The following is a 72,089-nucleotide window of genomic DNA, read 5'->3' as shown; positions in this document are numbered from 1 at the left end:
TGATGGGAAACACTTTGTGCTTTCCTGGGTAAAAATAATTTTATTTTTCATTGGCCAGATTGCCAGATCTGTGGTCAGTCCTTGCAGGAAAATTTAAAACCTTGAAACTCAGCCCCAGATATGCAGGTCATTCCAGCTTTTAAAAGCCTCCAACACTTTTACAGGGCATCTCCCGTATTATTAATTCCATCCATCTTTCAGATATTCATGGTTACAGTGCCTGCTTCTTTCCATGACATTTTATAAATCCTGTTTTACACAAGAGATAAGGAGGCTTCAACTCAGCTGTGAGTTTATACAGAATAAAGATATTTAAGATTTTTTTTCCCCCTAATGCTGATGAACTAGAAGAACCAAAGGGTTCAGGGGGGGGTTAAGTCTCCTGCATTGAACCCACATTTTCACAGGCAGAGAGGAAGTTTGTTCCAAGCCTAAAAATGGGTCAGCAAGGGGAGAAATGGTCTGGGCTCAGTGAAACACCAGTGGGTGGATGATGGAATCCACCAGTGGATGGATGACATGGAATGAGAAAGGGATCAGGCACCACGCCGGATTTTTTTGTGGAATAGGAAGGACATCAGACTTTTCTCTGGCATTTTTGTGGAATATGAAGGGTATTAAACACTCCTTTGGCATTTTTGTGGAATATAAAGCACATCAGACACCACCCTGGTATTCTTGTGGAATATGAAGGATATCAGGCACGCCCTGGCAGTTTTGTAGAATATAAAGGATATCAGACATCCCCCTGGCATTTTTGTGGAATATGAAAGGAGTCAGACACCACACTGGAATTTTTGTGGGATGGGAAGGACATCAGACTTTTCCCTGGCATTTTTATAGAATAGGCAGGGGATCAGACACCACCCTGTCATTTTTGTGGAATATGAAGGATATCAGACCCCCCCCCCCAGCAGTTTTATGGAATAAGAAGGGAATCAGACACCCCCCTGGCATTTCTGTGGAATATGAAGGATATCAGACACCACAATAGCATTTATGTGGAATATAAAGCATATCAGACATCCCCCTGGCATTTTTGTGGAACATGAAGGGTATCAGACACCACACTGGCATTTTTATGGAATAGGAAGGGAATCAGACAACCCCCTGGCAGTTTTATGGAATATGAAGGATATCAGACACCCCCCTGGCATTTTTATAGAATAGGAAGGGGGTCAGACACCACGCTAGCAGTTTTGTGGAATATGAAGTGAATCAGACATCGCACTACCATTTATGCGGAATATAAAGGATATCAGACACCCTCCTGGCATTTTTGTGAATTATGAAGGATATCAGACTCCCCCCTGGAATTTTCGTGGAATATAAAGCATATCAGACACCACCCTGGCTTTTTTTGTGTCCCAGCCTGATGTGTCACCTTAGGGCAATGCAGCCCTGGACATGTCCCCAGTGCACTCCTCAGCTGTGCCAGACTGAGTGGTTGAAATGTGCCTGGATCTTTCCAGTTCACTGATATTCAAAAAATTCAAGGATGACAGAATTTAGGGGATTTCTTTTGCACTTGTTCCATGAGAGTCTGAGGCAGAGCACCCCTCCTTCCATGCAGAAAACAAATCCAGTGATGCCCCTTAGACTTGAATGCAGAAAAGCACACAGAGCACATGGAGCAGGCAAAAATGGAGCTTTGACATTTCTGCCTCCCAAACAGAATGACTGAAAGCTCCCAAAACAGCCAGACAAAAGACATGGAAGCAGCAACTACAATCAATGCTAAACTCCAACTATCAGTCACTTTCTGTCCTGACTTTACTTCCCGTGGACATAAAGTCCATTTCTCCAACAGGAAAAAAATGTAGAAAACAGGGGGACAAAAATGAAGCCTTAAAGTTAGCTGAAATCCACCAAGGTACTCAATGAGACTTTTTAAACATTCTTTGACTTGCCCATGCTTACAATGAGCTGCCTAATAAAGCACCTGGGATCAGCTCCCAGGCACAATCTGTACTCAGATTTTACCCAGATTGATGTGCTTACTCAGCACACTGAACTAATTGGAACTTAACTTGCCTAATTTCTGCTTCAGAAACAAATCTGACTTCTTTCAAAGCATTTTAGAGCCCAGTAAAAGATTTTCACCGTTTTAGCTGGTATAAAAAGCACCTGCCCTAAGTAAAGGATGTTCCTCTGTGATGCATAATGAATGCAGTGGTGTTCACTGCAATAAACCATCCAGGTCTGTAAACTGAATGTTGCTGAAATGAATTATTTTCTAATTTCACATTCTTAAATCAAACTCTAGCATGTCTCCAAACACAGGCTGTCTGATAGAGATTTCAGCATACATCAGGATATTTAAATATCAGAGCAAGCCCTGTTACAACTGCCTTTCCATCTGTCGTGGTTTCTGCTGAAAGATGGAATATTAATAAATTACAAACCAACTCAGAAACGTTTCTAAAACACACACACTCTGCAAAGGGCATTATCAAGATTTATTTAGAAATTCAGTGGCAAGACAAAGCAGGAATCCACAGTTTCCTGAGCACTGAGTTTTATTTCCCTTGGGGATTCTTGGGATTCAGTGCTCCAGGCCTGGAACAGCCCCAGGATATTCTGCATTTCCACCCTGCATGGGCAGAACTTTGTGAGCTGCTAAAAACACAGGCCTAAATAATAATAAAGTAATAATTAAATAATAATTTAGGGACTCAAACTCCAAAAGTTATTTGGTCACTAGTTTGTCGCAGTCTCAGTGGCACCCAGGTACAGCACACCTACTGCCCAAATCCTGCATTCTGCAGCAAGTTTACTGTGGTAATAAAGGAATGTGCAAGGAAACACCAGGAAAAGATGAGCTGAGGTTTTTAATCCCAAACTCCATTAGTGCTCCAATCTAAGGGTAAGCACCAACATCTTCCCCATAAACTCCTGCTGCAGCTGTACCAGATGCTGAGCAATTCAGAAATGCTCCTCTACCCCATAGCCATATTTCAATTTTTTAAACTGATAGAGCAGTGCATTTAAGGCAGTATCTATGATTTTTACCCCAAAGGATTGTACTTTTTTTATTCCAAGGAATTTTACATGAAACTTTTCATTTTTCATCTGTAGCTCCGTAAAGCTGACATTCTGGAGATGTTTGCAAAATAGCTACTTGAAAGCCACTCAAAACTCACACTGCAGATACTTTCTGACATTAATCTCATTTAAATGGGGAAAAAAATCCATTTCAGCTTCAAAAAAGTTGTTTCATGCAGGAAATATGCAGGGTTTGGGAATATTTTCTGCCTCACAAAGCCCAATCCCAAACTCCTGATGAAATATTGAGAGAGATTGAGCCATTCTTGATTCCTTTTGGAGAGTTTCCCTCAAATGCACCCATTTGGAAGGTGAGTCACCAGCTAAACTGCCCAGCAGAGCTGAATTTCTGTGTGATTTCTCTCACCTGCAAAAGCTGTGTCTGTCCATGAGCCCTGTCCAAACATCTTTCTCTTACCTGCCCCGTTTCCTCATGCACCCCACCCCACCAGGATTTATTCTGGTTTTATTCTGAGCATGGGCACCATTAGTTTTATATTTTTATATATTTTACAATATATTTATATTACTATTATGTCTTTTATTCTGACTGGGCACCAATACTTGCTACTATAATTCACTCATCTCAGTGCCAAGATGTTTGGCAGCTTTTGGTGCTGTTTTTCCTTCAAGTTTTCAGTCATGGTGCAGCCAAGTTTCAGAGCATTTGCTAAACTGAGCACTCATTCCCTTCTCAGGCCCTCTCCCTGCTCATCTTCATCTTTAGTAGTTTTCTACTGTGATGCTGCAAATCTTCTCAGCTCTTTATTCCCAGAACAGCAAAACAGATATTGACAGAAATCTCTACTGCAGACATATGTGTGTCCCACTTTGCTAAATGCAAAAAAAGCAGCATTTCTGCTCTGCAGGGCTCAAGTGGTGCTTTAGCTATTGATTTCTACCCAAAACACTCCCCTGGATTTCTCACCAGAGCCCAATCTTCCCAAACAACATATAATTACATGTTAAATACAGCACCCCTCCAGTGTGGCTCCAAATCCAATCTGGTTGGGTGAGAAATCCCATACAAAATCCTATCTCTTTAGTAAAAAAAAATTTAAATAGATAATTTCACACATAGCCATCTTTTCCTAAGCATTCCCATATTTATTCAAACTGGTTATATTTGCCCATTGCTTTGAAAAATAAAAGTACATGAAGGGATGCAGCAAAGGTCTTGGCCTAATTTGATTTCTTCTTTTAGACCTGAGAAATTCTACAGAATTCAGTGGAGTTGTTTTTAATGAATGTCACTGTAGGAAGAAAGAAGTAGGCCAAGTACAGGTATGTTTTATTAAAGCCTCTGAGCTCCCAGGCACACAGCAGTATTAATAGCACTGTAAAATGATCTGTGAGATTAATTTGCAAAAGAAATTCGAAGAAAATATATGGGAAATGTACTACCATTAATAGTCCACACACCAGAAACAGTAATGATTTTCAAACTGAAAAGTTAAGGATGTCTCAAGAGCTGTTTTTTAGGGAATGGCATAATAACTTCATAAATAACCAAGAGAACATACATACTACTGTACTTTTTATTCTCACTGAGCGTAATTATAAAACCAAACTACAAGAGGCCAGAAGTAAAGTAAAAAACATGAGGAAATTGCTTAAAACCCTTAAACTTTCAGAAACTGGATTTGCACTGTTGGATAAAAACTCAGTGCTGCTCAGGGGTAAAGGAAATAAAAAAGAATTAATTTGTTTAGGATACAAGGGTACAGCTTTTAGCTGGATCATTAGAGAATGTCCATGGCAGGGCAGATCTGAAATAAACTGGCAGATGGGCCTTGATGAGCAACTACAAGAGCACAGCAAAATGTGCTTTATCTGCTCCCTGCAAAGACTCTCTGCCTTTGAAAACATAACCCAAACTTCTCCTCTCAAAGAGCAAAGTTATTGTAGCAGTTCAAGGCAGAGCTGAGAAGAGATGATAAAGAGCACGTTGGCACTACAGGAGAGTAACAAACCCACAAACTGCAGGAACATGGTTTTGATTGTACTGCCACAGGTTCACTGGCTTTCTGCTGTCAGAAAGGGTTGTAATGATTCCATTTCTGCTTTATCCTTGTCTCATTAAAATGAGCACTGGAAAGGCTCACTGCCCAAACTCCTCTGGATCTTGGTCACTGTCTCTATTGTAGCTACCCACTAAATGTGCAAATTCATCATTGCTTTGCAGCAATAAACAACAGAATCATCACAGAATGGTTGGGGTTGTAAGGAAATTTAAATCCATCCAGTTCCACCCCTGCCATGGGGACACCTTCCACTGTCCCAGGGGCTCCAAACCCCAATTTCCAAGCTGGTCTTGGGCACTCCAGGGATCCAGGGGCATCCCCACCCTCCCAGAGAACAATTCCTTCCCAATACCCCATATCCAGCCCTTCATGTCTATCACCCAGCTCAAGGTCCTTATTGTTTCCCAGGTACTTTCTGTGCCTGCCCTGAATGAAGGGATTCTAAAAAAAAAAAAAAAAAATCTAAATTTAATCGAAACCTAACTCATGCAGGAATTTGTGCCCAGAAGACCTCAGCACGTTGTGCTCTCTTTGCTGTTCAGCTGTTGCACACGGTGCCTTCCCCTGACTGCAGAGCTGACAGGGAGTGCTCAGTGCCAGAGATGGCCCATCAACACCATGGGCTGTGTGATTGCACACAGGCTCACAGATAAGGGGCTCTCCAGGTCCATTTTACTGCTGTTGGGTGTGACAAATGCTCCAAGCCCAGCAGTGAGCAGAGGGTGCTCACCAGCCTGACACTATCAGTGGAGCCCTGCATCACATTCAGCACACAATTCTATATGTCAAGATAAAACTGTTTTTCTTTCATTTTCTGGCTTAGCATTACTGGCAGTGGCTCAAATACAAAATATTCTCAGAGACTCCAACAAATATTATTTTAACAGAATAAATACAATGATCATCTTTGTTAATGACTGTTTTCCTCCAAAGATTCAAATCTGATCTGCTATTGAAACACTGCTTTCTGCTCTGCCAGCACAGCTTTTGTTTCATCTTCCTGGCTCCAAAATCTCCAAGGTTCATTGCAACACAAATCTTCTCACAGGCAAAGCCGGAGAGGTCCCCTCAAGATTTCCTGGCTGGCAGAACCACAGCACTTGCCAGGATGCTCGGGGCTGCCTCCCAGCCTCCTGTTTATTTACAGAGATTCCTCTTTCAATACGCAGTTGTTCTGTGTTTCATTTGCTTCAGTTCTCATCTCTCCCTCTAAACTGCTCAAAAACAATTTTATACATGCATGTGTGTGTATTTGGTTGTGTAAGGTTTATATATCAACAGGCTTTGAGCCACCTGGTCTAGGGGAAGGTTCCTTGGCAATGGCACAATAGTTGGAAGTGGAGGAATTTAAGGTCCATTCCAACTCAAATCACACAGTAATTCCATGATAGATGTGAATATGACACGATATTCCATGTAAAATTCCAGAATTAGAATTCTATGTATTCCAGAATATTCCATGACAGATGTGTGAATCTTACATAGCATATTATATAACAAGAGAATTCAAAGGTACATGAACCTGACATGACCAAATTTCAGCACTAAAATGTACCTAGGCCTGTGCATGTTGCTGCTCAGGATTTCTATAGCAAATCCTACCAATATCTTTTTGGTCTTTGCAATCAGCTATTGTAAAACTTTGCCTTAAGGAGGAAAAGTTTCACACATACTTTTTTTGCCATATGAATTATCCTCAAGCCCATTTGCTCTTCTCTGAAACCTGCCTGCACTCCCAGTATAAATAAAGAATATCACTGCTATTTAGGATTTATTTCACTGTCAGCTGCCTGACTTCCCTGCTCAGGGAAGGTGCAGCATTTCACAAAAGTCTCTTGGAATTCTGCATCCAAGTCCCAGCACCAGCTTCAAGGAGTAAAGGAAGCACATGGAATTGGACCAGCCCTTATCCATCAGTCCAGAGCAGTTTAGGTATGCATATACCTATATAACAGTGTGTAGAAGTAAAGAAGTAAAAGTATATCAGAAAGAAAAAAAAAATGTGTAAATCTAAATTTGGAAACCAAAAGTTACAAAATCCAGACTGGTTTGAAACTCAGATATGTGCAACACCAGAATATGCAACAGGCCAGTGTGGGTTCCAACTGGTGTGTGACAGAGGCAGCTTTATTCCCTCCCCATAAACCCACTGTTCCTCTGAAAGAAAAGAAACTCTTGAGTTTTTTCCTCTGAAAAAAAACCAAAATATCCGTAGATAAGGGTCTAGATATTATGGAGCAAACCAGGATTAAAGTCTCTGAGAGAGTACTTCTGCACCAATTCACTCTTGCAGTATCTCTTTCAGTGACAGAAAGTCTTTAAATTATTATGATAGTAAAGCAATGGTAGACAGAGGAAACAGCTGCTCCTGTTGGCACACTCCACTGCAAGTGTGCTCTGGGATGAGGATTTGGCACTGGGGACAGAGAGAAGCACTTGTCTTTTCAGCGGGTAGAAGCTGGCCATTTTCTGCCACTTTTCACAACACTGTTAGCCCTCTATTGCTGCATTTCCTTTCTTCCCACTGCCAAATAAACAAGGGAATTGCTTACTCAGGGGTGGTGAGGTAAGGGCTCAGCTAATTAATGCCTGAAGGTGCAGGTGGATTTCACACATGATGGAAATGAGGGTGATCTTCAACTTGCTCCTGCTCGTTTATTCATGAGGATAACAGGCAGCAAAGAGCAGCTTATTGCAGTTAGCAGGAAAGATTCATTCCTTCAGACACACACAACTCTAAGACAGAGCAGCAGTGGGGCTCTGTGTCTGCTCCCACTGCAAAGTGTGAACCAAGAGGAAAGTAAATTAAAAGCTTGAGTCCTCTGCTTCCCCAAGGCATTCCCTGCAGCTGAGAACAAAAGAAAACCTCATCGTTCTTGACATGAGAACCTTTTATTGAAAAGAGAAAAAGATCTTATTTTACTCCACTTTCCCCCTAAGTGGACCTTCCTGCTTGGACATTAAACACAGCTCCAGCAGCCTCAGCCCCCTGCCCAGCACACCAGGGAGCTGTTGCTGTGCAGACAAGGAGGGAGAGAAGGAACAGAGGCAAGAAAACCTCTCTGCTTCAGTCAGCAGCACTGTAGTGCCTGAGGCAGAGCCTGGAGGGACACTGAGACTTGCAGGTACAGACTGAGCCCCTCCTGAGCAGCACCAGTCACATCCATGCTTGCTCTGAAATGTTACCAGGACTCAGCAGGATCACCTCCTCAGTCTGGGTTTTTTTAGGTCAGAGTTGAAACATTTCAGATCTGATGACTTCTGAAACTGAAATCCTGTTTTCTGTGTGAGTACCCATTAAAATTTCTGTTTCAACTGATGTCTGGGTGACTTTTTGTGAGTCTGCGTGAGCAGTGTTCCCAAAGTGATGTTATCATTTTTACAGACACTTCAGTATCCAGTTCATCATTTAATCCTTGACACTAAATTGGCCTCAACCCATCAATCCAGCCTGTCCAGATCCCTCTGCAGAGCCTTCCTGCCCTCCAGCAGATCCACACTCACACCCACCTTGGTGTTGTCTGTGAACATCCCAAGCCTGGGTGCAAAATCAGGGAACAGCAGGTGGGAACTGGTTCAGGCAAGGTGACCAGCCTGATATTTTTCACCAAGGAATGTGATGGAACGAGAAGATCCTCTGAGTAGGACAAAATTTCCAGTGGAGGGCATTTGAGGATAAATGTGTTGTGAAAGCCACCAGGGCCTGTTTGGAGAGGGAAATGGGCCCAGCTGCTCATCACAGATCCCTCAGCACCTGACTCAAGAGAGAGCTCTGTACCTTCAGAGAGCAGCCAGGAGAATGCCTTTCTTCCTAAATTCCCTGAGCAACACTTACACAACAGGACATACAGAACATTGCTGGACCTGGGGAGCAACTTGGGTCGCTTGAAATTCAGAGCTGGAGTGTGCTGAGCTACAGCAGCTGCTGCAGAGCCATTTGATCAGCAGAGAATCCCAAGTGCCTGCTATTCCTGCTCCTCTGGTACCTGTTCTGCATTTCATTCCTCCCTTTCTACTCCTCCTTCTCTCCTGGCTTCCTGGAGGTTGTGCAGGGATCTGGCAGGAGCCCCTACAGAGAAAAAGGAGCCCCAGGGCCCTGATGTGCTGGGAGTTGTAGATTAGAATTTTGGAATAGGATGCAGCTCTCTCTCACCCTAACCACTCAGCTAATGCAGTGATTCCTCTCAGTGTTGCAGTTCTGCTCTCTGAACATGTATTTCAGAAAAATCCCATGTTCCTGTCATAGCCAGGCCTCAGCGTGTTTGCTGAGTGTTTGCTCTGCAGTAAAACACTTATTTGCACATTTCTTGGGTTAGGTCTGGAGCAAACACTTGGAGAGATGAAAGAGCATCAGCAGAACAATAAACTTGCTGCCACCTACAGAAAGCAAGATGAGACTAACAATGAGACTGGAAGCACTGAGACAGAAAATAACTCAGGGCTAACGACAGAAGCTTTCAGAACACTGGCAATCTCAGAGGCCAGCTGGGATAAAATATTGAGGAATAAGTGATTGGCTTGAGATTAAAAAAAGCCAACACTGACAGTAGCCCAGAGCTAAAGAGTTATGAAAATTCATAGGATGGAACTGGCCACACCGTAGGATGGTGTCTTTGTTAAATTCCCTGTATCATACAGGGAAGGAATTTTCAGTGATTAAATCCTCATGGCTGCTTCAAAGGATGTTAAAAGTTATTTTAAACCACCTAGAAGTGTTTGTTCATTTAAGCACAGCTTGGTTTCCTAAATTCAGATGGATTTGCAAGACACCAGATACATTTGATATTGTGTATTCAATGCAGCACAACACTGTGAAGGATCTTTAAGAAAAATGGCAGATTAGCAACAGATTTTCAACGGAGAAAAAATAGACACTACAAAAACACCCATAAAATCAAATAAACAGCCCAAGATTTTAAAATACAGAGCACATACACTTATGTGTTTACAGGAGGTACAGCTCCAAGGAAAACACTGGAGAGGCGTGAGGAGTCAAAAAACAAGCAAGTGAAGATGAAATATGATGGCTTTCTGATTTTTATAAATATCTGCAATACATCAGTACAGACAGTGCTGGACAAAAAATCCAACAGGAGTTTTTACAAACAACTTGCTCTGAAACCTGAGAAAAATTGAAATCACATTCATGGGCTTGAGCAGATCAAAACCAAACAGAAATCAGAACAAAGCTCTGAAGAGAAAATATCACCAGAATTTTCAAAAGAAACAGTGAAATAAATTTGAATTTATTTTGAATGGTCATAAGAACAATGCCTGACAGGGACACATGTTGGGTTTGACATATGTCAAAGAAGAAATGATGGATTTTTTTCTAGGTGTTCAGCTCTGAGTTTTGTGCAGAACAGTCATCATTCATCTCACAAACTCTTTAGATTCTATTTTTTTTCTAGAGCTGACAGAAACATTTCCAAACCATTTGGTGATTTTCTCACCAAAATATCTTTTCTTCTAATGCAGCATAAATGTTATACATATACTGGATCCACCACAGGTTTTTTTTGCTCAGGAGGATTTTTCTGATCTAGGACAGAATTTCTTACCAGACAAAATAGTTCCATAGCAGATTTTAGAAAATAAACACCTTGCTGAGTGTTTTGGATAAACAGCACTTCTAATGAAAAATGGGGGAAATTGATTATAATTACCAGTGAATAAGAAAAGTCCGACTCTCCCTCATTATCTGCTCCTAAGGAATAGTCTGTACCCAGCCTCCACTGGAACCTCAAAAGGCTGTTTAGCAAATCTGTTGCTTCAGACTTTTCTTCCTGCAGGAAACATCTCCATTCCAACAACAAAGTACTGACTGGAACATGAGCCCAGCACCCACAAGATACACTTAGATCAGAAAGGTGTTATTCTTCTGATCTTTAATAGGTTTTATCAGCATTTTATAACTTAAAAGGACTGATTTTCTCTGTATTGCATTTTTAATAAATACATATTATGGCAATGCCTAGTCAATGCACCCACTGAAAGATCCACAGATCACAAAGATAAGCACACTTGAAGCAATCATCTGCTTCCACTCACAGACTAGAGCCACCTTTCATCACTTTAATTCCTCAGAATTTCAAAGAACCTCCATGAGAAAATATCCTTCAAAAGGAGCTTTGAACTCCTCCTCATACCAGAATTATTTTCCAGGCAGCCCCAGCTGATGGGAGGCACCTCCTGCACCTGGGTGCTTCAAACTCCAGGCCCATGAAATGAAGGGTTTAAATCAATTAATTCATTTCTACACTTTAAAAGGAAGAAACAATGGTGAAACCACGGCAAAACATAAGCAGAATTACTTTTTCCCTTCAGATATTCCAGATATCTGGCAGTATTTGTATTTTGTTCCAAATCCCCACAATGTCTCTGCAAACCAGTGCAATACCAATTATCAGACACATTCCTAGTGAGCTGATTCAAGGATCAAATGCCCATTTTCTGGCACCCAAAACTATCACTGAAAGAGCAATGGAGGCAAGATATGGAAACAACAACATAAATTCATTAAATCATTGTCAGAGTACCACAGATCTGTGCTGAGCAGCATGAACAAAGCCAGAGCAATCCCCTAGGAACAAACAGAAAAAAGGTTTCTGAGGCACAAAAGCCTCAAATTTCTATTTTCCAATAGAAAGAAAGGCAAAACTGTTTTAAAAGAGACCAGTTTTTGTCTATTTTCTTCTCCAATACAAGCCCTGTCTTGTTCTTGTTTTGATCTGTTCATCATAACAGAGTGAGCACCACTGGACTGCGTTGTAAAAATAACCGAAGTAACAGACAGAAAGATGAATTCTGTGAATGCCAAGATAGCTGATTATTCAGGGAAAAGAAGGCTCCATAATTCACACATTCTAACAGCTCCATTATTTCAGTGTGCCTGACCTGGCGATCTCTTGTTAGCTGGTTAAAAGGACACCAAAAAAGTGAAATCCCTTTTCCAGAGGAAGCCAATCAAACTCAAGTGATCAATTAGCCATAATCAGCACTGGGATGGGATGGAACAGGAGGTCTCATCCTTTTCTGTATCTGAAAAGGTAACGTGACATAACTGAATTTGGCTGAAACCAATCATTCCAATTTAAGTTAAGGAACCAGGGTCAAAAAAATAAAAATGAAAATCTCAGTAGCATTGCCCCACACTTTGGTAGGTGCTGCTTAGCCCTTGTCAATCATTTTTAATTCAGAAAATCCCCTTTTGACCTGTTGGCACCAGTGTGTCTGTTGTCTTCTTCTTTTTTGTATTTGCATCCTGTTAACAGCAATAATCTTTACATCATTGCTCTCTACATGTAAACCTGACCCCAGCTGGGGTCAGTCCAAGGAAACAGTGAAGGAAAGACAATTTCAAACACATACATCTGCTCCCCCCCAAATGTCTCCATTATTATTACTCTATTACTTGCTATAATTTCCTCATTGTTTCTTCTATCCTTTTCCTTCAAAATCTGGAAATAATAAGTGCAGCTTTTTCCCATTTCTCTTCCTAATATTGAAAGTCATGTCTTTTTTGATAGTGTAATAAATCTAAAGCAAAAATTATGTCCCCTTTAGGGCAAGCATGACAGCTTGTTGTTCACAGAACCAAGTAAAAGTTTACTAACTTTTACTAACCCATCAATCAGTTTTCTGAAAACTGAAAGCCTTTCTATCAAAATTACACAGCTGCAATTTCTAAGAAATAAAATAACCCATAATATCACTAATTAAAGCACTTGAAAATGAGGGCAGAGACAAAAAATAGTTTATTTGGCCCTTAGGATGTCCATGTAAACACACAAAGACAGACTATGGAAGTCAAACTCCTTGAGCATCAGATTTTACTCCATTTTTCCTGTGAAAATTCTGGTTGGAGATGATCATAATAAATGAACTAGAGATAAACTAGCCCCAAGAAATGAGCACAATTCTTAAAAACAAAGTTTAGGAAGTATTTTCTCCTGTTTTAAGAGATGAAAAAGATCACAGAGTCATATAATAGTCATAGGAATAAGGCTCTCAACCCAAAATAAACCATTTATGGAATGCAAGTACAAAGCAAAAACATTCTCTTTTCATTTTTAACATCATTAAAACTTTAAATTTGTATTTTACACAATAATCCCAGAAAGGTCTGTCCACTGAAAGATAACAGCTCAACCAAAGAAATAAAGCAATATTTTAAAAAGCTGATAAAGATGAGTTTGTTTCAATGAACTTGGAATTTGACACTGAGAGATCCCATCACATCACATCACATGTCAAGGGCTTAGCTTAGTCATAAAGAATGTGTGAGTTAATTTTATTTGGAAAACATTTTTTTAAAGCAAATTACATTTATCTGATCCCTCTCAGTTGACTGAAAACCTATGAATAAAAACATTTCTTTTGCTGAATACAGGAGGTTTAGGAAACATGAGAGTTTCCTTGTTTACGATTCCAACCACATTTCTTGTCCAAAATTTCCCTAAAAAATAAATTCCATCTATAGATTTTCCCCCAAGGTCATGACACAAAAATTGAGTTTCTTATTATTCCCCTGGTTGCTCTCCACTTTTATTTTTGCTTCCCTGGTTTTTCTCCTCTAACCACTGACACCTCTTCCATGGTGATGGAAGTGAGGGGTGAGAAGGGAAGATGAGATTGCAGAACTATTAAATTCCAATCCCAGCATTTACATGATGACAATCCCTTGGCCTTTTTCATCTAAGAGCCATTTAATTGTTCATTACTTTCAAACAAGTGACAGATCCCCAATATGTGCATCAGCTTTAAGGAGATTTGTGGTGGTTGCCAATAAATCAAAAAATAGACATGCTGGAGGCCACCTAACTTTGGGTTAATATATTTAAAAAAGAGAGATTTATATGGCATTTAGGATAACCCTGTGAAATACAGTAAGAGTGATGGGACTTTGCCTAGATAACACCAGATTATGACACTAAAAAGCCAGCAGGGTGTAATAAGGACAAGTTAGCAGGAATAAGTAACTGCAACACTCACTGAGCAGCAATGTGAAATTTGTCACAGTGGTGATTATTTATATTGCAGCATCAAAGCAGCAGCACTATGATTAAAGTCCTGTTACAGAATTCAGTTTTAATAAGAGCTTTAACCTTTAGCTTGTTGGGGAAAAGTACCATTAGAATGGCAAAAAGTCAGAACATAGAATAAGAACTTTGAGTGGTATTTTAAACTACACTTTTATGGTGGTTGGATGAAAAATTTATTGAGACATCAAGCATTGGATCTTCTAAAATATTTTTCATTGTGTTCATTGAAAATAGTTTTGTACAAGGAAATCATGACCATTTTGACCATGAAATCAAGACCAAGCAAGATCAGCAGTCAAAGTTTGGCTCCATGGAAGTTTCCTCCTGCAGCAGTAGTTACACATCACTGTGTTCTCTGTCTTGCATTTTAGTTTCATAATCAGTGTCACAAACCATCATTTTAATTTCAGACATCTCAGCTGTGTTAAGACAAAATGATTCCACAGACGTGTGGAATATTGTGGCAGCCCTGTCAGTGAAATTGCTGCCTAGGAACAGAAGGATGATGGTAAAGGTGAATAACAAAGAGCAAATGTTGAAATGTAGTCACCTCTAAAGAGGGAAATGAAAGCACTGCTGGTCCCACTACAGGCAATACAAACAGGAAGGTAGGAAGAAATCTTTCCTTTTTAGCTTTTATTTCTACACCTTTAGGCATAGAAAAGTTCATTTTTAAATTATTGTTATTATAATAACATCAAAACCTAATATTGATGTCATCAAACAGACCTTTGATAGTTAATTGTAATTTGGGCTACCATAAAATTGGTAGTTTCCACAGTCTAATAAAATACCACTTGGAAAAGGAAATACTGCAGTGATATGGGTGGAAACAATGGAAATGGTGGAAATTTTGAAATATTGCAGGGTCCCAGTTTCAGCCCACATGGGATTGAAAGCTATTCTGTTTTTTGCCCAACCTTTCCTTCAATGTCCTTCATGATTAACAAAAGGGCCTCTGCAGCTGGTGTCTCTCAACAGAGAAAAGAGACTCAAATCCCTTTGAATAAAGAGAAGAATAGCTTCTCTCTATTAAATATAGTGCTGAAACAGGGGTAGGTGTTAAGGAGGAGAACACTGTGACATTGTGACATTCAATAGCATGACACTGAATTGAGGCAGCATGATGAGACACAGCCCACAGACACTGGGCACTGCCACTCTCAGAAATGACAGTGGGAAAAGATTTCTAAGATGTATTTTCATCTCTCACACTCAATAGAGAACAGTGATTCTGACTCCCACATACCTGACACAGTGCTGGGCGATGATTTGAAGAGAAGAGAATGAAATAATATTATCTCACTTTGAGAAAATAGAATTACTTTTGAAAATGTCATGGTTTGCAGCAACTGTACATTGATTTCTTTATTGCCATGAAACCATGCCTCCACATTTTGTAAATCAAATTAAAAGCACTACAGTGGAAATTGCTTTTCACCACTCCTAATAATTTTAGACCCTGGGTCAAATAAAATAATTTTTCAACACACTTTTCATAAGACCTTACTATGCTTCACTATAGCTTTTGTTTCTGCAGTGCTTTACATCTTTTTCTCAAAATAAGAAAAAAGGGAGTTTTCATAAAACAAACATGGGTTTTATGGTCAAAATGCAAGGGAGAGCCCAGGAAATTACACTGACTTGGAAAAAAGCAAGTTGCAAACAATCCCTCTGGGGGACAAGCAGGGCTCTTGCCCTTTCCTTTCTCTGTAACAAGAGCTCATTAACTGCTTGCTTTTAATCAGTCCTGCAGCACCTTTGCTGCTCTGTTCCTTATCTCATCACCAGGGCAGACCCAGGTCCCTGGGGCTTGGACAGAGAGCTGGGATTTCCGGGGAATTATGTGACATTCACATAATTCTCCCAGTTTCAGTTAATTTTTGCTCTAATGCAGTTGTTTCCAGGTCTGTTTAGAAAACTGGAGGTGTGGAAATAGATTCAATCAGGTTTCAGCACAAGGCTGCAAGCACTGTTAGGGACATTTCCAGTTCCACCCCATAATGAGCTGGCCCTGGGAGTGATCTCTGAGCATCAGCTTTTCATCATTCCCCTCGAGCCCATCTTGTAAATCCTCTTTTTTTCTTAGTCATGGTTCTATTTGTCAGTAACTCACCCTCCTTAATGGAACAAGGTGACTTTTAGGGATATTAGAAAGAGATTTGTTTAAAACTTAAGGAATAAAGCACAGAAGCTGGGTATCCATCCTCTCCTTTAGAGCATGCTTAAATAAACAGGGCCCAGTGAAGTCTACAGCATCATTTTCATTCACTTTGACAGATTATGGGTGGGGAACATTAATCACTGACCAATCTTGGGAGATTTGACACAACCTTACCACATCACAAACTTAAAATCTTAGTGCAGTGCATACATCAAAGCATGTACAAACCTACACCAGCAGACAGAAGGCAAAATAAAAGAAGAAAAGAGAAAAAAAAATCCACAAAACACATGTATTCCCAACTTCAGACAAGTAAAAGGTCTTGTATTCTCATTTGGTTTGAATACAGCTCATAACAGCAATAAATATTTCATGCCAGGGGCAATAGTCTTACACAGCACTTGCTGTAGTCTCTCTCATTTCTCTCCTCTTGACCCATGTTCATATTTGCAAGGCAGATACCTCAGGGACTACCCATGTCTGCAAGCTATAAAATTATGTCAGGTTTACAGCAAGCATCCATCTTCCTTAAAAATGCTCTCCCTATTCTTCAGCAATATTCCCAATTATTAACCTAGGGCAAAGCTTTACAGCATTCTGGTTGCACTGTGGAACGGAGCTGTAAAATTATTTTCCTAAGAGGATTCATTCCCATTAGTGATGTATTTACTGTTGCCACCACATGCAATCAAATCATCATTTATATAAACCTTCCCTTGCAAATCAAGTGTTTGCATTCAGCATCTCTCAAGCTGTTGCTGCTGTCACTGTGAAAATAACAAAATAAAAGGATTCTCCTGGGATGCTCTCTCCTGGAGTGGGTCCAGTGGTGGCCTACAAGGATGGTGAGCCTGGAAATTCTCTATTATTTGGATGAGGATATAGAGAATGATGCCACAGATTCACACCTGTGCAGACACATCCACCTCCTGGCAGCTCCCTCCAACCTTGTCCTGCTTCAGGATCTGCTCGTTTGAGCTCTAAAACAATTAACAATTCTTTACTCTTACTTTGCACCCAGTCTATTTTTTAAACAGGAAACTGCAGATATTGAAATCCCATCTAAAGAAGAAGGCCAAAAGCAGCTGAATTTTTTTTTAAAAATCCCCAACCTTGCTTTCCAAGATATTACATCTTACAGGCAGCCAGTATTACTTTATTTATATCCTATTACAAATGGCATTGAAATTTAAACATCTGCAAGGTGTTAAGCATCCTCAGCAAATTTCTGAGTAAGCTCAACTCCCACCAGCCACAGATGGAGAGGAGGGGGCTGAGAAGCACATAGCAGGAGTCATTCTTGAGCACATTCAAATTTAATTCCATTTTGAGAGGTGTTGTGCTTCGGGGCCACCAAATCACTCTCCACATTTAGAAGGCTGAAAGCTACACCTCAGCCTCCCCTGATGCTCTGCATTTCTCAGTACTTTGACACTGTGGCTGCTTGAGAAGGTCCAAAGTATAAAACCCACCATAAAATCCTTAAAACCAGGAGAGCATAGCATAAAGATTTTAATTTATTTACCCTAAGTTTGGCTTGAAAGCAAAACAGCTCCCAGCTTTTGGAATCTGATGGCAGCCTGTGCCAGTTGGGTGGATTCTACATGGGAAATGTGGATCATTTGAGTGGATTCTACATGGGAAATGTGGATAATTCAGATTTATGCAGGACATTGGTTGTTTCTCTTCACAACTCATTGCTTGTGCTCTCCATTGGCTGAATAACAATGTGCTCCTGCTGGGTTAGATTAGGGGTTTAGGCCAAGTAAATTATCAAAATACAGACTCTTGTTGAACATATCCTTGGGAATTCATGAGAGATATGTCTCACAAAGAGACCTGGGTTGCTTAGCAGTACTAAATTACAGGAAGAATTGCATTACAACCTTTGCAAAACAAAGTAAAAAATTCACCTTTTCCATTAATTCTGTTTAATAGGTGCAGGCCAGCCTAAGACTAGAGCAATATTAGTAACAATATTAGCACTGTGAGCAACTTCTTCAGGAAAACACATGTTCATACTTTATGAAACTGAATAGACTTACAACTTTGTGAGCCACTGCAAGCCATAAATTATAACCATAATATTCCTCTCTGTAGGTTTTAGCAATAAATGACGCTAAAATATCATAGCAGAAGCTCTAAGATGCACTCTGCAGCACCAAGCACATCCCAGCCCTGATCCCTGCCTGGGGAAGGAGGTTGTGCTCATTAACAAGATAATAGAACATGAGAATCTATATTGTAACATTTGTAAACAACTGCAGGAGTTATCCTCAAGTTAGAAGCTTTCTACAGATCAAAGGAGCTCGAGATATCAAAGCTTCCAATGCACAAGGGAGGTTTAGAATATAATCAACATTCTGAGCATCAACACAAAGGCTCTGGAGCCCAAATGCCCCTCCCCAGCTCTCAAACTGCTTGGGATAAATTTGATTTCAGCAATCATCGAGCAGAAGAGATTTGGGGTCAGTTTGGGTTTGTTTGGGTTTTTTTTCCAAAGAGTTTGGGTATTTTCCAAAGAGTTTTATTTTCTCCCTGAAGTGAGAGCAGCATGATTTCAGAAAAAAGGTGTACATAAAAAACTTTCCCTTTCATTAACATCTTGATTAGACTACCAGTAGCGTACAATTAACCACTTTTAAATTTAAAATTGTTATGAGCCATTTGTTGAGGTTGAGGTTGTAATTGCACCTCAGAATCCAAAGCAGCTTAAATAAGCATTACATATACATCATTAAATAAAACAAAATATCTCCTGATTATAAATCTCAATATATAGATAAAATATTTATATATATAATATTCTCTATATTTATATATAATCTATTTATATTATATTATATATATATTTTTATATATATAATATATATGTATTCTTTATAGTCTATTCTGATAGACTAGTCAAATGTAGTAAAGTTATCTCAGCAGGACATCTGAAGGCTTTGGCATGGTTTGAGGGTATGGGTTTGCTCTCTACAAAGGCAATAAAAACCTGCATTTGGGAGAGGTCATCACAGAACCCAGTGGGATTTGATGCTGTTGCTGTACTTTGTGTTAGTATCTTTTAGCAGGGAACTGCTGAAATATTTCATCAAAAATATAAAAATATAAAATATACCAAACAACAAAACCTAAAAATCCCCCTTTGACAGCTGACTCCAAATTCTGAGGTTGTGGGTGCACTGCAGGCTCTATCCCTAAGCAGTAACCCCAAGATAATCACTTTGATACCCTCAAAACCCATGAAAACAGGTGGCATCAACCATCCTGAAAAGCCACACTTCTAGGCAACGCTTGGGAAAAAAATAACTCAGCATATATCCAGTGATTTAATAATATTATATCTCTGTTAGAACGATGGTAAAACCTTCAAAGTGCCCAGAAGATCATAGCCAGTGTTTTTAGCTTTTCCAGCAAACACACAGTGTGCCTTTGCTCTAAGAGCTTAAAATCAGATGTGGAGAGAGCAGAAAGGAGAAAATGAAGGGAAATGTTTTCACTTTAATGATGCAGAATTGAGGCATTGGGAGTTCAGGCACTGCCTGGTACCACACAGATCTCAGCTCTGACACCTTCGTGCCCCTGGGCTCCAGCTCCCTTAAAAATGCTTCAAAATGCTCCTTCCCTTTTCTGTACAGGAGCTCCAGGACTGGAGCAGCCCAGGTTCCCTCCATAAATATCAAATAATAGAGACAGATGAAGATGTCAGTAGTTTACACCAGGTATTTATATATATATATATATATTAGAGACAGATGAAGATGTCAGTAGTTTACACCAGGTATTTTGATAACCTGGTTTGAAAGATTCTAATTAGGGCCCAAGAATCACAGAGGATTACAAGACTATTTCACAACACCAAACAATGCTAAATATTACACAATTACCCAATTTATTTATTTTTTTAATACAATTTCCTTAGCACGTGCAGGATGGAAAAATAATGGGCAGTTCTAGCACATGGCTCATTAAGTCTTAGGCTGAGTCCTAATTATTTTTCAAACAGAAATGTCAATTGCAACACTGCTTGTTAATTTAGCCACTGAAGTGATGTATTAAGAGCAACATCTCTGGGCAGAATGACAGTAATTACCCATATTGCAATAAAAGCTCAGCACAGCACATCAAGGAAATCTCAAGTATGGTGAAACAAAGTCATTCTGAAAAGATTTTTGCAGGCTTAATTCCTTTGGATGTTCTTTCCTTGAGCAACTGATGATTATTCTGTGCAGAGATAATTACAAAAATCACACTGTGAAAAGAGCAGTGTCAGTTTGTGGCAAATTCTGTGGAAAAGCTTTCCATTTATTAGAGAAAAAAAAGTCTTTACAGTTTTTCTGAAGCATTCACATTCTATTAAATGTACATTCATAATCATAAAACTCCTCAGTTTCCACTTTCTTCTCAGTTTAAATCAAATGAGCAGATATTTTTTCTGATTTATCTGCAAACTCATAAAATACTCATGTATCAATCAACACATACTATCTAACTGACAAAATAAAGGTTAAGATATATTTCAATACATTTTTTCTGTTCAGCTGGTGCATTTCTCTTAGTCCACTAATTGAAATAGTTTAGATTTTTCTGAATCACTCTTGGGTTTAGAGAGGAATTTTATTTGCCTCAGATTTAGCCTTTCCCTCACTTCTGGAGGATTTCATTCTTCAATGGCTTCTATGATGGCTTTCATATTAAAATAAATTTATTTAAAATTTTTATTGCTTCTATGGATTTTGTATTTATGGCTGATTGTATTTTGCATATTTTTTAGTACAAAAATATTGTATTTTGCATATTTTTTCAAATAAAAAATATTTTATTGCTCTAGATCTCACAGAAATGATCACATTTGGAGGTGTGTGATCACTGCCCCAGGTTGTGATGACAAGTAAAGCCTTCCTTTGGTTGAAACAAGCTGCTCCTACACCCACAGTGTGGTGCATGACTGAACCTTTCAGATGTCTCAGCTTTGCTGCCAGCACCAGATCTCTCCACTCTCACTTTGAAACCAGCCCAGCTCCCCCAGGCTCCCCTCAATCACAAAGCATCAGCACCTGATCTCCTCCTGCCTGGTCCTTCAGCTTCTAATCACTTGCTGCTCATTGCATTAAAGTCAAATTTTCTCCTAACAGAGAGCTTTTCCCAGTTTGAGAACCCCCAAAGCATTCAGGAGGTGTAAAAACATTTAAAAGCACAATTAAAAGGCAAAGCAATGAATGGTGAGCTCTGCCCCAGCTTCAAAGGATGAGGCAATAAACCCTAGAGTCCCAGGACATCAATTTACACCATAATCCCTGGATATCCCCAAAATTAACAATTTCTGCAAGATCTCTTCTGACTAACAAGGATTTTCAGAATCTTGAGTTTGTTGTGTGTTAGACCCTCACACACAACTGAAGAAGGATGGATTTGAAAAGAATCCCAAGCAAAAACCTCCAGGATTAAAGAAAATTAAAGAAAAATAAAGTGGTTCCTGCCACCTCTGTCGACTCAAGACTCCAACTAATAAAGGGAGGCCCAGATTGGTAATAAATGCAGCAGGTATTTGCCTATTATATGCAGTTATCTTACAGGATTCATTTTAGTCCCTTTTTTTTTAATAGCAGACCCTTATCAACAGTCCAATTATCTTAATGCCAAGTCATAAAAATTAAGAATAAAATCAGAGAAGACAGAAATAACATGGCAAGGATGATTAGAAAAGCACTTCATTTGCAGGAGGTGCTCTGACACCCACAAAAAGAGCAGTGACACCAGAAGCAGCAAGAACCTCATTAGTCACCAAGGGGAAGTTTTGCACAAAAAGCCAAAAGTCATCACGAAACAACAGAACCTCCTGGTGGAATGAGGCTGGCCCCAGGTTTTTCATCATTCAAGCTGTTTTCTGTGCCATATGGTCAAAAATGAGGAGCTTCTAAGCTGACTAATTGCTGGGAGAAGTAGAGTGAGCTGTCTGGCCTTATACACAGAATTTCCTCCAGGTTCTCTCTCCAGACACTTCCCTTCCACAAAGGGGTTTCAGTGACAAAATCAGTCTTTTGTTTACTTGTAGCAAAACAAATCTATTTATATAAAAGAGATATATAAAATAGATCTCTTTTATATATATATACATACACACGCATATATATAGACACAATATATATGTGTGTGTGTCTATATATATGTAAGTATATATATATATTAAAGAGATCTATTTTTATTTTTTATATATTTATTTTCAGATCCTTATAATTTTGCTCACAGAACTCAGGCATGGAAAACCTTCCCCTTTTGACCCACTCATGGAAGTAGCAAGGAAAATGAACAGATAATTATTGTGGTTCCTTTATTCCAACCACTGAAAACCCTTAGGTGATGGTCAACAGTGTGATGTGGAGAAAGAGCTTTACAGAGATTTAAAAGAGGTTGAAAAGAGATTTTAAAGACCAGTTAATTGCTTATAGAGTTGTGAAGATCAACTGAGGCTGAATTTAGTTGTTAAGACTGCAGGGATGCAAAGGGAACGGGAAATTGCAGCTGCTGAGGTTGTCCATGGTCCATAGAGTGTTCATCACCAGGATGGCCCAGGAAAGCGGGTTTGTGCGAAATATGGGATTGTTTGTATGGGCAGCATGCAATCACAGACTTGCACATTTATCAGAAAAATAGCAGGGAAAAAAAGCAAGGAAAGAAGAGCAGAAATGTCCTGTTACTAAAGCAGCCACAGAACAACACCACAAATCTTCATTTTTGGCAACATTTTCACATCAGTAATATTCCACTGTTTCTACCCTGGATCAGTCCTGCTCATGGGTGACAGGGAAACTCCATCTCCCTGCGATCCCCCCTTGAGCCAAGATGAGCTTTTGCTCCTCAGAAAAAGATCACTTCACCACAGCTCTCATGCAGATGTTCCAAGCACTTGGAAATTGATATTTTACAAAATCAAAGAGCTGCAATGCCTCAGTGCCAGCCCCAGAAGGTCAAAACCTCCCTGCCTGCATCTCACACTTGCCCTCCTACAAATGCTCTTCACAGGGAAGCCCAGCTGAGAGGCCTCATTCTGCTTGCTGTCATCTGCCCAAGGAGGCAGAGGACGCCTTTCTTCTAAATAAATTATCACTTTTAGGCAACCTTGTGATCAGTGGGGACAGCAGAGCGTTGTGTGCAGGCCGGGCACAGCCAGCTGGGGGTTTTTGTTCCTTGCGGCCTGCACAGACTGGTGAGAGCCTGGCCAAGAGCTGGGGTTGAGCCGTGTCTGCATGCTGGGCTGCTCTGGCATCCCAAACAAACCTGGCAGGCCCCACACAGCTCCAAGGTCAGGAGTTCTGGCTTTAAAAGGGATGAGTTTTGGAATATCTGTTGAAGCTTAATTCAGCATTTTGGGGTTGTCCACTGTAGGTATCACAGAATGCGCTATCACGAGAGTATTCATGCTTCATGCCAAAAATTCGCATATTTGAAAATTAAACAGGCTCTCTATGGTCAAAATTCACAATCTGTTTTATCTGCATTCAGCTTCAGTCATCAGGCTGACTGCAGCACCTGACATCCTGAATACAATAGCTAATAAGCTGAAATTCAGTTACATTCCAGAAAAAAATGTCACAAGCCAGGGGTTTATATTGGCCTCCAATGGCAGAGAAAAGACAAAACAGGTACACCAACTGTTGAATACATTTTTGTAAAAAATCACAAGGGAATGAGCAATAGTCTGCATGATTGACTCAAGAATTTCCAACAGCCTTTCTGGCTTTTCTACCAAAATAAAACAAATGCTCTAATTCACTCATCTTTATTATGTGACAAGTGTTGTAGCACATTTAAAATACAACAGAATTCTAGTAACCAAATTTTTTTTTTATGGATACTTGTATTCAGCTGAAAGCATTATATAAAGTCAAATATTCCCTATGATTTGGGATATATGGCAACAAATCCACAATTCTCTATATTACCTTATTTGTTTTCATGTCAACACCATGCACACAGCCGAATTACAATTCCAAAATCACAGGGAATGAAGGAAATATTTGCTATTAATATGATTGCCCTCAAAGTATATGGAATTTCTTTTTATGATTCTTATATAACCAATTCAGTCTGATGTGGTGAAAGTGTAAAAATGCCAAATCCAATGTATAAACAATATTGTGCCCTCGAGTTAGTCAGTAGCTGAAACACATGGTTATGTTTTGGAACATAACTGAGCTGAACCCACACATTTCTCTTTTTAGCATGTGTGATTCCATCAAATATGTTCAAAGCTCAATTCCTGCTTGTGTTCTGTGCTGACAGCTATAAAAACTAATGACTGTACGGCAGGGTGGAACATTTGGGTCACTTTCACCAGCAGAAATCAAGAATAATTTTCCCATTGTGCCTGAGTAGCTTCACACTGAAATCTCAGCTGGCAATTTCTCTGAGTAAAAAACAAATCCAAAGCAGGACTGGATGGCTGGGGGGCACATGGAATTTGTACTACAGCTTCTTTTAATAATGACATGCATTAACTATTCTAATAAATGACCAAAAAATATGACACAGGGACCTTTCTGAAATCTCCTGTTAGGTCCGTATGGCTTTTTTGCTTTCACAGATCCTTCTGGTCTGGCCAAAACAGCACCACCACATTTTGTTGCCAAATTTGCCAGGCACAACACACAATCAGTATATTGCTATATTTCTCTTTTTTTTATAGGGAGAATCAACTAACTTGTTCCAGCTTTCTTTCCTGAAAAATATGGTATGAAAAGGTTTTCCATCTTTTACATTCTATCACTGAATTTTAAGGAAAAATTACAGCACAGTACAGGGAATTTGAATAAGGCAATGTTTAACAACACAGTCGTGCCAGAGAAAAATCAGTGAAGTGGCAAAATCACAGCTCAGAATTCCTAGGGATGACTGAGAAACACTGCCAATACCAGAGAGGTTATTCTGTTCTTGTCTCTCAATAAAAGCCACAAGCACGCAGATCTGGGAGGATTTAACGTGGATGTTTGAAAATGCCAAAGCAGTTTAAATCAGTCTCTTTGTTTATCAGCAGCTCCTCCCAGCCCCACGGAGGAGTCAGCTCCCAGTGCCAGCTCCAGCTTCACAGGCTGAGCAGAATTTTATAATTTTATAACACTGCTCTGCCAAATTACCAGGGCATGACCATCTCCCAGACCTGCAGGCATGGAACATCACCAGGATCAGGCTTGGGAGCAAAAAACCTGCTCCCTTCAGGTCTCATTTTTACATCTCTGCACAAAAGATCTTCCAGCAAAGTGCTCCTGATGCAAAGCTGCAAACATTTCGTCACATCCAGAGACACACAGGGAAAGGACTTGAGGCATTCCCTGTTCCTCCAATCCCACTAACTTCTTGTCCTCCAGGCAAGAACAAATCCAGGCAGTTTGTTTCTGATAAATTTCATTTATCCAGACCTCACGTAAAGTGAGGTGATGTTTTTCCACAATACAGTGGACACTGGATCAGGTTCTGTGAAAAGGTGTCTCTAGGTGGGTAAAATTTTACAAAACCTTCTCATTCCCTTGGATTTTGTACTAAGGCCCAAATAAAGCATTAGCCAATAATTTATTACCAACGCACCGTTAATATATTTTCAGATATGCAACACAATTATATATATGTCCATAAAACATATTTCTATACATCCCTATATATATTTAAAAATATACCAATTTTTATTGAATTCAAATGCACAATATAACTTTATTGAAGTATGTGGGGTTTTTGGCTGGGATTTATTAACTGTTAATACAGCAAGAAGTAAATTTAATTTAGGAACAGGGCATTGAAAAATGTGCTCATTTTTACAGGTAACATTGAACTCATAGAATCATTTTGGTTGGAAAATACCCTTAAGAACAGAGTCCAAGACTTTAAATATAAGCTATTAAGACAGGAGCTGTAGTTTATCCAAGCTGCCAGAACTCAAAACTTTCCGACCAGATTCTTCTAGATATTCTACAAGTGCAGGGTGTGATGTTTAATATAAAATTTATTTACTTGGTTATATTTTGTGGTCTATGGGATTTCTTATTTGGCAGAATGGTACTGCAATATCCTAAAATCACCATGCAAGTGAAAATATAGGAACTGCAACCTGCAGTTCAATCACAAGCCCAATAAGAAACCCACTGTACAGCACATCTGTAAGGAACAAAACAACTACATGAAATGGGTGTTATTCAAGCATGACTGCAAACATCAACTTTTATTTGCCTGTGGTAGACCACTGTCAACAATTGCTGTATTTTACAGACCTATACTCCTTCCTAAATCCGTTTTTTAGCATCTCTCTCTTTTCTGATGGGTGTCAGGAGAGCTTTCACAGATCTGCAATGCCTCTCTGCAAATGTGGCAATTTCTTGTCAGATGCGCAGGTGGCCACTTACTGAAATAAAATTATTATGTGCATCTTCATTCCTTTTGGTGATGCTTGTAGGGAAGAATTGTAGCATTTTCTAATGGACTGGATAATCACCTCTTGGCCTTTCTGCAGTAATGACAAGCAGTGGAATTTCCAAATGTGCCCGGAGTGATTTCTCAAAGAAAAAAAACCAAAATCAAGTAGTATTTAACATCTGTCAAATCTCCCATTTTTATCCAACTTACAGCAACCTGACAGAAATCAATATTCTCTATATGTTCTCTTAATTATTATCCTTTGACATGCACCTGATTAATAAGGAGTAGTAGGGAGGGTGAACTGAAATCACTGCCTCCTTCCCTAATAAAAAATAGCTTGCCAGTGCTTTTTACATAGGAAATGAGCCCTATTCTGTGTTACAACAGTATTTTGCTTGATCACCTTAGAAGGTCAAATTTCCCTGACTCACAGACACAAGGAAAACTTCCTGGACAGCTTCCTCCTTCTAAAGGCCCAGCATAAGACAACATTGATTTTTCTTAATCAGTTAGGCATGCTATAGAAGATACACAGAAAGGAAAGAATTTTAAGAAAGAGAGAAATTTCAGAAAGATTACATTAATTAATTTTAAAGCATTTCAGTGTATATATTATATATTTCTCACTCTGCCTTTTCTGCTGTCAAGATCTAGACTTGCAGAAAACACCTGCAGCACTGCACTATTTTAACTGAGGCAATTTGGAAATAAAGGGTGAAGTGGAAAATGCCCAGCTCATCCCCAACCCAGCTGTGCTTCATCCTTCTTTATCTGAGATTTTCATCCCTGTTTTAACTGCAGGGAGTCAGAGAGGCATTCCTTGTTGTCCAAATACTCTGCCAGGGTAAAAGATTTATTAATTGCTCCTGCATCTTCATCCCTCCTGCTCTGTGCTACCCAGAAAGGATCTCCATCACCACACAACTGCCATGACTCAAAACTGCCTTTCTGCTCCATGAGGACTGCAAGAGAAGGCAAAGATAATGCAATACCTCATTTAAAAAAAAGTAAAATTCTATCATAGAAACTTTGTTAGAAGGCTTTTTAAAAAAAACTCACTTGTCAATTTTCACCTTCATTGATTTGTCCAGCATCTTAAAAAATTAAAGTCAAATTATTTGGCAATATGTGCCATATTGAGAAGCCTGATTAAAACTTAAAAGGCAATTATTGGTTTTCTAGCTCTTAAAGAAATAATGCTAATGCAATTTTGTCCAAAATAGGAGTTCAGTGAGTAGGACTATGGTACTGAAAACAAAATTGAGGCTCTGCAGAAGTTCTGCTGAAGCAATAAAGAGCACTAAGAAGGAAGAGAAAACCCTGAAGGCCAAATGATCTCTAAAAATACCATTTCACACTTTTTATTAGGAAAGAACAAAAACACTAATCCAGAAACCAATTTATATAGTTAATACCAATTCTCTTGCCCTAGCAAACAAATATGAATTTAAGTGATAAAGCCAGTAAGGCTTAATGTAGGAATTCAAAAGAGATTAAGCACATTTATCACATGCAGGTAGATAACAAATAGAATATGAACCATCAAGTCAGAAAATAATGCCATGAAACCTAAAGAAAGGCAAGGAAATTCATCTCATTATAGCAGTGCTGCTCCTCCAGACTGCAGATTTCTGCTGAGGCTCATTCTCTCATTTCCCACAGGGCCCAGGGTGTAACAAAACCTGCTCACTCTTAAACCAGGTTTAAAGGTTTAAATTTATATAAATTTAAATTAAATAACCACTCTTAAAAAGTTTAAATTTACTGGTCTTGGCAAGGACTGCATTCTCTGCTGAGAACAAGTGGCACGACTCAAGCACTAAAGGTCCCAAAATCTCATTATTTCAGATCAATAAAGTGGTTTTTCACCCACATATTCACACTGTGCCTTCCTGTGTCCCTATTGATCACATTCCTTTAACTGAATAATGTGCTATTAATCTCTGGGGGCATTTTGACTTCTCCAGAAGAGTGCATGTCTGAAGCGAACACAGGAAGACTTAAATGAATGTCAAAATCTTCGGGTTAGGAGGTGCCTTTACAAAATACACAATTCTATTACAATATAATAGCAAGAGAAGTGATTTTTCTGTCTCCCAGCAGCATGCCAAGGGCAGCACTGCAGGGACAGCAAGAAGCTGCTGATAAGGACCAGCTGACAAAACAAGATTTGTTTCTTTCAAATCTTGAAGGAAGCCTACCTGCACCTTTCATCATGGGAAAAAGCATGAGCTAACCCAGAAAATATATATAACATCACAACCAACCCTGCAAGCAGCTTCAAACCACTTCTGAAAATAAATAATGTGCATTAAACATGACAAAACAGTAGGAAGTTCAAGAATTAAAAGGTGGTGTGAGGAATTAGGAAACAAGCAAAATTACTCAGAGTCATGCTCAATGCTCTGTTTGCTGAAGAAAGAACAACAATCTGTTTCTAAAATTCTTTAAGGAAATTGCACTTGTATTTATTGCAATTAACAGATTTTGAAAAATTGTAATACTCAAATTTTCCAGTGCCAAAACCAGGTTTGGTCAACCCCAAGTTAAAAAAAAAAAAAAAGCACCCTTCTGCTTGAAATTGCCAGATATCAGTAATTGCATTGTTATAAAACCTCTTTCACCCCTTTTTCCATGCTGTCCTGCAAGGTTTCACTCCAGCCATGTCCTGTCCATCCTTTTTCTCTGTATGCAGGTCCCACCTCCCCCAGACTCTGCTCTGGTTTAGCACTGAGCTCACTCAACATCTCAAAATAAATGTCAAAACCAAAAGAAACACTGAGAGCAAAAAAAGGGAAATTAAGTATTTCCACTTTTTTTTTCTACAGGACAATTAATTGGTGTCACTCCCATGGATTGCTCAGTTGAATAAATTGCTTCTGCCCAATGGAGAAGGAGATGATTGCTACAAAAACCCAAGCAAACCATGAAATCTGTGGTAGGAACAATCATTAATTTTGAAAGAAGTGATTAAAATATGCCAGAAACATATTTATATTCTCAGCAATATTTCACTGACAAGGGACTTAATTCAGGAATGGGCACAACTTCAGCAAAACTCTTCTAAATATTATTTTTGACATGTTTAAATGGAGGCTTTATTGAATTAAATTTCAGTAACTTTCTGTTTGAAGTTACACTGTGAGATTCACTCATGGAATGAAGTTCAGTGCCACACTTTGTATTTTTTATTTTGTTTCTGGATGCACTCCTTGTAGAACATTAAATAATCAGAAAGTCAAATCTTCTTTGCCTCATCTTCTCACACATTCAAGATGGAATTCATTCTAATTATATCTTTTTAAAGAAATTACATTTTTTAAAAGAAAATTACATTTTTTAGAATAGGTTTTAAAGTCAAAGGTAGCGCTTAAATGATTTAGAATTTTTTAAGTTGCAAAGTGGTGTCTTTTCACTCTTTATCTGATTGTAATAAAGTGAATGCTGGTTTTGCAGGGAAAATACAGAGCAATGTCACTTGCAGAGCTTCTCTCAGGTAAGCACACCCTGGTTCAGTGCCAGCCTAATTAAAACCAAGGTGGATCCAGAGCCTTTCATGGTGCAGCCTGGCTTGTCCTTTCTACATGCCCAGCTGGGGATCACCTTCCTTCACCTGCTGAACTGAGACACTTTTTGTAGTTCGAGAGGAAGAGAAAAACACAGTTTTAACATTTAAAACGAACTCTAATTAGCTCAGCCTGCCTTTATGTTAATGAGTACCCTGCAGCTCAAACAGCACTCAATCGTGCCATTCATTAATTCATCTCACAATTAATTGCATTAAGTGCTTTCCATATCTGCTCTTTTAGAGTCTCACTTTGCAAAAATGAGTTGATTCATCTCTGGGTGCTGGGCACATGTTTGGAAACACAAAAACGGTATTTAGAGCACCAAATACTGTGCATTAACCTCACTACTGCAACTGCTCTGAGGCTCTTGCTATATCAACCCTACAGATTTTTATCCTGAACATTCCCTCCAATGAAATAGATAAGAGATGAGAAAAAAAGAATATTAAATTCTTCTTTTTTTCTGCCAAATAGAGGGCCAGGCAGCAATTTTCTCCAAACAGTAACAACACATGGAGGTCAGTTGTTGTAACTCAGCCTAACACAAGTAACATCACGGTAATTAAACCTGTTAGAAGACTGAATTATCTGCTTCATGAATTCTAGAATTTCCTGCTTGATAAATAAACTAAACCAATAGCAATCCTGTGATGGATTAGCAATTCCCACTTGCCTTTTCCCAGCCCTTCTCAGGCAGTAATTGGCTCTGACACAGTTCATCACCCTCATTGCTACAGCAGCAGCCACCCTGCGTTCCTAAAGGGAACCAGGAGCACCAACGAGCTCTGCAATTAATCACAAAACTCATCACCTCCAGAAGAGCTTTCACCTCCACAGTGCCTTGTAAACATGCACCAAACACAAGTCCAGGACATTGAATCAGTGAGCAGTAATGATTATCCTGTTCACAGCTCTGCCAGGACAATTCCTCCTCTCCACCCGCAGCCCATCCTGCACCTCCTCCTTCAACCCTCCTCTTGCTCATGTATGTTCATTCCCACATAAAGCATTCAGGGAAAAGAGATCTGCTCTAATTTTTCAATATTTGGATATTTTCTCACCCAATTTTAACAACACTTAATGAAATGAGTGATTAGGTGCCCATAGAATCAGAGAATATTTTGGATTTGAAGAAATCTTTAAAGTCTTTGGTCTTCAACCAAACCAAGTTGCTCCAAGCCCCATCCAACCTTTGGCACTCTCAGGAATCTCACAAGGTAGGTAATTTCCTGCATTTTTAGGGTTTTCCCTACACAGCCAGGTCTGCTGTACTGTCCCTATACTGCTCCCAAGAAAATGGAAATAGAAAATAATTAGCTTGTGAGTTCCCACTAAATGTTTCATGTGTTTTGAAAAAACCTTCTATCTCTTTATTCCAAAACAGGAAATCTCAAAAAAAAAAACAAAGCCACAAGCAACCAACCAACCAAAGAAAATGAAATAAAAGATATAAAAGCAAAAGGATTAATCCTTAAAATTAATTACCTGCACTGAAAATGTCCTGCTGACTTCAGTTTGTGCCCTGCCCACGCTCTGCAGGTGCACAAAACAGACCTATGGCACAGGTAGAAGTCTTTGCTTATTAATTACCCTGCAGTAATTAATTAAAACTTTAATCTCAAGCTGCTGACTTGCATTTCTCTGCCTAAGGGAGGTCAAAAGATTCAGAGACAGGGGAATTGTTTCTGTCCCAGACCAGCTGCCCTGCTGGACATCCACAGTCCTACAGCCTTTAGGTCACAGCTGTTCCTCTCCAAGGCTTGGAAAGAGAAACCTCTGAAAATCTGCTGCTGGACAGCTCAATATTTTTATGTCTGATGCTAAGTGCAGAAATTCAATGTGAACTTAAAGGAATATAAATTCTTCTTGTCAGTACTGTCTCTGCTTTCTCAAAGAAAATCCCATCCAAAGCTTGGCTCCTCCATGCTGCATCAAAACCACTTCAGCTTTCCTCCCAGCTTCAGAACAAAATTCTTATGTGCTGCATCACAAAATAATTCAGGCAAGGTAGAAAAATACATCTTTTGGAAAAGGGGATGTTTGGGATAAAATAATAGTGGGGTCCTCCTTAGAACAAACACTAAATTAATAGTAGGAGTTGCCAGAAAACATGGAACAGGGAATACAGAAATTGATAGCAACCTGGAAACTTTAAAGGGCAGGCAAGTAGAGGGGGGGGAAAGCAATAATATTTTTGATATTTTTGCCTGGGAGAAAGCAGCAAGCAATCACATTTCTTACTGGGAGTCCTGGGGACCAGACAGTGCCAGGTGCTCCTGTGTGAAATGGAAAACAGAGAACAGAGAAAAGCACACCAAAAATGGCCTTTGATGGGGTAAATGTGAAAACTCAGACATGTTTGGGCTGAGCATTGCCATGGAATTGAACAGAGGAGCTGAAACAGAGCTTTTTGTGGATAAAATGTATTTCACATTGGGGTCTGTGTTCTTTTGTTGTGCCCAATGTCCCCATTGCAGCTGGGAAGGAATTGATGCCTTGAGAAAGCTGACCCATAACAGAAGCTGGACAGAGCTAAAGAATCAAGCAGGGATTTATTCAAAGCATCTCCTCCATGGACACACCTTGGGCAGCACCAGAGCCCAGCCAGGGCTGCACCCAAGATGAACCAAAATGGCCCCAAAATGCACGGCCGGGCACGGGCTCTGTCCCTGGGATCAGCTCTGCTCCATTTGCACCTTGCAGTTCATTGTCCCATTCCAGCTTTAGCCCTGCAGTCCCACCCTGCTTGTTTTTCTCTCTGCAGCCCACGGGGTTTGTGCTCCTGGGCTGAGATTTGGGTCATTTGTCCTTGGTGCCCAGCTGGAGCAGGAATTGTTTTGTCTCCCTGCTCTGTGCACAGAGCTCACCATCCTTGATGTGAGCCCAGACCCACACGCTAAAGCAGCACAGAAAGGGAAAAATAGAAAATCAAAAACCTGGGGTATCAGAATCACAGCCCAGGCTGGGACATCCTGGTTAAGAAGCTCTGCAGGGAATGGCCTGGGCAGCCCTGATGGAGCCACCACTCAAAAAACCTACTGAGCAAACATGTAATAATAATAAAAAAAATAGTCCATTTGACACCTGATGCTCTAGGAGCCTAAAACAAAGACTAGGAGATTCAATTATTTCTTTTGGCTTTGTCAGGAATAAATAGCAAACTACTTTTTGTAGTAGAAGTAACATTTAGTAATACTAACCCATCAGGCAATATCACCAGCCATAGTCAATGTCAGATCATGAAAGTTTAACTTGTGGCATCAGCAGATAAATTATTTCAATGCAATATCTTCTATTTTTTGTTCATTTTGCATCACAGCAAGTCAGAACTTGGCAAATCAACATTATGGGTATTTACAGTGCAAAATCAAAGAAAAAAAAACTTCTTGCACAGCACATCTCAGATGAAAGGAAATAACCACTACAACAAATAAAACAGGGAAAGTTGTGATATGGAGATCCTGTCTGTACAATATTCACTGATGCTGAGAAAAGCTAGTCCCAGTGGAAGTAAAATTAATGAATTTCAAAATAATCTCTTTTGTCTAGTGTCTGAGTTCAAAGAGGCTGCTCAGATCCTCAGAAATCATTAATTTGTGCTTGAATTCTCTGCCTTGGTAACCTTCCACAGAATTCATTTGGGCTGACAAAGGAATGACCCATTTCACACAGAATGCTTTTCCTGCTGGAATGAGGGCTCTGGATGGGCAGCTCTTCCCAATTTCCACACAAAGCCTTGGCTCTGACAGGATCCCACTTCCTCATTCACAGTCATAAATCCTCTTACATTTCTCTCCCACACTTCAAAAAACCAGCTTAGCAATGAAAGTGCAATTATGTAATTCCACATAACTACACCCTGTTCTTCTGAGCGTATTTAGGAGCTTGCCTCTCTACCCTAAGTACCCAATCAGTCTAATTCAAGGCCTCCATTACTCTAATCCCAGCTCTAAGAAGATTTCCACTAACAATTTGCTTGTTCCCAGCCATTATTACAAGCCTGCCAATACTCTAATTATGAATTTCATTTCTTTTGGTCATGTTACCCAAGCTATTTAATAGGTACTTTCATTGATTTAGATTTTTGGGTTTAGTATGAGGTTTTTTGCCAAACAGCTTTTCTATAAAAGCCACAATTCGTAACTGCTCCCTAAGCCAGATGTATAATTTGTTTGAATTTTGAGAGAAATGAGAAACTTTATTTCTGTTCCTGAATTCTTATCTTTCCAGATCATAAGAGCCAGAGAATCTGCTTTCCCACCCTAATTGATTCCCCATAAAATTCCTATTAGTTATGCTGAGTAGTAGACACTTATAAGCTAATGGAATTGGGCAACTTAATTACAAAAGCATTTTAAATAATCATCTACATCTGTCTATTGCAGCATTTCCACATCGCCATGGCTTGCAGCCCCATAATGCTGAACATAAAATCATCCACATGCAATATTGCACTGGGCTCCAAAGTTTTCACTTTTGGAAACAGGAAAATTGAAATCTGTCAAGTTTTCCCAGAGTTTTGAAGGACACAGCCCAACCTCCTTCACTCCACACCCACCCTGCCCAGGCAAGTGCACTCAGAGGGGGAAAGCCTCAAGTCCCACTTTTTAAAATGTCATGGATTGTGCCAAGGGTTTGAGGATCCTGATGGTTTCAGGTGACAGAAATCTCTCACAAGGGCTGGGGTGGTTTTTTTGGAAGCCCCCACAGCTGCACATCAGCAGGTAATGTTTGGCAAAATCAAAAATCAGCACTGCACATCACAGGATCCTCCCAGGTGAGCACCAGGAGAAAGAGCCAATCCCAAACCATGGCATCAAGTGAATTAATTGATCCATTACATATTTAAAAATCTAAATTTAAAAAACTTTATCACAGAAATTCCTTCAGGAAAACAATCTCATGAGCAAATTTGTACCCCAAAGGCTAAATCTGCGCAAACTGGCCAAAATTTCAGATGATCCAACCAGACACAGAAGAATATGGAATAACATCAACAAATAGCAAACAAAGATGCAAGTCTTCCTATGCAAAAAAAGCCAATGCTGATGAAAAAAATCATTATTTATGACTAACTTGGTGTTGCCTGCACTGACATCAGAGTTACATTTTCTGTACATTGTACTTTCAGATTCAATTGCTCTGTGTGTACCAAATTAATTTACAGATGAAGGTAAGATTTCACCTACTACCTGTATGGCACCTGATGCTCCTCTTGACAAGTGATAGTCTAATTCTATTTTCTGTATAAATAATTTTTTTATGCACACACACTGGAACCATACTGCACCATGCTCCAGATATATCTGCAAAGAAAAGGTGCAGCCTAAATTAGAGAACAAATTGAGGGCAATTTGAGCACTCCTCCTCCTTGTATTTTTTCCACAAAGAAATACAGATTAATTGTAAGCCTGGAATTTCTCACATTTCAACTGTCTCCTTGAAAATCTGATTGTAATCTATTAAACACTATTTCTCAGAGATTATAACAACTTAATCACATCCTTCTATGTACAGCCTTATACACCAAATGTAGCACTTTGGAATAGGAGAGATTTCTCAAATTTAAGCTATTTATATATGTCTAACTCTATACTTAAAATGGATTCAAACCCCACTCACTTTTTTTTGTGGAAAGAATTCTACAGGTGCTGCAAGAAACAGATACAAATTAATTTGTGTTTAAATTCACATTCTCAGCTTGATTCCTGTATTTTGCTTATTTACTGATTCAGTCCCCATGACTACACTTTTTGCATCAATAAAGTAAAACTGTTTCTTAGTCCAATTCTTTAGCATTCCAAATATTTTTACAAACCTGTTGACCTTTAAGAAGTCAAGTATTTAATTTTATTTAATCAAAGATGTGCCTTGAGAATACATAAACCCTAAATCCATTGAAACTGGAATTTCAGGAGAAATAAAATCGGGCAGTGTGTTGTGTTGCCAGACCCATTTATCGATAGTTACATTTTTTAAAATAACCTTTTGCTATAAAAAGCAAATTGGGTGAAAATTACCTTTCAAGAAATATCCAACACAAAAATAATTGCTTTGAATGCTATAAAACTAAAATTACCACGTCAGTGCCAAAACCAGCAAAGGAATTTGAATCAATGGCACGTTAAGTCATTTTCCATCAATAATTTAAATTCCAATCCTTTTAAATCTTTGCGCTGATTTGGCATTACGGAAGTATTGTACCAATCTTCATATCCACATATCAGGAGTGCAGCTTTTCATGGTGCTTTCCTGTCATCTGTGAGGATCAAGAGTTCAGTTTCTACTTTGAAACAGTCCTTAATAGCAACAGCAATCCCCAACATCAAACTTTTCAATTGTTAACTTTTTTTTAAATGATGGCCATTATAGTAAAGGAGGGATGGTGGAAACGGAAAAACAACTAATCCCCCACTCTGTAGTGGGGTTTAAAAGTCAGTTTCCCTCAAAAATTTTGGTAATAGAAAATTAGGATAAATCAAAAAACACCAAAAAAAACCAAAACCAGCTGTCCTGGGTCAAAAGAGCTTTGTCCATGAGACCAGCTGGGATGAGAAAGTGAGAAGTCCATAACCTGAGTACTGGAAGAGCTTGAGCTGAACTCTGCTTGCTCCGCCTGCATCTCCTACTTGATTACTGCAAAGGGCTCTGAATCACCTAAAAATCATCACAAACCACTCACTTTCATCTACAACTATGCATGTAGTTGACTTATTTCTATTTCTCTTCAGGTAACAGACAAAGCTGTTGTGATTTCTACGTCACCTTTGGAGCCTTTGCCAGAACCAGGATTACTGGCAAGGAAGAGAGGCAAGTATTTCTCTGAGCCCTCAGGAAGAGTCAGGAGAAAAGCTTGAGTTTGAATTCCTAAGGGTGTTCACCTCCCAGAGCAGTGCCTTTAACATCTGCCACAAGGTTTGTAGAAAAAGACAGGAAATGTCACTTGTTCAAGAATTCCATTTTGACCTTCCTGAGAGAAGAGAGCAGCTTGGATCAGGGGCACAGGCAAAAGCTTCCCCCAGGTGACAAAAATTGAGCTGCAAGCTGAACCTTCACATCCCCACCATGTAGGCTCCCAAAGGAGATGAATATTCATAAAATTTGCCAACAATTCACCTGCAGGAAACCAGACACTGTGGGGGAACCTGAGGTTAAATCTACATGGAGTAAACAAGTGCATCTTTGGTGCCATGTAGCTTCCAGGCCAGAGCCACATTTGCTTCCCAAGCTGCAAAGGCAAAACCAGAGCAGGAAAATCTGCTTCAGCCATATTAACACCCCACCCATACACCACATATACACTGAATTTAAGGGTGCCCATCAGAGCTGCTCCCTCACGCCCCGGTGCAGTGATAACTGCAAATTGCAAACTCCAGCAGCCAGAGCTGCCTGCAACACAGCCTGGCTGCCCCTGCAACAAGCTGGTTTTATACATCTGCAATGCACTAAACATAATTATCTGGTAATTTTCCTAAATGAAAAAATGAATTTAAATTACTGAAGCACAAAATGCCTTCTGCACGCCAGCTTGCAAAGGGCCAAGCTTGCCACATCTAGAAAACAGCAGTGCTTTATTCTAATTTTGCCTAAAGTAGATGATACAATTTCATAAATAAGCTTTTACACTGGTAAGACTGAAGAAATGGCTTCATAATGTTTGTGCAACTTATTTTCTCTATTTTCAATTCCAGCAAAGCCAGAATTTCAACAAATAAGAAATCCCTTTGAGAATGTGAAGGGCAGACCTCAGTTCCACACATGTTAGATATTCTGGTTTTTTATTCATATGGATAATTTTGTCAAAGGCCATGAAAGTGCTCCCATGGACACACCACAGATCAAATCCTAATCTGAGCTGACAAGGTGCTGATCAGTTAAAGGTTGGACTCCGTGTTCTTAGAGGTCTTTTCCAACCTAAATAATTTTATGATTTTTACTGATAATTAACATATAAAGATATATGAATAGTACAATTAAATGGAAGCCATATCCTGATTACAAGCAGCAAATGCAGTTAATGCTTAAAGGAAATAAAAAATGCTTAAAGGAACTAAAATGCCTCCCATTTGCTGCAAATATTCCATATATTCTGATCCCATACAGGACAGAGAGGGAAGTGAAGAGGCTGATTACCTGCCAGTGCCACCAGCCTGTCCTGAGGACACCTCAAGTAGCAGCAGATCCATGAGAGAAATGTTCAGAGTTAATCAGGATCGATTCACTATTGACCCGTTCAACACACAGCTCAGCTCCTACACAGCACAGAGCAATGTCACAGATAAATCAGGTGTAATAAGGCTGCCATTGACAGATTGAGAACAGCAAATGCAGCGTGAACAAAGAATTGAGTCCACTAATCTATATAAAAAAGGCCACTTTCATTTTGTGAAAATAATAATTTAATTTACTTATGTAAATCCTGAAAAGAAACAAGGATGATGGGTTTAACATATGTATTTTCTTTTATGATTTGTATGATTTAACAGAACATTTATGCATTTGTAAGGTTTGTTTTAAAAACTGGAGATTTAACATACTTGTGCCTTGTAGCTATTTTTCAATCCTTTTGGTTTTTCAGTTGTGTCTTTGAAGCATGCCGACTTTACATGAGTATGTAATTGCTTTACAAATTAATGAACAGAATTAAAATCTGCTCTGAAAATGGGATGAGTTACTCAGCATTCAGAATTTCAGAGAGTGGCAAGGGAATGTACTTCTTGGGGACTCTGCCAAGATCACAGCTATAAATGGATGGGTTATCCTTCCCTCTTTTGGAATGGTTATCCTTTCCTGTTTTGGAATGTGAAACTTTAGGAGAGGTTCTCAGGAACCAGGGGGTCTCTGGGGCACAATGTGTGGCTCAAGCCAGACATCTGAAGGAAGGGAAGCAAAATGACCCTGCAGTGTGGCTGAGCTTTGGAATCAACTGATCCAACCCTGCAATATTGACCCTCCAGCCAGCACACAGATGGGCCCAAAGGATAAGGAGAATCCATTTAGAGTATTCCATTAAAATTTCAGGTGGAAAATGGAGCTAAATTGTGACAGTGTTCACAGGGGTTTTCAGATGAGGGAAGAGACGAGGATCTGACTCCATGTTTCAGAAGGCTGGTTTATTATTTCATGATATATATTATATTAAAACTATACTAAAAGAATAGATTTCGTCTCAGAAGGCTAGCTAAGCTAAGAATAGAAAAAGAATGATAACAAAGGTTTGTGGCTCAGACACTGTGTCTAAGCCAGCTGGCTGTGAATGGCCATTAATTAGAAAGAACCACATGAGACCAATCACAGATGCACCTGTTGCATTCCACAGCAGCAGATAATCATCCTTTGCATTTTGTCCCTGAGGCCTCTCAGCTTCTCGGGAGGAAAAAATATTAAGAAAAGGATTTTCATAAAAAGATGTCTGTGACATTAAATGCCACCTTAGGACTGAATCTTGGGGAAATGGATAACATCCACACAATCCTGCTCTAATACAGTGTGGAAAGCGCAAGGGTTTCACCTCCTAAAACAGAACAGGTACAGGCAGTCTTGTGTATGTCCTAGAAAACTAAACTAGGGACCTAAATTAGAATTAACTGTTAAAAATAAAACAAAAAATTAGATAATGTAAAGATTAGGAGAATTTTCCCACCTTCATAACAATATAAAACACTAACCTGCTGCTTTAGGACAGCACAAAGTCAGCAGATGTGTCTCTACCCCTGATTATATTTGTAAGTTTCTCTTTCCCCCTTAGAAAACTGGAAATACAATTTTTCTCTCAGAAGCTCAGCCTGGCTGCCAGGTGCTCACACCACACAGGGGTGCCCGGGCAGTGTCACCACAGTGTCCCCACCCTGTCCTGCACATTGTCCCACCCAGCTGCTGGGGAAGGCTGCAAAGCCTGATTACCCCCACAGCAGATGTGACTTCTCTTTTCCAAAAGATAAACACCAGACAAAACAAGGCTTAAAGACTCCACATGAAAAGATTCAGTTTCAAAGACAACTCCAAGCAAAGGAAACCTTGGCAGAAACGCTCCTGAGGGCAGAGGCACTGCAGGAACCTCATGTTGTGATTTTGCTCTGGGTTAAATACCTGTATGTTTAATCACTGACACTGATTTCTGAAGGGCACAAACACAGCAGAAACAGCTGTGGGTGCTGTTGTGGGATTTGGTTTCCTCCTTTGCCTCTTCTCAGCATCACAAGCAATTCCAGATTTATGGGTCTCAGCATCAGCCCCAAGACAGGACTTCGCTCCATTTCTTTCCATTTTAAAGCTTTCAGGTTTCTGCTCCAGTTTTAGGTTTATTTTCGTTTTGGTTTGTGGGGTTTTTTTCCTAAATTCACATTCTTCATTCCTTAAAACATTCAATGAAACTCCTTCAGCACTTTTCACTGTGATTAATCTCACCCTCTAGGTCTTCCTTTTTAACATAATCCATTAGGCCTGCATAATTTTTTGTTCTAGACCTGGATTTATTCAGAAAGTTGCATTTTTAAGTGAATTCTCAATTACCACTTTGTTTTCTGGTTAACAAAGTGATTGCTGCTGGCAGCCTCAAGAGATCCAGCCAAAAAAAAGCAGTTTGACAGAAATGTGAGGTTTCTTGATTAGCTAATGACACTGGCTCTCCCAAAACAGCATCTTTTATGCTGATCTACATCTGTTTGAATCTGAATTATCTACTACTTCTATTTCCAAAATTTAAAGCCAAAACAGCCTGCCTGCTGCTTTCTCTGATGTGTCCAATGAAAATGGCAAAACATTAAAAATGAAAAGAAATGTCATTTTGCCTTTTTTCTTTTTGTATTTTACTATTGAGGCTGCTTACAAGGGAATCCACTACTTCTTGACTAATAACCAACCCATCCAAGGTGCTGGCACAGAAAGGTCAAGGAAGAAAATTAAGAGATCTTAAGTAAACTAGGAAATCTTAAATTCACCCAGGCTGCCTAAGAGACAATAAGAGCTGTATGATTGGGTGGACTGTGCCAAATTGACTTTTCCCTGGACACAGAGAACCTTGGAGGGATCAAGATGGGCTGAGCACCCACCAGACCGAGCCAAATGGGGGCAGTTTGGTCTTCAAAACACTGATTTTTACTCCTTTAGCTACAAAAGCTTTATAATGATTGGTTAAATTGGTAATTCCAAGCTCAGTGAAACTAAGAAAAAGTAGTAGACAACTTCCACAAAAAGAATAAAACTGCTCACACAGCTTTCAATAGGGAAACGTATTACAAGAAACTTATTTGTCAAGCAATTATTTTTTAAGATCTGTCTCAAAGCACGAGTATTCTGAATGAGGTCCTAATGAGCACTGTTCTTATTCTGATTAAGCAACTCTAATGGCAGTCCAGCCCTTTTCTTATTTGCACAGTTGGACCTGAAGCTTGATGTAGAATTTTTCAAAAGCTTGGAGTTTTCCATTGTATCATTTCTTAGAGCCAACTTTTTATCTTCAGAACAGTAGAAAATTAGAGTGATCACAATATTCTAAAGGACCAGGCTCACTTCTTGAGCAAGAGGCTAACCCTGCTGTGAATGCCAGCAGCAAAAAAAAACTTGAGAAATTGTCAGCTGTTGTCTCAAACTCCTCAGGGAGCTGCAAATTACCATTACACACAGTTGATAGATGCCTCTGCAGGAGTTACCTATCATGAAGTCCACATTAAAGACTTATTTATGTCCTTAACAGGAGAAGTCTTGCTGATCTGAATGTCTTTAAGCAAAGGATTAATTGCCTCTCCCTCGAATATCTGATTTTGTTCCATCAATCTGATTACATCACATTCCCTTGTCTGCAGCACAAAACTTCATTACAGCCCAACCCCTGCAAGCAGCTCCATTACCCTAAGAACAAAGCCAGCTGTGACTGCAGTGGAGCACCATGATTCAAGGTGATTTTAGCTCTCTCACTTCATCCCTCATGTTTGCTTCCTTATGGGGTTTACACTCCTGCAAAAAGGGTTTAAATCTCCCAGAACAGGGAGTGTGAGCAGCAGTCAACCCACGTAACATTGGGCAGTGTGTCTCAAGGAAGGGGGATCTGTTGCAGACATCTTTTATGGAAAATCCTTTCCTTAGTATGTTTCCTCCTGAGAAGCCTCAGGAACAAAATGTAAACAATGGTTATCTGCTGCTGTGGAATGCAACAGGTGCATCTGGGATTGGTCTCATGTGGTTGTTTCTAATTAATGGCCAATCACAGTCAGCTGGCTCGGAGAGAGAGCCGGAGCCACAAACCTTTGTTATCATTCCTTCTTTTTCTATTCTTAACCAGCCTTCTGATGAAATCCTTTCTTCCATTCTTTTAGTATAGTTTTAATGTAATATATATCATAAAAATAATAAACCAGCCTTCTGAAACATGGAGTCAGATCCTCATCTTTTCCCTCATCCTAAGACCCCTGTGAACACCGGGGTCAGTCCTTTGCTTGTGCCTAGTACCTGGTCACTCATTTATTAATTGTGGAAACTGGGTTCTTACCCAGATCACAACAGAAAAAGGAGAGTTTCGTGTCAAAGAAGTGCTCCAAAAGCCCAGCATCTGCCTGCTTACTGCACAATCCACTAAATTGTTCAGCAATAAAAAGGATTAAATGTATGCTGAGCTGGAAACAGCCTGGCAGCAAGCCTGCTCCATGAAATTCTGTTTCTTCCTCTAACTTCTGATTAAATATTTTATGGAAATACGTTTAAAATATGTGGAAATATGTTTAAATATGTTCTGTCCGATCCCTGGAAGCATTCAAGGCCAGGTTGGATGGGCCTTGGAGGAACCTGGGATAGTAGAAAGTGCCCTGGGCCATGGCAGGGGTTGGAAGGAGATGATCCAACCCAAACCATTCCATTGTTCTATGATATTATCAAATTTCTGCTTCTCATAGCTCCAATTCCCTTCAAAATTCACCTATTCAAGATCAGCAGAAGATACAAGAAGCTGAGGACATCCTCTCCTTGTATAAATGAAAATACATTTATTGCTGTGGACATACCCAAAATCTGATCATTCTAGACCAGGGATACCTTTATCCAAAGTTTAGCCAAAAGTAACATTATTTCCATAAAAACTTTCCACAGTGAAGAATCAGTGGTCCTAATTAGTTAATTTTGAACAGAGCACCTCAAAATGAGTGATTTCAGTGCCAGAACCTTACCTTAACCTGACCACTCTTTTAAAAGCAAGTCCTAAAGGACATAAAGATGAAAAGGAGACAGAAAGAAGCACATTTGCACACTTCAGAAGCACAAATTGTACAATTCAACAATGCCTGGCATTTCAAAGTCGGGCACAGTGAAAGGGGCTGATTGTGGCTAAAACCCAGGATCTGCCCCACGGCTCCAGCATTCCCTGGGCTCCTGTGAGCATGATCAGGAATAAAGCAGGGACAATTGCTGAGAGCCACGTGAGGAGAGTGCCAGAAGTCACACTGCAGCTCCTCGGAGGGCTGGGATCAGACACAGCTCCAGTGTTCCCTCCCAGGCACGTCCTTCAGTCCCCCCCGAGCTTCCCAAAATCACAGGGCCTGATCAGCCTGGGCACTCAAAGGATGACTGCAATAATTTTAAGTTCTGTATTAAAGGCAAACAAAAGCTCAGTGGAACACCTCACCGAAAAGCAGGCTGCTTTTAACAAAATCACAAATTCTTCATTAAAAAAAAAAAGTTAAAAAAATTATGTGATATCAAATTTCCTCCGCTCCCTTCTCATTTTTCCCCAGTAGCAAAAATGAAAAGGGAAGAATGTGACCAAAAAAATACACAAAGCAAAATCAACATTTCTTTTCCAAAAATTTACAAATAAATGCCTCATTCATAAATTCTATTAAAAACTATTTCAATTTTTTCTTTTCTTAATGAAACTGTCCAGCTCAGGATACATTTAACTCCTTTTTTGCTGAATAATTTAGTGGCTTGTACAGTAGACAGAACATATTTAAACATATTTCCACGTATCTTAAACATATTTTCATAAAATATTTCATCAGAAATTAGATGAAGAAACAGAATTTAAAAGGTTACATGGATCTATAACCAGTTTTCAGGAGCTGAGAAGACAACACCCTATACATGTACCTCCTACCCACACCTGAAATGTGATAAACACTTTGCTGAAGTACCAAAAACACTTTGCATTTTTAAAATGGCATTCTGCTTTTCCATAGATTTTCACACACACCTTCAAGTCCCAACACCATTTGAAATGGTTCCGTTTTATTTTTGGAAATACAGCACTACAAAGTGCCCTACAGTGACGTCTCTATCCAGATCCTAATGAAGAGTCATCCATAAAACAGAAGTGGCAATAAAGCCATTGAAATCAGACAAGAAGACTGTGGTAGTTAATATGTAGATAAATTATTATTCAGTAATTAGCAGGGAGGTGCAAACATGAGCCTGACAAGTATCTGACAGCATAAAATGTAGCAGGAGCCTCTAAGAATGAGCAGAAGGAGAAAGATCCTCCAGAAAAAGATGCCCATTTGTTAGTCTCAGAGAAAAGTCTGCTTCTTGCTGCACCTCCCTATTAATAGGAGAAATGTAAAAGGTCAAAGAGGAGAGAAAAAAGAAAGATCAGCTGAGGTCTAGAATGGCTTGGAATTGTCACCCTGGGGCAGAGATGCTCAGGCAGATATAACAAAAAAAGGATGCAAGAAAAGGAGGCAAAATCAGGAATTCCAAAGAGAATGGGATTGTTTGTGCACAGTCTCTTCAGGATGAGAACTGAGGACATCAAATTGATGTTCACAACAAGAGGCAGTTTGTCATTCAACCCTTTGTTCATATTAAAAATTGCTTATTGAGACATAGATGGACAGAACCTGCTGAGGGTTGCTAAACACACAGACAAAATCTGCTGGAAGAGTTTGAGAGCTGCCAACTCCTTTTTATGCATTCAGATGTATCTGGATATTCAGCTTTTATCCTAATTTGCACTCAAATAGAGCACAACAAGGAGGCTGACTACTTTTGAAAACTTCATCCCAAGTTCTGACAGGAACAAGGATCCTAATGACTGTTGTCACATCCTTATCAAAGCATTTAATGTACAGAACTCTTTAGAGTATAAACACCTGCAATTTTTTACTTAGAGTTCCCACTGGAAGCTATGATCTAGATAATGGTAAGAAAAGGATATTTTTCTCTTTAAGTATTTACCTCTCCCCAGAGAAATTGCTCTTCTTCCTCTGGGTAATCTAAAGCAATTTGAGATGGTTCTTTATGTTTATAAATACAGAAACCAAGATGTTATGCAAGAGCAGACCTATAATTTATCTTGGCTGGCTAACCAGTGTGTTTATTTATCCTCTTTTTCCACTTACACAAGAGTTCTCTGAAGCCCAGAAAATCACTGCCCTAAGGCAGGCTAGATCTGCACAGCCATGAAAAGTGATACAAACAGCCACAGATCCAACAAAAAAAATAACCCCAAGTTTAAAGCAACAAAATAATATACAGCCACCTGTGCTGTCATCTCCTTCCCTGCTGCAGGAGCACAGGATCTCTGAGATCAGAGCTCTTTCCCCAATTTGGGCAGAAATTATTCCTAGAGATCCCTGAAAATGCTTAGTGCTAATTAATACATTGAGCTAAAAATATTCAATACTAACATCTATACAATGATTCTACAGAATCTTTGAAAGGTTGACTAAAAAGGCAATTTGGTGTAGTCAAGCCTGAACTTCTTTGGCAGCTAACAAATTATTAAATAAAAAATAAAGAATGACTTGAAAAAATATTTGGGAGATTTTACATCTTTTTACAGGGCTATTTTGTTCTTTCGTTTATTCATTGATTCCCCTGCCTGCTGCATGGGATTAATTTTCTCACTGTGGAACAGGGTGTACAATAAATTTAATGACTACATTGAAAAATTATTTATGTAAACAGAAAAATAAGTACTAAACCACAAGAGGAATAATTCTGGGTTAGATTTGTTGTTTAACTTCTGTCTTTAGAGGGAAAATGAATGACATCTCACATTTAAGCTCCTCACTATCACATCTACCCTGGGTTACAGCAATTGAGGACCTCACTTAAAAAGTAGCTCCACTAAGAACCATCAACATTTAGATTATTTAGATTAAAATAGTTAACCTGAAGACCAATTGGAGAAAAAAAACCTAAAGAGACGTGAAAATAAAAACCAAATCAATTGGTTTATGTTTTACCATTAAAATTCAATTATAATTGTGTTTTTAACAGATACATTCTGAATCTAGTCACTTCTCTAATCAAAGTTGTCACTGAGGGAGAAATTTTAGATTTTTTACAAGCAAAAGTAGGGCAAGTCCTAGCAAAGCAGTTAACAGCTGTGTCATTTGGTCCCATTTCTATTTCACTGCCTATCAGCCTCAAAGCTAAATTCTATGAATTTATTAAAAAAACATATGAGACAATGCAACAAAGAAGAGATTTAGAGAGAGGTTTTAAAAAGCACAATAAAGTAAGTGAAGACATTTACAAGGTCACTGAAAAATTATGAAACCATGGGGAAGATGCATAAAGATATTTGTCTGAGCTTGTAAAATGTAGATTATTTAGACTGAAACTCCAGCCTGGGCAGAGAACCTAATGTCAAACTGAAGGAAGAAAAATAGTTTTAAAAGACAGCCACTGGCTTGTACCCAGACATGCATGGTACAAGCCAGTGGCTGTCTTTAGCCAATTTAACTGATTAAAAAAAGTGATTTTTTAATATTTCCTGCTCTTTCCATAGGGGAATTCCCATCCTGTTTAGTACTATCTTGGGTGTCGTAATGTAATGAAAATTTATTCTGTTGTCTCATCACCTATCTCTTTAGGGATTACCTGGATTTTCTGCAGTGACTTCAAAAACTAAATCACTAAAATAGGGGACTTCTCACACCAGCATTGTCCCCATGGAAAAACAATGTCAGCAGGAGGAGGAGACACATCCTGCAGGGCTTTTCCAAACTAAATGATTCCCTGATTCCATGACATCATGGAAGAGCCAAGCCAAGGGTGTTGTACTTGCCAGGAGGTGAAAATGGAACAAACAGGACCCACTTCTTGTGGAGGGGGAGCAGAAATGGGGGAAATTCCTCCAGGCAGAGCAAGAGGCTCACTGTGGTACCCAGCTCTGACCATGTGCTGAGAATCCCATCAGAGGCAACAATCTTCCTTTGATTTAGCAAAAATAAAGATTTCAAATTTTTTATACAAAATATTTAGATACCCAAGTAAGATATAGATGAAGAAGCAGATGCAAATATCTCAAAGCAGCTGAAGAGCACAGGAGTGGCAAATATATTGTGTCATTCCTCTTCCACTCCTCCCTCTCTACTCAAATATTGTGCTTTCTTTTGATTTGAGCATTGGAGATTTGGTAAAAATCTGTGCCATAAACCAGGGGGAAAAATTAAAAAAATCAGTCTATTTTAAGCCCAAGAGCAGCAGAAGATGAGCAGTTGAGATGATCAATGGCTCTTGAACAGGTACTCTGCGTTTTATTATACAAAATAATTTGAAAGTTGTATTCTCTGTTCCAGAGTCATAATAACTTTAAAACTTAATTTCCCATAGATGTGTTATGTGGTCCCTGTGGATATATAATTCCTGGAGTCCCAAAATTTTGGGTTCAAGTGAGATCCAGCACAGAGCAGGCCAATACCAAAGGAAGGGGTCATGTCTGATTTTATCTCCCCTGTTGGTGCTTAAACAGCTGAGTTGCTTCTGCTGGAAACTCTCCAGTGCTCTACAAAGAAACTCCCACCACTCTGCATATGTTGGGTTATTATGAACTGCAGAGATTAATTACTGAAAATATATTATATTTCCATGCTTTCAGGCATCAGTGGCTGCAAGAAAAAAATGCCTTTTTGAACTCAATTGCTGTTTGTTTCCAGAATGAGCCATATGTGGCTGGCAGTGTGCAAAGCTTTGTCCCCAAGATATATCATTTAACTATGGGCAGCATCTGGAAAACAGCACCAATAAATGTGTCACAATGAAGTACTCTGTAGAAATGACCATTTATAATATTGTGGCACCCTCTGTTCTTCCTGCATCAACCATCTTGTCCTTGCATTTCCACATTTATTAAGTGCAAAAAGTTGGAAGAGGTTTCTTCCTAGGAGCTGCACTAGCCTGGTTATGTGAGGAAAACTGTTCACATTGAGCTGGGCTGGGAACAACTGAGGAACTTCTGCACAGTCCATGGCACACCTTGTGGCAATTGTTTTTACTTGATTTAATCCATGGAATACTTTCCCTGCCACTGATCTCAGCAAAGCTCCCCTTTAAGGATGTCCTTGCTTTGCTGAATTTTGCTGTTCTAGCATATTCCCTGCCACAGTTACAAGAGAAGCCATAAATAAATCAATTTAGGCTGGATGGTGGATCCTGATCACCATCTCTGCATGTCCTGGGCAGAGGTGCCCTCACCCAGGTGCTGCTGGCTTAAATGAACAACCCCAGAGTTAGTAAAAACCTTATCCAACCAGATTAACATGCTGATAAACCAGACATATCTGAGATATTAACAAATGCAGGTCTGGCATTGCAATAACAGACATCAATATTTTGGTTATGTGTAACAACAACTGAGAACATGGCACAAGGCATCTTCGCTTGGACTGACTACGTGACAGGGAATATTTGTTTCCTTAAAATTTTATTATATATCTAATGGGATCAGAAATTTTATTATTTTATTATATATCTAATATGCAATAATATCTACAATTTTATTATATAGCTAATGGGATCTCTTCACTGGCCTTTAAACACCAGAATGCTAAGCAGAACTGATAAATAAAAATAGCAATATTTTTTCATGCACATGGTGGGCTTACAGTTGTAGAACATTGATCATCTTATTAATTATTAAATCTTGGTCAGCCAGGGTGAGATTATTAAAATGCCTGACATTCAAGCTCCATAAACACTGCTGCATGGCAATTGTCTGGAACAAGGACCCGGAGTGCTGCAATTCTCACCTTCTTCTCTTTTGCATAGTTCGAGAATGTCAAGTGAAAACTCACAAGAGGCACTATAAAAAGGGAAATTTGTGAATAGCAGTGGGTCAGAGATGCTCTGTCTGGGCACATCAAAGTCCAAAGGAGAGCAAACAGAACAAAGCAGCTCCTGGCCATGACTTCAGAACCAACATTACTGCTGAGCTTCCACCAGAACATTGACTCTGGAAAGAGTTGGGTTCTCACCAGGGTCTGTGAAACACCAAGTTGAAATTCCCCATCTCTCCAAGCCTGCAGAGTGCTCAGAGCCAGGCACGACCCCTCTGGGATCAGCAGGGACAACTGGAGAGCCAAGAGAGGGAAAAGAAAAGGCAAGATTGAATCCTGGGACAGAAAGAGGGCAGGGGACAGATCACCCTGGGAAATGCTTTATTTCTGTGTGAAACGGAGACAGAAATAAATTTAGGCACACTGTAAGTCACTGTCAAACCAACATGCCCTGCTAGAAAACCTGGAATTTTGTTGAGACCAGAAATAAATAACAAGCAAGGCTTTAAAAAACTTTGTAAGCTATTCTCCAGATGCTTAAAAATATATTTCCCAATACAGAAATGCACAGCTGCCACAGTAACTTGAATTGAGTGATGTGTGTTGAAGTGTGAAGGTCTGAGAATTTAGATTCCTCAGAATCTAAAAGGTACTATATTTGCTGTAAGTTTCCAGTAAATTAAAACACAAAGAATTCTGGTAGAGTAGAAAGGAATTTCTGTATCTCCTTTACACAATGATTGTATCGCCTACACAATAGTAGGATTGCTAAATAGCAATAACATGCTTCAATTGGTTTTACATCAAATTTGAAGCAAAAAAGTCCAGTTAAATGAACATGAGGAAACATTATGATTTCATTAGCACAGCATCAAATACTCACTAAAGTTGGTGTGTCCTAATAAGGTAGATCAAAGAGGGGAGATGCAGATAGTTGAAGTATGTTGGCTTAAGTCACAAATATGTTCAACAAACAAAAAACACCAACATGGCAAAAAACCCAAATACCAACTGGTTTCATGCTGTCCACAGCATTTGTGGAAGTCAAAAGGGTCCCTGTGAGGTTTCACAGCTTATTCAGAAGAACAGTTCCAAACTCTGTGTTGCCTTTGAGGTGAAGTAAACTGTAAAATGAAGCCAAGTACCTTTTGTGATAACCCCATCCTTATTTCCCTTAGGGAGGCAATCAGAGATGCACAAGTTGCTCACACATCTGTGTGCTCCAGGTGCTGCCCTCAAGCTCTGCTCCCCTCCCAGGGACACCAACACCCAGCTCATGGGCTTGCCTTGTCATCGCTAACTAACAACATTTAACATTTTCTTCTACCCTGCTGCTTTCCTTTCAATTCATTTTTGCATTGGAGAGTGACTTTTGGCATCCTGCTTTTTCCTTCTTCATTTACAGATTTTGGAGAGATGGCAGGATTTCAAACTAGGATGTGTCTAAGGTCCAGCAAAAGCAATTAAATGGTAATAGGTGATTTTAAATACATATAGAGAGATTTGGCTTCGCCCCAGGTAAGACAAGTGATACTGCATAAAAAGCTGAAAAGTTGAAGTTTTCTGCCATTCAATTCCCATCTCATTGCATTCAAAAGGATTAATATTTCAACAAAATCCGCCGTGTTTAGACCCAATTTTGTGTAAACCGGTAACACAGGTTTTGGGAGAAACATTATCCTCAGAGGCCATTACACAGACTTTATCCAGTGGGAGCTGAGGAAATAATAGTTACTGCTGTGGAGGTTGTAATTCCAGTTATGAGCTACAGCACAGCAAGACCAAAGGGTAAAGCCTGACAGAGCAATAAAGCAAAATGAGTCCATTATCCCAAGAAAAAGCTCCCTAATTCCACCCAGATTCTAAACCAGCATTGTCACCATCAACAGCCTCAGGATTTATGCAGACATTTCCATCTCCAAAGCCCCTGATGTGCATTAAAGCAGTCAATGCCTGCAGAGCTCCTGTGAACAAACTTCATTATGGCCAGCACACCATCCTAAAAAAATAAAGGTATTTTTTTCCACAAGTTCACCTGCTGGCTGACCCAATTCTGGCTCCATTTAGACCAGAGTAAATGGTGTCACTACACTGTCATCGCACAGTCATAATCCCCTTCTCCATGGCACAGCCCCTTCCCAGCCCCCAGCACACACCACTAGCTGCACAAGAGGAAAAATTCCCTCCCCAGATAATTCTACAGGTTCTTGTGTACTATTGTCAGGAGAAATGCCTGACACACCCCATAAATCTGCACCAACAGGAACAGCCATGCTGTATAAGCAAGACAAGGGAAGAGTTACATCCCCACCTCTGAGAGAGCCAAGGCAGTGTTTTATTGTCACTGCTCCTGGCTCAGACTGGCAGTGAGGGAGGAGATGGAATATTTGTCTCTGAACCAAATGCACCAAGCAGAGCTGTGAGCCACAGGCACACACAGAGCCTGCCCCGAGGTGCAGCTGGGCTGCACTTCCTACCAGGGACATCAGAATCCATGGGCATTGCCCTGCAGGTGCATTACGTTATGAAAACATACAAAGGTGGGTCTGGGATTTTTTATGGCTTTTTTATGGCTTTTTTTTCAGTGCCAGCAGAAATACAGACCCTAGTTTGGGATCAGACTTCATGCCATATCAACTTCCCCAATTCCATACACATGGCAGGGTGTAGGGTCCTGCCTCTGCTCCTTTTAAAGCAGCACATCTGTGACTGTGTTCACAGGGGTCCAAGGGTGAGGGAAGAGACAAGGATTTATTTTATGAGATATATTACAATAAAACTATACTAAAAGAATAGAAGAAAGTATTTCATCAGCAGGCTGGCTAAGAATAGAAAAGGAATGATAATAAAGGCTTGTGTCTCAGAGTCCAAGCCAGCTGACTGTGATTGGCCATTAATTAGAAACAGCCACGTGAGACCAATCCCAGATGCACCTGTTGCATTCCACAGCAGCAGATAATCATTGTTTACATTTTGTTCCTGAGGCCTCTCAGCTTCTCAGGAATAAAAATCTTAAGGAAAGGATTTTTCATAAAAGATGTCTGTGGCACACATCCTTGATCCCTGCTCCTATTTGTAGCAGCATCATTTGTGTGTGTCCTTGGGCAAGCTGTGAACCAAAGGTTTGGAAGCTTCCCCTGCTTTGGGCTTTCATGGACACAGGACAGGAACATGTACAAACAGCTCTGCAAGCACAACAGGCCACAGCAGCTCTGCCAGAATCACATTCCCTGAACCTTTCTTTCCAGGGCATGGCATTGGTGCTTGGAGAACAGAGCACTGATGATGTAGGCTTTAAGGTGGCAAGGTCAGGCAGGAGGAGCAGGCCTGCCTCTAATTTGAGGTTTCAAGGGGGTTAGTGTCTCATTACAACAAGTTAAAATGGTTATTTTCTCCCCTTTCTTTTCAGCTGTTGTGTGGTGGGTTGACCTTGCCTGGCTGCTGGTGCCCATCAAGCTGGTCCATCACTTCCCTCCTCAGCAAGACAGAGAAAATAAGATGGAAAAAAGAGATAAAACCCTCATGAGTCAAGAGAAAGGCAGCTTAATAAAGCAAAACCAGTGCAGAGGAGCAAAGGAAAACAAAAGATTTATTCTCCACTCCCCAGCATCAGGCAATGTCTAGCCAATTCCCAGGAAGGAGGGCTGCAGTACCCACAGCAATCACTCCAGGAGACAAATGTTGTAATAATGAACACACACACACTCCCCTTCTCCCAGCTGCCATTGCTGAGCAGATATCCTGTGATCAGGCAGATCCTTGGGTCACTTTGGGCCAGCTGTCCTGCCTGTGTCCCCTCCAGGGTTTTGTCCAGCCCCAAGTGAGCAATTCTGACTCTGTGCTCCCAAACACTGGTGTGCTCTCAGCACCTCCCCAGCTCCCAGCACAGCACTGTGAGGGCTGCAGAGGGGAAAATGAACTCCTCTCAGGCAGATCTAATGTGTTCTCTTCAGCCAAAAGCCCATCCAGATCCCCAGGATGAGATAATGAGATGAGCACCAAGCCTGTCCTGAAGTTTGTCAAGACTTTTGTCTGGGAAGCAGAGTCCTGCCCAGGATTTGAAGCTTTGAGATCACAGTGCCTCAAAACAAAAACATTTCCAATTCAAACAGGCATTTGGGGCTGAAATTTGGTTTTGTCAGAAGAATTCAGAGCAGGTTCCCTCAGGACACAGTCAGTGCTCCCTCATTTCTCCTTTCCTCCTGATTCACTTTCATTCCTCCACAGCCTTTAATTCTTCAATTTTTTTCTGCTCTGGGGACAGCAGGCAAAGAGCATCTCAGGGCTGATTCCTTCCCTCTCTTCTTTTACACTGTGCAACCAAACCAACAGCAGCTTCAGGACCTTGTAAGACTGAAATAATAATTAACAAGACTGAAACCATTATTAACAGAAAGAACTGAACACCAAGGTAAGAGGCGGGAAGGATGAATGTTTAACCCTCCCTTTTTCCACCCAAAGACAAACAGATTGATTTTCAGGATTCATCCTCATAGTATTTCAAAGAGAAGCTTCATTAGTATGAGACATTGATCCAGCAGCAGCCCAAGATGTCTCTATTGTTTCAGTTCTGCTGGCTGAGCCACCTGGGTGCAAAAGCTTATTTCAAAGCTCTGTACTCAGAGGAAAGTCAATATTTGCTTTGCTTCTATAACTTCATATGAGCCTGTGCACTGAAGACAGGGGGAAAAAAAATAAAGCCCAAAATATTCACAGTGGGCTGCAAAGGATTAACCCCTTCTAAATTCAGGGGAGGAGGGTCAGAGCTTTAAGGATCTTTAAGGTTCCTTCAAACCCAAACCATTCTCTGGCTTTATGATTGATCTCAGGTGTTCCCATGAAGAAAACGGACATTTTCTGTCTAACTATAGTTAAAAAAAAAATCTATGTATTAATTAGCTCCAAACTCAGCTGACTTCCTACACACACACATACCAACATTATGGAATTCTAGCAGGCATCCTATAGTTGGTTTTTATAAGGATTATCTGATTAAGAACTTATATTCCAGAAAGAAAACTGCTAAGTCTGGTTTGAGCTGTAATACCTGCCATGATTGATGTCCTGCTGTGATTATTCAGAAAGTCCTCTGCCATGAAACAGATAAAACAATACATAATTACAATTCCTGTTCTGTCTGAAAGAAAGCTCCCCTCCAATCCCTCTCATGCAATCCAATTTGTTTCCCTTGCAGCTTTTGTTTTCTGCCCAAATATCCAAATTAATCATCTTCCTTCCAACTTAAAAAACATTATGAAAATCACCAAAAAGCAGAACCTGAGAAATTTTCCTGCTGGCATTTCGTTCTCAAGATAAATTTAGCAAGTCACAAAGTGAAAACCAAATCCACTCTGCTAAGCTTTGTGAAATGGGCTGCACAAAATATGCAGCAGCAAACCAGAATCACTGCAAATATTTATACCTATATTCTTCAGGAAAATGCAGTGTAGCTCTCAATTTCACCCACATTCATTAAACTTTTTCAAATGATGACAACTGGAGAACAAATTAAACTAAACTATGGCTTAAACTGAAACCAGCCAGCACCCTGACCCTGTATAGCTCACAAAGAACTCTCTAGTTTGGAATATTGTGGTTTGGAAAGTTTTTACTAACCCAAGAAGAAATTTCACTCTTAAATTGACACAGACTTTTGTTTTCCCACTGCACCAGGCTACAACAGAATAAATTTATGAAATTAATCTCTTTACTTACAAACAACAGCAAAATGAAACAGGAAAAGCTATCAGAAACTCCAAGTTTTATGCACATTGTTTCCAATCACTCAGGATTGAAAGGGAAATTAATTATGGGGCTTTTTCCTTCTGGATATGTTTGGGGGGGGGGGATTTTTTTTCTTTTTTTAGCAGTGTAATCATTGCTGTGTCTTTTCTGGATGTTTGTCTCAAAGGATGGCTGAAGATGAGCAGCATCTAAACCTCCATGCTGAGCAGCAGCACACCAGGAAGAAATGGAGTATTCAGGACATTAATATTCATCCATTAAATACGGATGGAAGGGGTGTCAAAATCAGCCTCTTACCTGCGGGTCAGGTTTGAGGCACTTGGCAGCACAATTTGGGAAACAAACTCTGCTGCAGCTTGGTGGGGACACAGAGACCTTCTGTCTCTCCCAGAGCCCATCTGGCATCTCCCACAAGCCCTGAATTCACTCACCCAACACAAACAAGTGAATAAGCCCTGTGTGCTTAATACTCCACAGAATTTCATCTTAAAGGGAGCTGGGGAAAAAAAAAATAGGAAGGAAGGAATCAGTCTGGCTATTTGTACAACAGACCGCACACTGTTTCCTCTTGGTCAGGGCTGATTCCATGCACTGATATTATTTGCATGCTTTGCTGATTGGCATTGGAAGAGAGACATTATCTCATAGAAATTAAAAACGAGCAAATGAATATGAGTATTTTATCACCATAAAACAGAATAAATTCCAGTGGTTTAATCAGATGAATACTATTATTCTGTCAGTCCCACCTCAGTGACTAAATACTGTTATTTGGGGGGAAATACATAGACAGCTTGGTCAGCAAGCCAGGATTCCTTTAAAAGAAAAAAAAACCCTAGATTTTATTTTTTCCTCCCTTTTCTGAGTGGTAAACAAATGAGCTGTGAATTCAGCTGCAGAAATAAACCTTGCTGATGTATGAGCTCACCTAATTTGAGGATGCATTTAGTCAGAGCTGTCTGACAGTCAGATCAGTGCCTTGATGCCCTCCTCACTCAATATTTAGGAGTGTTGAGACACAATATGTCATTAAAGGCCCCTTTCCAAATGCCATGATAGCTGCACCACAAGACTAAGGAACAAATTTTATTTATTAAAATCCTCAGCTGCTCAAACCAGATTTCTGTGTAAGAATCTTTTAAGGAATTGAAATTTCAGTCTTGGGACTCTCAAGAACAGCTTGTTTGAGAGGTTGTGCTCCTTCACAAGATTAAATCATCTCCAGAATCACAGATTAACACCCCACTAACCCTCCTGTGAGTCCTCTGGCACCTCTCAGCATCACCCAAAGACATGGGATTTACAGACATAATACTCACTTATTTCTCTTTAAAATTTGGGCTTTTTTAAACTCTACTGGCACAAGACTGGTCCATGCAGTTTTGTACAAGATGATTCTTAAAACACAAGTGCAGGAATCCTATCCCAGCTGTTCCCGAAGGTCAACCATCATAAAGAGCTGGATAAAGTCACGTTGTTATGCTCATAAAAGTGTAAAGACAAACTAAAGTAGAAGATCTGGTTAGGTATGAAAAAATTGTGGTTTTTTAACCCAACAAAAATGCAATAAATAATAAACAAATACAGGAAATATGTATTGAGCTGCATAAATAAGTAGTTGGGCTCAGGTTAGCAAATTCTTTATCACACACCATGCAAAAGGCATCTTAGCTGAGGTACCTGGCAGGTCTGAGGCAGTTTCATAGGTAAAATAACTCATTCCTCCAGTGTTAAAACTAATCTGTGCTTGTTGCTTATTTCTTTGTACCATTATAAAATTTCCCCTTGACTTACTCACATATCACCATCATTAAGTGATCACACTTAAAACATCAGAGAAAGAACACTCAACATCACAGCCAAAGCTCCTCTATGATATTTGTTATTTGCTATGCTACATCAACTATAATTTGAGTCACCATCATTCTTCTTCAACAAGGAGGCAATTTACTGACAGCAAATGAGCTGGGACTAACATGCTGGTAGTGCATATTTCCAAGTCATCAATATTGTTTCCTATGGTATAGAAAGCAAAAACCAAAAAAGAAACCCTCCCAAAAAAGCAAGCTCCACCCCAAACAAAACAAAACAAAAAAAAAAAAAAAAAACCAACAAAAAAAATAACCAAAATAAAACAAAAAAAAAAACCTCCCCAAAACCAAAAAATGACAAAAACCACCAAAAATTAGTTACTGGACTGTTATAATTCTCAGTTCAGAACTGGGTACATGAAAAGTCAGAATCCAAAGTGCTGGGCACAGCCTGGCATTGCCAGCACCCCTGGCTCTGCTTTGGGCTCACTGTTTATCACAGGCCAGTGTGAATTTAATGAGCCCCAGCCCGCCCACACCCCCCAGAAGAGGCCAGAGATCCTCAACAGGGTCAGATTTTCCCATTCTGCGTTGGCCCAACACAACTCTTATCACTTGGTTTCTAAAGTTCTTTTGCTCTTTCCTCTTAGCTTACAACTTCTAAAAAAAAAAAAAAAAAAAAAAAAAAAAAAAAAAGCTTCAAGGAGCTGAAACTCTAAATCTCACATTTCATGGAAAGCTGGCCAAGTATATAATTCAAATCTCCTTAGAAATCCCAGGCAATATGTCATTTGACTTCGTTTCCACAGCTCTGATCTATTTTCTGTTGCTTGAGTCCATCCTTTCCCGGAATTTCTGATGCAGCTGCAGGGAACTTGAGGAAAAGGAGTGGAGCTCTGGAGGGGTGAGTGGGCAAAGCTGCTGGGCAGGGTCTGGGGGCTCCTGCACCAAGGGGGGCAGGTTGGACAAACAAATACAAGATCGTGGTCTGTCAGACTGAGCCCTTTGCTGACCCAGAGAGGTGTTTTTAAAACTTCTATTCCATTTTCAGTGTCATGAGAAGGGTGAGACAATACTGATGTTATAATTCACGCCATCACAATCAGAAGGTAATTATTTCCTCATTACAATACATTATAAGTGTTTCTTGGCCTATCGGGTTTTGCCACACCATGCTGTAAATGCCTTAAAGCCAATCACCTAAAAATTACCACTTATGGGTCCTACTACAACACATCTTTCAAAATTCTGTTTCTCCAAAGTATTTAGTCTTATTTGCAAGGGCATCCTTTGAAATTTGTTTGTAACTCAATTTCTCTCTTAACCACATCTGTCCTATTCCATGGCATTTCTAAGTCGCCATTTGTTGTCTCAAGGTCTGCATACAGATGAGAACTTTCTATAAACCCACTTCCCACATTGGTCACATCTGATGACAGCTCAGCTCACCAGCTCCCTGTGAGCTCCTCGGGGTGAATTCCCAGCACACAGGGATGTCCCAGAGCTGTCCTGCTGCCCCAGATCCCCATTTCCCACAGCAGAAGCTCCAGAGCTGGGGGAGGCTTTGGGACCCCACTTGTGCTGCCTGCCTGGACCTGGGGCCACCACAACTCACACAAAGGCTCAAGTGCTACCATTTTCTGGCTCTGTCACATCCCCTCAGACTTTTTCCTAATGCACAGCTTGCCTGGGTTGTCTATAAATCCAAAGCCCTTTGGGGCAGATATTTTTCTAATTGCCTGTTTGTACTGGTAGAGGCCTCAGCTGGATTCTCCTGTGCCTAAAAATCATAATTCCAGGGCTGCCTTTTTCTGCCTCAAGCACTGTGTTTTTCTTTTAAGTCAGCGAGCATTTTAGAACATGGATCTGGAAATCTACATATTGCTTTATTACAAAAGTGTTTATGTTTTTAATTCTTCCTTCTCTCTGCATAATGAAATTACAAAGCAGGAATCTTTCATAATAAAATTTGATGTAGATATGCCTGGAAAATGAAACCAGAAGGCAGCAGTGATGGGAAAAGCTGCCATCAGTCACTGCAGGCAGACTGTTCCCCTTGACAGCAGTCAGACAGAGGTAGAAAACACAGTAATTTGATAAAAGCTGGAGTAGAAAACCAGGAAAAACATTATGATGCCAGTAACTGCATATTTAGCATCAGATCTGCCCTGCACATCAGGCTCCTGAGTGATGGTAACAGCAGAAACTGCAGTGAAGTCAGGCTGCAAATGCTTATTTAGGGCTGGATTGGGCTTGTTCTTAGTCCCACTGCCTGCAGAGAGCAAACCAGGGCTTTTCTGATACCCCCTTCCTTCCACAGCCCCCAGAAATAATCCAGGGGAGAGGCACAACCAGGTGAGGCTTCCCCCACCTCAATCCTGATGAGCTGAATTGGCAAGGGTCAGGTTTGCTCCACTGACTACAGTGATTTTAGAACTGGTGTTTCAGGCAGACAAGTTTCCTCCAAACATTAACTTCATTGAAGCCTTAAATGGATAAAATTCGTGGAATTGACACTAAATAAGCTTACAGAAACATCGGCATTCACCTCCTCAGCATTTATGGAGCAGGAGAGCTGAGGTGCCCTCCTCTCCCCTGTTCCACAAGGAGCATCTGAAGCAGCTCCTGCTCCAGCAGAACTCTTGGGTCAGAAGAGAAACCCTGGATTTTTTAAATAAATTTGCATTCGTTAACTCTTGCATAAGACTGCCCGCACCTTTTTTTTTAGAGACTGGGAGATGTGCAATGCAGCAAATTGCTCTAAAATTTCCCTAACTGGCTTCAAACACAAAAAATGCAGCCCAAATTTCTCTAGCTGGCTTCAAGCACAAAACCAAAACCTGCCTAAAAGCTTCACAGCCTTCTCTCATTAATGGAAGGGATAGAAATTTGAATTTTCTAATTTCAGCCCCAAGTTTGGGACTTATAAAAACCAAAGAAACTGTAATAAACCATGGTTTAGACAGACAAGAAGATTCTTGGAGTTTCCAGTTTTATTTGCAGGTTGTGGGGTTATTTCAAAATCAAAGGCTAAAGACTAATTTATATTTTTATAACAAATCAGAGAAAACACTAGCATAAAATACAGAGAAATTAAACACAAATTATTTTAAGGCAAACTCAAACTCTAGTGTTTTTAATTCTAAGTTACCCTAGTGAATAATGGCAAAGCCTACAAAAAGAAAGGCTCCATGTATAATCCTTTCAAGCAGAAGGATCCAAAAATCTAAGTATCAAACCAAAAAATATTTTGCTGCCATTTCTTGTGAATTCAGGCAGCCGAAAATCCTTTTATTGAAAGATAAAACACTCATAAAACAAATCTACAGACAAAAAAAGTCAGTCATAAGTTATGATTACACTTTCTTTCTCTCCAAGGATCTCTGCAACTCTTATTTTCAGACTTATCTCAGTGAAAGAAAAAAATATGTTGGGAAAGCACTGGGTTTTTTAGAAGAGAAAAATTGTTTTTATCATCAGTTATAAAAAAAAAAAAACAAGCTAAGGTTATAAGTAATCTCATAGGAGAGCACTCCTGAATCAAATGTGAAAGACAAAATATTCTTGTGGGAAAGTTATCCTGCACCAGGTCCTTCCAGTCCATTAAAGGCCATCAGTCACAACTTGCTAATTTGGGCAGCACCAACACATTGGTGTTGCCACAGGCAGAGCTGAACCTCTGATCTAGGAATGGAAATTGCCCCTCATGTCATGCTGCTGCAAGAATTTAATATTTAGCCACCCCTCATGAAAAAGTAGATTTCAATTAAAAAGAACAAAGGCTGTATTAAAAAGATATTTTTTCTTATTAAAGGGAAAAAACCCCTCATGTTTTATCTGATGTAAATATGGAACTGGGAAGTTCAGTGGTGTAAGCTGAGCTCTTTAAAATAAAACAATAAAAAAGTCAACTCAGCCACTCCATAAATAAATCTTTCAGACCTGATTTCAGTTGGAGCCAAGTAAAAGAAACCAACTAGAAAGATATTACAGGATATTTTGCTTCACAGTGGAAGTGAATTTGCATTTTACAGCTGTTTGTGTGTATTTGTGATACATTTAATACGCTGTGACCTTCAGAAGTAATAAAATTTGGGTTTTCATCCCATCAGAAGCTCTTTGGCATGCTGCAGGTTGCTGAGGCAGGCCATCACTCCAAAGTGGGAAGCAATAAAACTTGTTGGACTTATTTCCCTGAAGCACCCTGACTCCTGGCTGACACTTGGAGCAGTCCTAACTAATTATAATTGCTCCATAAAAACAAGACTTGGGCAAGAGTGACTTTTTAACAAAGCATTCTCTGAATGGGTTGGCAGAAATACATCAATTTCCCTTAACTCCTTGGAGATATCTCTAGGTGAAATCAGGTGAGTTAGCTCTAGTTTCTCTACTATAAAATTTCAAGAACATGGAACAATATTTCTGCTTACCTGCAAATCAAAACACAGGGCAGAATTGCCATTGCTTAAATCCATGAACAACAATCAGACTGGGCTGACAAAAGAAAAAATAACATTGCAAGTAGTGTTTCATGATAAATTTTTTTTTTATTGTATTTGTACCTTCTTGGCCTAGAGTGGTACTGCTAAGTTTCACGTGATTTAAATTACAGCCTTCTGGAATTTGCTGGATATTTACAGGTTATGAAGGTTTTCCACAGTGGGTGTAAAAGGCAGTGCCCTTCCAGCACAGAGCAGGCAGAGCAGAAAAGTTGATCACATTTATCAGAACAAGGCACAAGTGGTGGTTGAAGGAACAAATTATTCCTTAAATTTACTTTATTTATAAGGATTCCCTAGATAAGAAAATAGTTTCCACTCTTTCTTCATAAGATGCCAGGTGCAGCACATAAGAAGAGACAAGTGGTGATCGTGGGAGCAATCTGGCTGGATCAACAATGTAAAAAGACATTGATAAACTAGCCAGGGATAGAGCAACCAACTGCTTTGCTGGAAATTCCCCAATAAAACAAGGAACTAACTCAGTCTGCTCATCCCATCAGGCTCCTCAGTGGGAGCTGAAATCTCTCCCTGATAACTCAGCACCATGCTCCAAAGTGTGGCAATTATGCTTCCCACACAGCTATTTGGTTATTTACATCTATTTGTACAAAATCACAGCAAAAACTGAGCTGTGGTTCATGTTGTTTCAGCAGATAACTGAGTCTTCAGTTTGTACCACTTTTACCACAGTTAGATTACTTTTAAGTTCAAAATCCTTTGAAGAACTTCTCTTTAAAAGAATGGACAGTACTCCTTACAGGAATTGTTTTTCTCCCTTGTCATATCCTTGCCAGCTCTAATTTAATCAAGGGAACTTAACCTCTCCATAGAGGCAGAAATAGATTCATCTCTTTTACCCTGGTGGAATTTATCTCCAGTTTCTAACAACACATCCTCATTTTTTAAGCTGCAACCAGACACACTAGAACCTGCCAACTTCACTCAACAAACAAAAACTGGTGCTTCATGCAACAATCCTGAACAAGACAATTCACCAACAGATAAATTTCACACACACATTTTGCAGTAAGGTGGAAAAATAATAAAAGAAAGGCCTCACAAAACCAGGCCTGCTCTGTGAGATCAGTGCTGGCCTTGTCAAGCTGCCATGTGAAAGCAATCCTGGTGTGAACAGTTTGTTAGCACAGCAATCTATTCCTGGGTGAAAAACAACTTGCACCTGCATAAATATTAAATCTAACCCATGAAACCAGTGAAGAAAATATATAAACAATTTAAGAATAGAGGGATTTGATGGACAAGTAAAATATCTTTTATTAACCAATAAAGCAATTAGCAAAAAAGCTGCAAACCAGTTACAGTCACACACCAGGTCTTTAAAATTAGTTATGTGAATAAAAATTATATGTATAAAATTTTATGCATAAAAATCAGTTATGCTTTGATAATAATAATCAAAGAAGGCAACTTTGATTATTATTATCAGTGCAAAAGAATTTTCCTGCCTGTGACTGGACTATGTCCCTAGATCTTGACAACTTGTAGATGTAGGAGCACAGTCAATGTACATAAATATATAAATAGCTTGCATTGATTTCTGTTATAAAATTAGCTTTTTTGAAAATCTTGTGTCATAGATTCTATGCAATAAATTGTGAAATCTCTCTGGAAATGCTGTGTCATTTAATAGAGACTAAACACCCTCAGCTGTTCCTCATAAGATGTGTTTTCTAGACCTTTCCCCAGCTTCATCACCCTTCTCTGGACAGCTCCAGCTTTCTTGAAAGTCTTTGAAAAAACATCCTCCTAAAAACAAGCATCCTCCTTTTTAAAAATAGCAAATATCTCTATTAAAAAAAAAACTTAAAAACACTCCTGAGTCACCAACTGTACATTTCTGGTTAGTCAGAGAGCACAGCCTGGATTTCGTGCTCCTTTCTGTCAAATTTATGCCCACTGACAAAGCTCCAGGCAGGGCACAAAACCTTCCCATTCCAAAGTTAATCCATAAACATTCCTTTAAACAAAACTTCAACCCCCCCAAGCAAGTTCCCTCTGATCTGAGCTTTGTGCCAGGCAGGCACAGCATTTCTGATCCTCCAGCCCTGACTGCAAAGCCAGGTTTATCATATCATCAAGGCACAGCTCAGCTGCTGCTAAGCCTTCCCTCCATGCAGCTGTCTGAAGTCTGGCTGCTGATGAAAACATGGTTTGAGTTCCAATTTTTACCTCTTTGATCCCCATTTTGTCCAGAAATCAATTTTCAGCACTAAAACGCTCCCATCTCAGATGTGAGCTGCCTGAATAAGGCAGTAGATAGATCTGTAACCAATTTCAGATCTTTTGTTTTTTCCCCCCTCATGACCAGGCACATGAAATTTTAAAATAGGAAAGCAATAGTGACTGTTTTGTTCCAGGAGTTGCTTATACATTTGAATTTCCCAGAGGTCTGATGGATTATAGCAGATGCCAAGAGGAGGTTGAATAGTTTTATTCCTATAATCCACACTCATTCTTTTGTCACATTTTTGTTGGCAGCACTCCCCTAGTACATTATCCAGCCTCTACATTAATATTGCAAAGAAATCATTTCTACAGAGTCTAAACTTCTTTTTATTGCAATTTTTGCTTTATTTTACTTAGAGGAGAAGGTGTAAACTGTGACTCTGTCAGGATTAATTCATGGCAGGTTGCCCAGAGAGGGGCTGGATGCCCTGGGAGTGTCTGATACCCTGTCAGGTCCTGGCCTAGTTGAAGATGTCCCTGCTCATTGCAGGGGGTTGGATGAGGTGACTTTAAAGGTCCCTTTAAGCCAAAATATTTTGTGATTCCCACTCACTGAGCTGGAGACTCTCCTGATACCTCTGGTCATCTCATAGGTGTGATCTCCCAGCTCTGAATGCTCTCAGCCTTTCACAACCCTGTTGGGCCCAAATTTACTCTCCTCTGAGCCCAGGAGGCTCCATTTCAATCAATCCATGCACAACCACTCCTATTTCAGATATAAATTGTGTATTCAGTCTTTCTCCACACTGACAAAGGGATCTCAGTGTCAACCACAAGTTCCTTGGGTGCCCAAGCCAAGGCAATCCAATCAGAGGAGCACATTTCATCAGCAAAACCCAACAGCAGGCAAAGCTAATTAATCACTGTGAACACATTTTCTCTTTGTGACCATCTATGTGACTTTAAAAGCTCTATTTTCTATTTGGCTGCTGAATTCTCTCACACAACCTCAATGCCCATGCACAACCCTTCCAAGACTGATGACCTTCCAGTTTCTGTGACACATGACGTGCCCCTCCTTCAGCAGGAACTCTCCACTGCTCCAAGACTGGCATTAAAATACTGAGAAATGGCTTTTCACTGGGCAGGGGATGAATAATGAGGGTTCACAGGGGAGAAAATTAGCACAGCCCCAAAAGGACCTCAGAGAAGCTACAGATCCCCTTGGTTCCTGGAGAAGCCACTGAACTTCAGTACAAACTTTTCTACACCTGTAAGTGACTTACCAAGAATACATTGCTAACATTGAGTTATCAGTGAGTAATTAATCTGCATATCTCTGCCTTAATTCTGGAAACTATTCTATGGCACAAACCCTCATTTGTTAGAATCCAAAATGCAGGGAACTCTCAGAACCTTGGGCCTGTAAGCCAAAGCTTCGAACTAAACACAGGATTTGATCTGAGACCTTAGAAAAGGCTTCCAAACTCAGGTGCTAGAAGCAAAAAATGTGGATTTAGAGTTTAAAGCAGAGACATGTTTAGCTCAGTAAAGTTTAGAGTTTTAGAGTTTAAGATACAGCAAAAATAAAGTAGTAACAGAGGTAAACAAGGAGATAGAATGCAGCACTGTACATTTGTGTGTCATAACATAATTAACCAAAAAAGCTCACACTGCAGCATGGGTCCATAAGAAGAAATATTTCAGGATTGGGTCAAAAACATAAATGTCCTTGTTGGAAGTGTTTTATTGGTCAAGAACTCCTTAAAAGGTCTTGTAACTAAGAGTCTTGTGACCTTCTAAACCATGTGGTAAATATGTGAGCCAAACTGACCCTTCCTGTCTACATAGAAAAAAATAAGCCACATCATCAAAAACAACCAAGGTCCCATATCTAAATCATTCAAAATTCCTTCCAAAATTCCCCAGAAGTGAATTATCACACTCATTTCAAATATACAGCTGAGCCCTCCACAGCCAGTCTAATAACACACTCCCATTTTTAAGTCAGTCAGCAGTGGGTATTTGAAGTCTTGAAGGTCATATTGACACTCATTGCTGGATTTTCCTTAGCAAGAGAGAGACAAAAGGAACTGTGAACAAATAAAAAATACTGTGAACAAATGCTACAGTGGCCACTGGAGAGCAGAAACAGATGTTTGAGGGATTCCCTTCTCTCCTGCAGGTGTTTCTGGGTCAGAGCCCTGAATTACAGCTCTTTCTTTGCTCTCAGATGAGAGCAGCATCCCAGAGCATCCCCAAGGAGAAACTGGACCAGTGTGTTCTCTTTCTACCTCCTGGAAGGACAGAAGGATGTGCTGAAGGACATCATTTCAAGCGTCTCACATGAGTTTTGTTATTCAGAACCTGAGCTGAGCCATTCAGGGTCTCTCTGCAGAGCTGCACTGAAAGGGAACCTTTGGAAAAACCCCACTACCAGCTCAACACCTGTACAGACAAAGGGAGCTTGGAGTCATCAGAGGGAAATTGTACATAAATGCCATGGAGATTGGAGCAATATGTTTCTATTTGCATGCGTGTGCTTTATTTTTTTGAAACAAGAATCTACAGGGCAGAACAAATGCATCGTGCACCGAAGCCAGCTCAAAAACTGTCAGCAATTAGTTTTCTTCAATAGAAATGATGGGTTTTTCTGTGACAATGAAGCTCTGGGACTGTTCTGCCTCCCAGCAGATTGCAGTGCAGCTCATCTGTAAATTCCCCAAAGCACCAGGACGTCTGGCTGGGCATGGTGCTGCAATCAGGATGGGGAATGCTCTGAATGCCTGAGTCTACCTTCAGCCATCTGGAGTCCTTTATTAAATTATTTCTAGTGTTTATGCAGTCTCCTGCTAATTAATTTAAGAGATAAATTAGATTTCATAAAACTGGCATTCTTCAATTTAGTGACAACTTGAAAAAGACAAAGTAATAATTATATTGAGTATATTGATATAAAAATGCAAGGCTGTTAACACCAAACACACACCACCCACTGAGCAAGAGCTGCCATTTCTGATCATGGCTTTGCTGTGGAGACAGGAGAGGATCCAGTTTTGTCCACATTAGGAAGGGGTTCTGATGCAGAGCCGGGCACAAAGCAAGGTCCAGAGAAGAGCAAAACTGCCACCCCAACATCCCTTATCACACATGGCCTGCAGATACAGAGAACACAGAACCCTAATGGGGGCATGAACCAGCTGCTCCCATTTCCAGGAACACAATGAGATCACAAAGCTGCCTATGAGACCACAAAGAAGCTTTGAAACCCATTTATACCTGTGGGTTTAATGCTGCAGTCACCAGTGCCCCAAGTAAACCATGGAGATTTTGCATATTTGGGGCTGCTCTTTGTCCCAAAGTTCTGTAGGATTGTGGCTGGAGCAGTTGATAAACCAGGAACAGGTGTAGGGGTTTTAGGAGGTTTGTAATTGTCTATGATTTTTTTTTTATTTCTTTTTAACAGAAGCTTGAATTGCATTTAATCAGAGAAAGGGTGATGCACATAATTGCACCACAGCATGGATGTGCCATTATGGGCTATTTTTTTTCCCCCTTTTAATTTCAGTCAGCGATTTGAAGCATTAATAACCTTCCTAATTATTTCTAACGTAAGCACAGATGCTAATCTTACTTACATAAGAAGCTCCTCACATCACTGTTTCCCAGGGACCAAATAAAGTTCAGCAAATCCATCAGACTCTGCAGGGGAATTGGTGAATTTGCCTGGGAACATTTGATCATTTCCAAGTGCACCCCAGCTTCCACCACTGAGCCCTGTCTGAAGCAGTGCCCAAACTGCTCTGTTTGTTTCTTATTTGGAACTCTCATGGAAGACGATATTCCTCTGAGCAGTTTTGTTCCAAACCTCCATAAATATATTTACCAATAACTACCCAATCCTAAATTCCAACTAATTATGGACAATTAATTATCAATCAGTTGACATAAAACCTAGGACTAGACCCAGTCAAGTTCCCTGCACAGAATTGTATCACTACAAACTCGCTAAAGAATTTAGGTCATCTATTCTGCCATCAATTTCAATTTCTTCTTAATGAAAATAAACTTGCTCATTACAGCAAACATCCCAAGACCAACCCGTTATTAAATTATTTTCATATGGATACAGCTTGAGGAAAACCCGAATTTTATCGGGAATTGCCTCAGTCTCCACTGGTAAGCTACAAGAATTGAGATAACATTACTAAAAGGATTTCAAAAGATTTAATAAAAAGTCATTTAATAGCAGATAGGTGAGAGAATTAAAACCATCTACTAATTGCACAATTTATCTTGCAGTGCCTCCCATAGGGAAGAAGAACATCTGTAAGTAAAAATAATTAGATCTGTTTTTCAATAGACGAGAGTACAGTGAAATATTGGATACTCTCCTAGCAGAGCTCCAAGCTTAATTCCCCCTAAAACCACCAGAACATCACCTTGCAAAGGCAGAAAAGCCATTTGGGTAGGAAAAAAGATGCTTGCAGGCTATTGTTTGTTTTTCAAGATTGAATTTAATGAAGAAAACTCTCCCAATCCTTTATGAGGCTGCCTAAAAAAAAACCAACCAAACTTCTAATCTAACTTATTTCTGCCCTCAAACCTAATTTATAGTTTGGAGTTCCTCATGGGCTTTTATGGGTCTTTTTAAGGAAATAAACAAAGACTAAACACTAGCAATGCTAGGTTTATTTCAAGTTAACACTATGAAATATGCCTAAACACACACAGGTGATTGGAAAAGAAAATAAATACATGGGTCACTACTCAGATTCTTGTACAAAACCAGAACAGCCTAAAGAACATCCCTGAAAGCCACAATCCTGTGGCAGACTGGATCAGAGGCAATATTACCCAGAAGTCCAGAAGAACAGGATTAAACCTGTGGCAATTCTGAAAAATTAGTTTTATTTTTTACTTCCTACACATATAATCACACAACATTATAGTCACAGACACTTAAACACAGCAATTACAGAGCAATCATCTTCTCCACCTATTTATAAGTAGTTTAGGTTCCAGAAATCACAACTATAGTTTTGTTTGGGGTAATTTTCAGGCAAAACTAAAGAAAGGTAAGCAGAATGGAAACAATTCTTCAGAAATAGAAGAAATATCAGTTCAGAAGTGCCATAAGTGCTGTTCCAGATGTCCCAGACCAGGCAGATTTGTGTTGCAGTGCTCCATGGTGCAGAGCAGCTGCCAGTTTGTGTTAAAGCCGCCACTGCAGAGCACAGAACCCTTCCCTGTTCCCTCAGAACCACCCCATTTCCACCACAAACATGAGATAAAATATTGAGCCACAGCCAAAGCACATCCCAACAACACACTTTGCATTCTACTAGACTGATTCACCAGCAATCCTTTTCCTCTTCAATCTTTTTTTTATCCTCAATCATATTTACTCATTGTGGTAAATGCCAGACCTCATTCACTCATTGCCAGGTTTGTCTCAGGCACCCTCTGCAACATCCCAGGAGCTCCAGCAGCTCTGAGCTCCCTTGGATCTCTGCTGTGAGCACAGCCAGGGCTGGACCAGCTGCTCCTGGGAGCCCCTGTGACCCCCCCAGGGCTGCAGAGACTGAGACTGATCCAGGGCTCCTGGTCTGCAGCAGCACCTCTCACTGTGCTACACACAAACACAGCAAAAAACACCAAACAGCTTCCCAAAAGCTCAAAGGAAAGGGTAATCCAGGTGTATTAGGGTCCTCTTTTCACCCACTTCCATGAGGTGTTATGCAATTATCTGATTTCTGTGTCCAAGGGAAAAATAACATCTGAATTTTCTCTTGGTTTGTGGAAAGCTGCACTGGCATGAGCAACGTGCTTCAAACCATGAGCACACCAAGTTAAAAAGTGCAGTCTGTGGATCAACAGCTCATTAAAATACCAGTGTTTGCTACACCAAAAAAAAGGTCCAGAATGAGATTTTTGTTATCAACCACTGGCACTGAGCCAGATCTATGGAATCTTTAAGGTCCCTTCCAACACAAACCATTCTGTGATTCTGCAAGAAGGGAGGAATGGGCAGAGGGAAGGAGTTGTTTCTAAGCTGGTTAGGTGACAGCAGTGGCTGCACAGCCCCAGCACCACCTTGCCTTTACGCACCTGTGCCTTATTTTCATTTGCACAAGTTATAACCAGGTAAGACACAATCATTGTGTTCTTTTTAGCATTAAAACACATAAAGGACACTTGAAAAGCACAAGCAAAGCTTCAGATGAGAAGTTTCACTGCCAGGAAAAGTGCTGGTGATAGAACACTGGGGATGATCTGCTCAAACTCAGCCCTGGTGTGTGGGACAGACCCTCAGGGAAGTTAATACAGAGCCCAACAACTAAAGAAATTCATCACCCTCCCATCCCATGCCAGCTTTTTCCCTTAACACAATGCATAAGGAAGACCAAGGAAAATGGAGAAACCAAGGAATTGTTTTGACAAATGTTCCCCTCCAAGCCCTGTCAGCCTGGGGAAGCAGGTAACATTTCTCACAGACTCTGCAGCTTGCCAAACACCCAACATTTAACTGCCAGGCTGTAACCCAAGGGCACAGGCTCAGCAGCTGCAGGCTGGGATATACCTGAGCTGGGAACAGAAGTTGGAGCAGTTGAATCCATCCAGGAGCCCACCCTGAATCCATCAGCCCATCAGGAGCTCACCCTGTGCCCTGCTGCACCAACACCTTCCACTGTGGGAGCCAGGTGCCCATGGAGGACAGCACAGTGCACAGAACAGGGCAAAGGGCACAGAAAGAGGGGCTCAGAGGTGATTACAGGCTCCATCAGGCAGAGCAGGTCCCTCCCTCCCTGTCCCTGCCCTGTGACAAAAGGCAGCTGAGGCACACAGGGCATCCCAGTCCTGGGAACTGGTCACTCCAACTGGTTTATTGCCCTGGCCATAAATAGAGAACGAGCTTTTACTTCAGTTTTTAATTTGCTTATTGCTTCTCAGAAGCCTCACAAAGAGAAACAAGCTATAAGCCCATGTTTTCCAAAGCAGCTCAGTTCACAGGGCAAGAGAAAAGCAGAGAAACAGTGGAAAAAATAGCACAGCAAAATCCATGGAGATCCAAACTACACCTGAACTTCAGCTCCAGACCCATCCCTGCCTGGCCGTGCCATCAAGAAAGAGCCCAGGGTTTGTAACTGCAGAGTTATCTCCACTTTCCAAAGACAACAGAAAATTTAAGTGTAAAGTATTTATATACAATTTCTTGTTCAAAGTCACAAGCCCAAGTGCAGGAACCCAGCCTGTCCCAGGGACTGGCCAGCAGCAGCCCAACAAATGCTCTGACAACACCAACAAGGCAGAAACACCCCACCAGCTTCCCCAAAGCACTCAAAAAAAAAATTTTGTTTCATAAAATTGAGAAAATGAACAGATAAGACCAGCACTGACCTCTCCTGAGCTGAGCCATTCCTCATTCCTGCTCCTTCTATGCACACAGCCACCCTCTGCTTGTCTACAAGACTTTTATAGCAGCTGTGGTGGATCAGGGATAATTACTGATTAATAAATTTCACCTGGCCAGCAGATCAGGCACACCAGATAAGCACCAGCTGGGATGGGAGCTGTGCTCTGTTTCAGAGTTTGATTGTTTTTTATATTCCTGTGATTTGGCTTTTGTTTTGGGGGCTGGAACATCCTCTTATGTCAGATACCTCATCCCTTATAATTACAGGTTCTGAATGTTTGAATCAAATTTATTATATTTACCATTCCATTTCCTCTCAGAAATACTGGCCCTTACAGTGGAAATGAAACTCTGATGCCACAAACTGAAGGGTGACAGCACTGAGGCAGAAGCACCACTTTTTCACTTCATGAAATTCTAATGTTTTTCTCCATTTTGACCAATAAATAGGAGTTATTATTATTATATTGCTCAAAATAATAACTATTCACAGAGTCGTTGCTAGCACACATCATTGCCTTCTAAAACAGCCATTTCCTGAAAAAAAAAAAGAAAGAATAGCATCATTGCTGGAAAAGCAAGTTTTGAAAGAGTGACTGTGTTTGGCATAGCAGACACACTGTGCCTTTAATTTGGTTTTGACAACCCACAAACGAGTCTGTTCAAAAATGGAGCAGGCATGAAATGGATGGCGCTCTCTGGAATCAGAACTTGTAACAAAAGTGGCATTTAGGTTTCAATTTCTTCTGTCACACTGTGAGCCTTTCCAAGGGTCAATCAGTGAGAATTGGAATCGCTGGGAACAATTTCAGTGCAAGCCCAGGGCACACTCACCAAGGTGCAAGAGAGGGGAGAGTCTGTCCTGGAGCAAACAGCACTGGGGGGGAAATTATTCCCAGTTAAAAGGTTCATTATGGCTTTTGAAGCACTTCTGCAGTAATAGAAAAAACAATAAAAAAAGCTGAAGGCTTCCAGTAGGCTCTGCCTTTTTATTCAGTGAATCAAAATGGATCCCATTTCCTGCCTCTTGGAACAGAAAATTGTTTTTTGATATTTACTTTTTGGCACTAAACAGCTTTATAATTTTTGTCTTGTTTGGAAATAACTTTTTAGCAATTTTGTTGAACAGCAGAAGAAAAATAATTAAAAATTACTTTATATGAAAAAATTAATTCCGTACAAAAT

The 72,089-nt window shown here is 39.9% G+C and overlaps 1 long non-coding RNA gene across 2 annotated transcripts; it reads right to left on the bottom strand.

The window, feature by feature from the left end:
* Nucleotides 1-26,068: 26,068 nt before the first annotated feature.
* On the bottom strand, nt 26,069-70,930 carry LOC131561545 (uncharacterized). Of its 2 annotated transcripts, none has more exons than XR_009275079.1 (3): nt 70,889-70,930; nt 38,387-38,505; nt 26,069-26,821 (listed from the first exon to the last, which is right to left on the bottom strand). It is a non-coding gene; the product is annotated as an uncharacterized LOC131561545 (long non-coding RNA). The 2 variants fall into 2 exon arrangements; XR_009275078.1 differs by lacking the exon at nt 26,069-26,821 and adding an exon at nt 35,335-35,559 and having other exon boundaries at nt 70,889-70,920.
* Nucleotides 70,931-72,089: the final 1,159 nt, after the last annotated feature.

This window comes from Ammospiza caudacuta, chromosome 9 (assembly GCF_027887145.1).
Source record: "Ammospiza caudacuta isolate bAmmCau1 chromosome 9, bAmmCau1.pri, whole genome shotgun sequence".
Classification (NCBI taxonomy): Eukaryota; Metazoa; Chordata; class Aves; order Passeriformes; family Passerellidae; genus Ammospiza; species Ammospiza caudacuta.
This window is presented reverse-complemented; position numbering and strand designations above follow the sequence as displayed.